The 70,209-nt window shown below is 32.5% G+C and overlaps 1 protein-coding gene across 1 annotated transcript; it reads left to right on the top strand.

Annotated features, from left to right (window-relative positions):
- The first annotated feature begins 28,696 nt into the window (after positions 1–28,696).
- On the top strand, positions 28,697–53,127 carry LOC139898977 (uncharacterized). The gene is made up of 8 exons (XM_071881793.1): positions 28,697–28,791; positions 29,023–29,116; positions 29,468–30,092; positions 30,246–30,323; positions 30,750–31,151; positions 31,715–32,144; positions 51,502–51,518; positions 52,934–53,127. The coding sequence occupies exons 1-8, from the start codon at positions 28,697–28,699 to the stop codon at positions 53,125–53,127; spliced, it is 1,935 nt and encodes a 644-aa protein (XP_071737894.1).
- The last annotated feature ends 17,082 nt before the right edge of the window (positions 53,128–70,209 follow it).

Below are 70,209 nucleotides of genomic sequence, written 5' to 3'. Positions count from 1 at the left end.
TGTATATATATTATAACTTGAAACGTAAACAAAATATTAGATTAAATACTTTATATGATTGTATCTGTTTCAAAAATGTTTATCAATGGAATTAGAAGATAAGATTAAATGATTGAATTATCAGATATATTGAATTATGATTACAAGTCTCTGTTGAAAGGCCCACGCTGATTTGAGAAATCTTTTCATTTTAACAATATTCGGAAAATGGTAAAGTGATTTATAAATATGAACAAATTGTCAATCATTGAGAACTAGACAAAGGATAGTGGAAGATTGAATCTCATAAAGACTCGATTGATCTATTTAGTTTCAAACGTACAAAAACGTTTTCAGTTTAAAAAGAACTTTATTATTAAAACGTATATAACTTTTATAAATATCTAGAACCACTTTTGACAACTCATTACTTAACTAGTATGATAAAGATAACGATATTTATATTTTATTTTATTAAATATATATAACGATTTAAATTAATATTATATATATTTATACGCGTATTATACGTACATAGTTTTATACTTTTACTATACTTAAACTTTACATTTACATTATTTTTACTTTACTTTAACTTTAATAATTCATACTTTAATATTTCACTTTAATAATTCATACTTTAATAATTCACTTTAATAATTCATACTTTAATAATTCACTTTAATAATTCATACTTTAATAATTCACTTTAATAATTCATACTTTAATAATTCACTTTAATAATTCAAAAATCTATTATAAATAGAATTCAATAGGTTTCATTATTTCATAGAAACTTGAAAATAGTTTTCTCTAAACTCTCTCAATCGATTTACATATATATATTTACTCCGTATTATCTCAAGATATTATTAGTATACATAAAATATTACGACGGAGTGCTGTCCGAGGGATTTCGAAGTTGTTTTTTGAGTGGGATAGGATTAAGGAAATTATGGGTTATAGCTATGGAGGTGATTGAGTATGGTTCATGGGTATGCTCGTGAGGTCAATATAGTGTTTATCATCTCCGTTGCGTTTATGTACCTTTCCTGCAATATTGAATCTCAATATTGATATGTGAGTACTCATAATTTAATTTTTACATACTAATAGTGTATCCCTGACTAGTGCTCGAGTATATAGGATTATGCATGCTTGTACTTTTGATATTGCCATTAGATAGGTTATGTTGATTCCTGAATTAGTTACATATACGATTGAGATAAGGTATAAGATATGCATGTCGTTGGAAAGCTAGCGAAAATAGTTGAATGTTGGTTTAAGAATCACTTGAATCCAAGTAACGGTTAGAAAGTTATGAAATAAACAAATTGCATAATTAATTTCGTAATTAAAATTGCTGATGATAATTAGTGAACTAATTTTCTGGGTGATAAAAAGTGGTTATTTGGATTCTACTCGTCGAGTAGATGAATTTTCATATAAAGCACGTCTCGTTTCGTTGAACGGTTGTCAAGTTATGGACAAAAGAAGTTTTGCAAATTTTGATGAAATGTCGAAACGGGAACTGAAATTCTCGCTGATCTGCGTTGTTTCATATATAAAAAAAATACCACTGAATTCTTTGCTGTAAGGTCTAATAAATGACTCTGGCCGTTTGTCAATTCGAGTCTCGACGATTTTTCTAAAAATCATCAAAGTTGACGGTTTGGTCACATTTTAAAATTCTAAAAAGAGCTGAAACTTTTTTATTTAAAAATGTCAGTTTTGTATCAGTTGTCATGGTCGGCCTGATATGTGTTTACTCTTGCCAAAAATCATGTTATATCTTTGTAGTAACAAGAATTTGCAGGCTTTGACCGTTTGTCAATACGAGTTTTGAGGAATTTTCTAAAAATCTCCAAAGTAGGCTACTCGGTCACTTTTGTAAATTTATTAAAACTGAAAAATTAACTTTGAAACGCCGAAAACGCGTTGTCAACTACGAGTTGTCTAGGTTTAGTTTACTTCTGTAATATTTATGCTTAATCTTTTTGGTAATGTGTAACTTTTATCTTTGGCCGTTTATCAATCGGAGTTCCGATAATTTTTCTAAAAATAGCTGAAGTGGCCCGTTTAGTCATGTTTGATCGAAAATCATTTTTGTATAAGTTATTATATATTTGTATGCGACCTCATTTTTACTTTGACCTTTGACTTTTGACTTTAACCTTTGACTTTTGACTTTGAACTTTGACTTTTCCTGTTAACTTTTCAGTTAACTTTTTGTGTTGATTTTCTCTAAAAAAAAAAAAAAAACCTAAAATACTATTTTATAATTATGAAACCATTTGTGTTACGTTGTTTCACACGTCACCTTTTACTAGAATCTTAATTGAGCATGAGTAATATAACATGTTACTATACTGTAGAATCAGACTCGAGCTATAGGATAGGATTACACTATGACCTGACCTAAATTGCTATACAAATATTGACCAACATATAAATATATATAATTAATATAGGTTCGTGAATCCGAGGCCAACCTTGCACTTGTTCAATGACGTTATATGTATTTTTACTACGAAATACAGTATGGTGAGTTTCATTTGCCTTTTTACCCTTTATATTTTTGGGATTGAGAATACATGCGCTTTTATAAATGTTTGACGAAATAGACACAAGTAATTGAAACTACATTCTATGGTTGAATTATCGAAATTGAATATGCCCCTTTTTATTAAAGTCTGGTAATCTAAGAATTAAGGAACAGACACCCTAATTGACGCGAATCCTAAAGATAGATCTATTGGGCCTAACAAACCCCATCCAAAGTACCGGATGCTTTAGTACTTTGAAATTATATCATGTCCGAAGGAGGATCCCGGAATGATAGGGGATATTCTTATATGTATCTAGTTAATGTCGGTTACCAGGTGTTCACCATATGAATGATTATTTTTTTGTCTCTATGCATGGGACGTATATTTATGAGAACTGGAAATGAAATTCTTGTGGTCTATTAAAATGATGGAAATAAATGATTATGATAAACTAATGAACTCACCAACCTTTTGGTTGACACTTTAAAGCATGTTTATTCTCAGGTGTTAAAGAAATCTTCCGCTGTGCATTTGCTCATTTTAAAGATATTACTTGGAGTCTTTCATAGCATATTTCGAAGAACGTTGCATTCGAGTCATTGGGTTCATCAAAGATTATTATTAAATCAATTTATAGTTGGATAGTGGATATTATGAAATGGTATGCATGCCTGTCAATTTTCGATGTAAACAAAGATTGTCTTTTAAAAACGAATGCAATGTTTGTAAAATGTATCATATAGAGGTCAAATATCTCGCAATGTAATCAACTATTGTGAATCGTTTATAATGCATATAATCGGGTCCTTTCAGTTGGTATCAGAGCAGTGGTCTTAGCGAACCAGGTCTGCATTAGTGTGTCGAACTGATAAGTCGTTAGGATGCATTAGTGAGTCTGGACTTCGACCGTATCTGCATGTCAAAAGTTTTGCTTATCATTTCTAGTCGGAAATCACCTGCTTATCATCCATAGGAAATTACCTGCTTATCATTATTAGTCTAGACACGTCTTGCTACATTAATTGCGTGAGTAGTGTATAGACAAAATTCATATCTTAGCGTATCTGCTAAATCATATCTTATCGTATCTGTCACTTTAAACTTTGCCTGACATATCCCGCAAATTCCTCCGTAATCTATGAAATCTTTTGATCTCTATATATAGATATCCTATGTAAATAGAATACCACCCGATAGCCGAAAAATCATTTTATATCGAAAGTCCTTTATCCAATCCTACGAAATGGAATTTGTCATCAGTTCAAGTCACTCGGATTTCGAAATGGAATCTCACTCAAGCTCCGAAAGCAGTGTGACCAGAATGGATCAACCAATCAGTCATCACCTATTCTGGATGAATTGGGGATGGGTTCGTAGCCTCCTTAATCATTGAAAACAAGAAGAAGGCGATCCTTTCCATCCACCACATTGCCCTCTTGGCGAAGAACCTGAAGCACTTACCGGCGAACCTGTTCGAGACACCATTTTCTCTCTCATTTCCAGGGTATCTCGTCACGATTATATACTACATCAAATTCTAGATTTTATTTATCCGCTCGTTCCGACCGACAATCATCCTGGTATAATAGAAGAAGTCAACGAACTTCGCGCTCGGGTAGTGGCTTTGGAGAATATGGTGCAGAGATTACAAACACCATCAACAGCATCAACAGCATAACCAGTAACACCATCATCAACGCCAATAGTACCATTACCACCCCAACCACAACCACGTCGTAAACCTCAACTTTACACTCTGTCCCACGAGCACCAATGTCATACGCCCAGTAGATACCAAGGAATACCAACAACAATAACCGACGAAGTATTAATTCATAACTTCATTGGAGAAACATTCCGCGCAGATTATGTAATCTCTAAAGTCTTAGAGATTATCTAATCTAGCCCTAACCATAAATCAGTTAAGCGAACCAAAATGATAGAAGGACGAGTAGAAACCCTGACAAAAATGGTGTGTGATTAACAAGCTAAACTTGTTTTACCAACATCATCAACAGTACCGTCAGCGTCACTAGCATCATCAGTACAGTCAACATCAGAATCAACAACACCTATAACCTCACAAACTCCGTCAGCTCAAGAATCACTATGGACTTCATTACGAATCAATAACCCGTATATTGTATCAACGAGTTATGAAGAATTAACTCATTCCCTTTGAAGAAATTATATGTATATTTTATATATTTTAAAATAAAAATAAATCTTTCCGTGCTAAGCTATTGTGTGTGAATCTTAACTACTCGGTTAATTCATATTACAAATATGCAATAATGTACGTCCTTCGGCCGCAACTTAACCAGCGTTAACTACAATCTCTGTCGCAATTCAACAAATTCCAATTCATAATAAATCAAGTATATATTTGATTTTACACTTTCATCATCGATGTACCCGAAACTTTTCAGATAACATCATTCGTACTTTGCGAAATTCACAAGAATTCCACTAACCGAACATCATACATCAACAAATAACGAAGTATTGATTCATAATTTCAATGTCATTAAAGAAATACTGCGTAAAAGTTATGTACTTTTTAAAGCCTTTAGGGATTATTCAATTCTAGTTTCAACCGTAAATCAAATGAGTTTAATTTAACATTAACTCATTAAATCTATGTTACATCTGAAGAAAATATACATATATATATTTTTATAAAGACTGTAATAAAATTCTTTTGTACAAAATATTAATTGTGAAATTTTTTTAACGGGTAGGTAATACCCGAGAGATATATAAATTCACAATTAATATATTACATTCTTCGAATCTAATTCAGCAAATCATCCATTATACTCCCTACTTTCACAACAATATACATTCTTTTATAGAAATCAAAACAACCATACTCATTCAAAATTTAATTACATATTCTGATTTTGAAATCTCAAAATTCAACTTGAGATATGACCAAAATCATCACTCTTAGATCCTTACATCTTTCACAAGCTATATTTTGACTTCAAAATTGTGCTAGAACATCAAATGTATGTTAACGATTACAATCTGTGTTCAAACCCTTCGAAAATCTCTGAAGACACTTCAAATAATGAGCAATCGAGATGATGATCCAACCACATATTACCCACAGTTATGTACTTAAAAAGCTCTCGAAACCAAAGTCATAATTCAACACATATCTGTGTCAGATCTTTTGGCATTTATTAGCAAAAATAACCTTGCAATTCCTTTGCAAAGTAGCAAATTATATCACAGCTCCAGCAAGACAACTTCGATTTTTTCATTCGGAGTAGCCTTATCATAATTTTGATATATGTGATTACCCTTTTGTTACCGGAGAACCTTTCATATTCCACCACATTAGCAATAAACTTACCAACAACTTCACTGATCTTGGGCATTCCGAAGAATCTTTATATTTATCGAAACCTCATCATTTACTCATCTACCTCTTGTAACGAGAATTGCCATACGAATCATTGGGAATTAGCAATCAGTATTTTGAAATCTCAGAGCATGTTGACGCCAACAGTTATACATAACGTCTATTTCCAAGGCTTACATACTTCGAATGTGAAGTTTCTGAAAAACACTCTGAATGGCGAACTAGTTCTCGAAATGCTGATGAAGTAACAAAAACTGTAAACGACCTTAGCAGTAATAAGTTTGATGATAAAGATTAGTGTATTAACAAAGCTCAGAAATAGAGAAGTTTTGGAACTGGAATACGGATTGAGCAAAGTATGAAGGAGGCTGTGGACAAATCACAAAGACTGAACCTGCCTTCAAAGAATCCAAATAATTCAGTGTCTACTGAAGTCATTAAAGAATACCTTGCTCCTGACACTAAACCCTTACAGACAATATTCTTCATCATCCTCTGATATTAGAAATTCTAAGATATCATCGTATCTTTCATTATAAATATCCTCCATATTTCTGAAGATATTTCCATAATTATTCTTATCTGGAATCATTTATCTCTTTGCACTATCTGTATTACATCAAAAAGGAAACTGTTTAGTTCCTATACTCTGTAAACCTTTGAGTTTAAAATATGAATGTTTTTGAAGTAGTGTTGGAAACTGAAGCATGAGTTAGTATAATATAATGACACTTGATCAATGTGATTATATTACAGTAAGTCATGCTGAGTTTCTAAATGGAACGTAATAATTCACAGATCATAACATCATCATGTGCCATATTATACGACTCTTGTATTCTATTTAACCTCTAAAATATCAAGAAAATATTTCTTGATGATTCGGCCTTTTCCAAGGTATTCTAGTAATTTGACAAGTCAAGATCGTGCCATCACAATTTCCTTCCTAGAACATTAACAATGTTCATTTCGAAATTCATATCTGTGAATTCTGGACCATTACAAGCGGTGTTTAATCGCAAGAAGAAGAAACGAAAGGACAAAACTCCGAAATAGAAATTGGGGTATAAATTGCAGCAAATAAAAAAGAGCATTAACTGTGAATGATAATGATTATAGAAGACAGAAGCAGAGACTTTGAAATATAAGGGAACATATAAATCCCAACGACAAACCAGAAATTATAAACCATATATATCGATGCATATAGCAATATAAAGACACGGGAGAACTAGGAACACTATAAACCCAAGAGTATAGTAGAAGTAAATAGATTCTTCCGGCGGTAGATGAAAAAAAGAAGAATGACCGATATGAAAGTTAGAAGTATATCGAGAATCAGAACTGGATGGAGTATATTGATGAATACTTTAAAATATGAGTTGAGGGGGAAAGAATAGAAGGTGATGAAACATGACTAGGAACTTAGAAATCAACAGATTTAACTCACATAATGACGGAATAAGTGAATCAAACCCTCTAGTAAATAGGTTAAGCTTTTTGGGATTAATTTAGTCATACCATAACTAAATCAAGTGTGATTAGATCAACACCTAGAGCTATTATTCACCACCTTGGTGATTTGGGTTGAGAGAGAATCGGAGGAGCTCACCAGATCTGAGTGTGTGTAACAAATGAGAGGCTTAACCTAAAATGAAGAACATAAGACTTTATATACCCCTGCTATTGACTCACCCGTACGATTCATCCATCACACATACGAGTTGGCTTCATCAGCCGTACGGGTGATCACTCACTCGTGTCTTCTCATTTAGGTTGTAATTGTGACTTAGCTCAGTATCAACCGAGCGTATGAGCCTATCAGCCGTACAATTGAGGCTTCACTCGGACGTCTGACTAAGTCTAACATAATCAAACATCCAAATCTCGTTCCTGCAGTTGCTGTAACCACATACAAACACGGATAGGATAATAACGAACGATCATGGTGGCCTGTAAACTGTTGTACCTACAATGGACGTGGGTAGATGTCTAGGGACTTGCATAAAATGCATCAACAGAAGGTGTGAGTTGTAAGAAAACGAAGGAGGTGAATTTATAAGAAAATCTCTGACAGAACAATTAAAATGGACGATCTCATTTAAAGCGGATCCTAATTCTTTTTGTTACCGGAGAATCAAATCTTATTACAAAGATTTTCTTCAAATCCCTTGAAATCTGGAAATCAATCATATCTACGTCAAATGATAAGATGAATCTACACTTACTCATTTCACTCTTCTATGTTAGCTTCATTCGTACTCTTCATATAAATGGATTGTTTATCCAAATTATTCGCTGATGATAAAACTCTAATTTTCAGCCTGTATGCATCATGAAAACATACTTATTATCATTCACGACCTTTCCACTCAAATTTCGGGACGAAATTTCTTTAACGGGTAGGTACTGTGACAACCCGAAAATTTCCAACCAAATTTAAACTTTATCTTTATATTATTTCAACACGATAAGCAAAGTTTGTTAAGTTAAATCTCAAGAATTTTAAATTGTATTCATACATTCATTATAACCTCGACCAAGTTCCAACGATTCACGAACCATTAAACGAATATGATTATATATGTATATGTGTATATATATTATAACTTGAAACGTAAACAAAATATTAGATTAAATAATTTATATGATTGTATCTGTTTCAAAATGTTTATCAATGGAATTAGAAGGTAAGATTAAATGATTGAATTATCAGATATATTGAATTATGATTACAAGTCTCTGTTGAAAGGCCCACGTTGATTTGAGATATCTTTTCATTTTAACAATATTCGGAAAATGGTAAAGTGATTTATAAATATGAACAAATTGTCAATCATTGAGAACTAGACAAAGGATAGTGGAAGATTGAATCTCATAAAGACTCGATTGATCTATTTAGTTTCAAACGTACAAAAACGTTTTCAGTTTAAAAAGAACTTTATTATTAAAACGTATATAACTTTTATAAATATCTAAAATCACTTTTGACAACTCATTACTTAACTAGTATGATAAAGATAACGATATTTATATTTTATTTTATTAAATATATATAACGATTTAAATTAATATTATATATATTTATACGCGTATTAGACGTACATAGTTTTATACTTTTACTATACTTAAACTTTACATTTACTTTATTTTTACTTTACTTTAACTTTAATAATTCATACTTTAATAATTCACTTTAATAATTCATACTTTAATAATTCACTTTAATAATTCATACTTTAATAATTCACTTTAATAATTCATACTTTAATAATTCACTTTAATAATTCATACTTTAATAATTCAAAAATCTATTATAAATAGAATTCAATAGGTTTCATTATTTTATAGAAACTTGAAAATAGTTTTCTCTAAACTCTCTCAATCGATTTACATATATATATATTTACTCCGTATTATCTCAAGATATTATTAGTATAAATAAAATATTACGACGGAGTGCTGTCCGAGGGATTTCGAAGTTGTTTTTTTGAGTGGGATAGGATTAAGGAAATTATGGGTTATAGCTATGGAGGTGATTGAGTATGGTTCATGGGTATGCTCGTGAGGTCAATATAGTGTTTATCATCTCCGTTGCGTTTATGTACCTTTCCTGCAATATTGAATCTCAATATTGATATGTGAGTACTCATAATTTAATTTTTACATACTAATAGTGTATCCCTGACTAGTGCTCGAGTATATAGGATTATGCATGCTTGTACTTTTGATATTGCCATTAGATAGGTTATGTTAATTCCTGAATTAGTTACATATACGATTTAGATAAGGTATAAGATATGCATGTCGTTGGAAAGTTAGCGAAAAATAGTTGAATGTTGGTTTAGGAATCACTTGAATCCAAGTAACGGTTAGAAAGTTATGAAATAAACAAATTGCATAATTAATTTCGTAATTAAAATTGCTGATGATAATTAGTGAACTAATTTTTTGGGTTATAAAAAGTGGTTATTTGGATTCTACTCGTCGAGTAGATGAATTTTCATATAAAGCACGTCTCGTTTCGTTGAACGGTTGTCAAGTTATGGCCAAAAGAAATTTTGCAAATTTTGATGAAATGTCGAAACGGGAACTGAAATTCTCGCTGATCTGCGTTGTTTCATATATAAAAACAAATACCACTGAATTCTTTGCTGTAAGGTCTAACAAACGACTCTGGCCGTTTGTCAATTCGAGTCTCGACGATTTTTCTAAAAATCATCAAAGTTGACGGTTTGGTCACATTTTAAAATTCTAAAAAGAGCTGAAACTTTTTTATTTAAAAATGTCAGTTATCAGTTGTCATGGTCGGCTTGATATGTGTTTACTCTTGCCAAAAATCATGTTATATCTTTGTGGTAACGAGAATTTGCAGGCTTTGACCGTTTGTCAATACGAGTTTTGAGGAATTTTCTAAAAATCTCCAAAGTAGGCTACTCGGTCACTTTTGTAAATTTATTAAAGCTGAAAAATTAACTTTGAAACGCCGAAAACGCTTTGGCAACTACGAGTTGTCTAGGTTTAGTTTACTTCTGTAATATTTATGCTTAATCTTTTTGGTAATGTGTAACTTTTATCTTTGGCCGTTTATCAATCGGAGTTCCGATAATTTTTATAAAAATAGCTGAAGTGGCCCGTTTAGTCATGTTTGATCGAAAATCATTTTTGTATAAGTTATTATATATCTGCATGCGACCTCATTTTTACTTTGACCTTTGACTTTTGACTTTAACCTTTGACTTTTGACTTTGAGCTTTGACTTTTCCTGTTAACTTTTCAGTTAACTTTTTGTGTTGATTTTCTCTAAAAAAAAAAAAAAAAAAACCTAAAATACTATTTTATGATTATGAAACCATTTGTGTTACGTTGTTTCACACGTCACCTTTTACTAGAATCTTAATTGAGCATGAGTAATATAACATGTTACTATACTGTAGAGTCAGACTCGAGCTATAGGATAGGATTACACTATGACCTGACCTAAATTGCTATACAAATATTGACCAACATATAAATATATATAATTAATATAGGTTCGTGAATCCGAGGCCAACCTTGCACTTGTTCAATGACGTTATATGTATTTTTACTACAAAATACAGTATGGTGAGTTTCATTTGCCTTTTTACCCTTTATATTTTTGGGACTGAGAATACATGCGCTTTTATAAATGTTTGACGAAATAGACACAAGTAATTGAAACTACATTCTATGGTTGAATTATCGAAATCGAATATGCCCCTTTTTATTAAAGTCTGGTAATCTAAGAATTAGGGAACAGACACCCTAATTGACGCGAATCCTAAAGATAGATCTATTGGGTCTAACAAGCCCCATTCAAAGTACCGGATGCTTTAGTACTTCGAAATTATATCATGTCCGAAGGAGGATCCCAGAATGATAGGGGATATTCTTATATGTATCTAGTTAATGTCGGTTACCAGGTGTTCACCATATGAATGATTATTTTTTTGTCTCTATGCATGGGACGTATATTTATGAGAACTGGAAATGAAATTCTTGTGGTCTATTAAAATGATGGAAATAAATGATTATGATAAACTAATGAACTCACCAACCTTTTGGTTGACACTTTAAAGCATGTTTATTCTCAGGTGTTAAAGAAATCTTCCGCCGTGCATTTGCTCATTTTAAAGATATTACTTGGAGTCTTTCATAGCATATTTCGAAGAACGTTGCATTCGAGTCATTGAGTTCATCAAAGATTATTATTAAATCAATTTATAGTTGGATAGTGGATATTATGAAATGGTATGCATGCCTGTCAATTTTCGATGTAAACAAAGATTGTCTTTTAAAAACGAATGCAATGTTTGTAAAATGTATCATATAGAGGTCAAATATCTCGCAATGTAATCAACTATTGTGAATCGTTTATAATGTATATAATCGGGTCCTTTCAGTATTAAGGTCCAATTCTTCCTAACAAAGTTTAATTCACGAGTCAAAGTTAATTTCCTAAAAGTCAAACAAATTGATCATCATAAAATTAGTATTTGTTTTGATGTCTCAAATTAAATTAATGAGTCAGATAGTTTATATGAGTGATTTAGAAACTTTTTCAAGTTATAAACATTGCCTAAAACGTCTTTAAATTTCGTGTATGATTTCGAGTTCATATGGTGTTCTTCACGACTTCAGATAATTTTTTTTATTTATTCTGTGTTAATAAAATTACACACCCAACAAAGATTGTTTCAGTTACATTTAGAAGTCCTAAAATCAATACATCGTATTGATATATTGGATGTATTAATTTGGTCGATTTTGAATTAATTATGATGAAGAAGATGGTATTTAACAGAAACGATTTATATTAAAATTAGGGTAGTATTAAAATAGATAGTCAAGCACAGCTGATTGGTGTAGAGTGTTAGAGGGTATGCAAGGGATTCGGGTTCGAGTCTTGCAGCAGTCATTTTTTTTAGAAAAGGATTTATGAGGTAGTTTACACTCATTTATTATTATTATTATTATTATTATTATTATTATTATTATTATTATTATTATTATTATTATTATTATTATTATTATTATTATTATGATTATTATTATTATTATTATTATGATTATTATGATTATTATTATTATTATTATTATTATTATTATTATTATTATTATTATTATTATTAGTACTAGTATTAATTATTATAGTTATAATTGTTATTATTACTAATATTACAATCATTACTTAGTATTATTGTTATTATTATTAATAATATTAAAATATGTATTGTAATTATTATAATTATGGTCACTATTATTATTATTAACATTATTATGAACATAATACAAATTAGTATTATAAATATTATTATTAGTACCATTTTTATAAATTGTTAGTATTATTATTGTTATTATCTACAAAAGTATTAGTAACAAAATAATTATTATTACTAATATGATTATTAATAGGGTTATAATTAAACTTATTATCATAATTAACAAAATAGATATTTTTATAATTATTATTATTATTAAGAATTAAGTATTATTATCAAAAATTAATATTTTCATGACCATTATTATTATATTATTCATTTCATTAAAAACTACTGATATTATCAATATTATGAGATTGATTAATGAAAACTATCACATATATATCTATTAAAAGAATTATAAATAATATTATCATTTTTATTAATATTAGTACTAACACTATTATTATTTCAAATATTACCTTAGTATTACTAAAGTACTGTTTTAACTAACAAATAAAATGTATATAAATATATAAATTTATTTCCTATAACATAAAGAAACTTAATATTTTTATATAAAATGAATATAAGTTATTAAAATAAAAATTATATCACTAATAATAATGTATATCTTTGTGCAATTACAAGTATAGGTATTAATATATATATATATGAATGATATAGGTTCGTGAATCCGAGACCAACCCTACATTTGTTCAATGTCGTCATATGTATTTTTACTACAAAATACAGTATTGTGAGTTTCATTTGCTCCCTTTTTAATTGCTTTTGCAATATATATTTTTGGGCAGAGAATACATGCGCTGTTTTATAAACGTTTTACGAAGCAGGCACAAGTACTAAAACTAATTCTATGTGGGTTTAAACCGGAAATATACCCTTAGCTTGGTAACATTAAACTACTTGTCTATGTACGGTAGGCGCGAATCCTAAAGATATATCTATTGGGCCTGACAAACCCCATCCTGACTATGGGATGCTTTAGTACTTCGAGGTTATTTTAAACACACCTGATCTGGTGTACTTCAGAGGGTAAAACATGAACGTTAAGGCTTGTTACCAGGTGCCTACAACTTATAGAATACTTTTATACACTTGCGAGTGTACATATATTTATAAACGGAAATCTTGTGGTCTATTAATATATTGAAATGATTGTTATGATAAACCTATGAACTCACCAACCTTTTGGTTGACACTTTTAAGCATGTTTATTCTCAGGTATGAAAGAAATCTTCCGCTGTGCATTTGCTCATTTTAAAGATATTACTTAGAGTCGTACATGGCATATTTAGGTCAGTACCTCGCAATGGGACCAAATGTTGATGACTTCGTCCAGGTGGATTAGGACGGGTCATTTCAGGTGGTATCAAAGCGTTGGTCCTAGCGAACCAGGTCTTGCATTAGTGTGTCTAACTGATAGTTGTTAGGATTTATTAGCGAGTCTGGACTTCGACCTTAGCTGCATATTATAAGTATTGTATATCATTCCTAGTGGAAAATTTCCTGCTAATCATTCCTAAGTCTAGACATGCCTTACTGCCTTTATTGCATAGATAGTGTATAGATAAATTTATATCTTAGCGTATCTATTACGGTAAACTTTGCCTGATATCTTCCATATATTTCTTCGTAATTTAAGGGATCCTGGTACTATATATATCTAGGCATATTATGCATTGAGAATACCATCCAACTATCATTTGTTGTCACTAAGCTTTTCATACCAAAAATCTTTTCTGTGATCGCGTACGATGGCCTCTACGAATCGACCAAGTTCTTCTGACTCCGAAGATAGCGTGATAGGAGCGCACCAACCGATCAACTACCATGATTTCTTTAAAAAGTGGGGATGGATTCGTGAAATACTTACCCTATGGAGAAATGAAGAAGGTACTCCATATCACGAGCCGAACTTACCACCTAACGTCGAAGTGCTCGACCCGCTCACCGGCGAACCTGTTCGCAACACCGTTTATACCCTTTTTGCAAGAATTTTTCGTCTTGAGGCTACCATTAACGGAACTAGAGAAGATATCCGACCTCTACCTCACACTGATAACCAACCAGGGTTAGCAGAAGAAGTTAAAGAACTCCGAGCTCGGGTGTTAACTTTAGAGAACACGGTACACAATTTGCAAGCACTAGCAGTATCATCAACACCAGTAACATCACCAGCCTCAGCACCAACAGCACTAGTACCACCAAGAACAACATCCGCGTCACCAGCTTCGACATTTCATTCTGTACCTCGAGTATAATCATCGTTCTACATGACGTTCTACATCATTTATCTTAGTTCGACATAGTGATTATGTAACCACTAATGTTTTAGAGATTATATATTCTTGTTCTAACGGTAAATCAGATGAGTTAATATCATATTAACTCATTAAATCCATGATTGCATCTGAAGAAAATATATATGTATATATGTTTTCATAAAGATTGTAATTAAAAATTCTTTAGCACAAAGTGTTAATTGTGAAAATATTTTAACGGGTAGGTAATACCCGAGGAATATTCAGATTTCACATTAATAGGTTACAATGTACATTCTTCGAAGCAGATTCAACAGTCGTTTACTATCCTACTTACATCCATCGATATACGTATCCATTCACCACAGAATAACCATTTTCATTCAATTTCATATTTGGATTTTGATCTATCAGAATCCAACAAGTGGCATAATGAAGAAAACATCGGACAAAGTAAAATTTGTTAGAAACAAACGAACTAACTAATTGAAATATTGTTAAGAATCCACGCTAAATGTTCCTAGCTAACTGGTTACATTTTATTTATCATAATTTACATTCTCGCAATTTTACTTATCGTCATTTAATTTCTGTTATTTACTTTACGCACTTTAATTATCGTCGTTTAATTTATGTTATTTATTTTTACGCATTTTTAAATATCGGGACACGTATACAAGGTTTTGACATATCATATCGACCCATCTATATATATTATTTGGAATAACCATAGACACTCTATATGCAGTAATGCGGGAGTTAGCTATACAGGGTTGAGGTTGATTCTACAATAATATATATAGTTTGAGTTGTGATCGAGTCTGAGACATGCACACGGGTCACGATACGTATTAATTAATTCGAATGCTATATATTAAACTATATATGAACTATTGAATTGCTAACTGTGGACTTTGAACTATGGACTATCAACAGTGGACAATTAAAATGAATTAAAATATTGATTATAACATATGAAATTAAACAATTCTTCAAGTTTGCCACTTGATTTCATCTTAAACCTCATTTGTATCTTGATGATTTCAATCAGCGTTCAAACCGTTCATGATTCTCGAAAATACCTCAATCGAGAGGATGAACCAACCACAATTCATCTACGGAAGAAAAGATTGATGCATATAGTTATGTACCTGAAAACACTCGGAACTTGAGTAAACGTTTAACACGTATCTGTGTTAGTTCCTTTGTCATTGTTATTACCGAAAATAACTTTGTAACTCCTTTTCAAATTAGCCAATTTTGTCACAGCCCCAGCAAGTCAACTTTGACTTTTCACTCGGATTAGCTTATTATAACCCTGATATATCAGTTTACCTTTTGACATCGATACCGGAAAACGTTTATATCTCACTACATTAGCCGCAAACTTACCAGCAACTTCATTGACCTTTGACTTTATGAAAAGTTATTATATTCATTGAAATCCTATCATCTACTCATCTGTATCTAATAATGAGAATTGCCGTACCAAATACCGAGAATCAGCAATCAGTATTTTGAAATCTCGCAGAATGTCTACATCAACAGTTATATGTAAACATATAACATTTATCTATTAGAATTATGATCTTCCATTCTGAAATTCTGAAAAGCACCCAGTCTACAAATTAATACAACAAATTCTGAAAAAAACTGAATACGGCAGCAAAAACTGTACACGACCTTAACCGTCGAAAGCTTGATGATAAAGAATGGAGTATTGGAAACATCCAATAGAAAATTTAGTACCGAAAAGTAGATTATGCAAAACTATGAAGGAAGCCATGGACAAATCACAAAGAATAAGTTTGACTTCAAAGAATTCAAATGATTCAATGCCTGCTGAAGTCTTTAGCGAATATCTTGCTCCTTACTCTAACCCCTTGCGGACAATAGTCTCCATCATCCTCTGATCTTAGATATTCAAAGATATTATCGTATCTTTCGTTATAAATATCCTCGACATTTCTGAATATATTTTCATAACTAATCTTATCTGAAATCATTTATCTCTTTGAGCTATCAGTATAACATCATATGAGAAACTATTAGTTTCTATATTCTGTAAACTTTCGAGATTAAAATATGAATGATATTGATGTAGTGTTGGGAACTGATGCATGAGTTAGTATAATATAATGACACTTGATCAACGTGATTATATTACAGTAAGTCATGTTGAGTTTCTAATAAAACGTGATGAATTCACAGATTATAACGTCATCATGTGCCATGTTACACCACTCTTACATTCTATCAAATATATAAACATATCAAGAATCTATTTTCTTGATAGTTCTATCTTTTCTCTTGAATTCTGGTAACTTAACCAATCAAGATCGTGCTATTACAATTTCTCTCTTAGAACATTAGTTATGTTCATTCGAAACTACATACCTACGAATTCTGGACCATTATTCGCTTGACTTAAAGTCGGAAGAGAAAACAAAAGTATGGAACTCCAAAATATAAAGGAAATGTAGAGGGTAAATTTATAATGGAAATATCCGACAGAGCAACCGAGACAGATTACCGTATTTAATAAAAGAGATTTTAATTCATCTATTCACCGAAGAATCAGATCTTACAGATTCCAAAGATTTTCTTTAAATCCCTTGAATTCCGGAAATCAACCGTGACTACGTCATCGGTTAAGAAGAACTTGTATTTAATAATTTCACTCTTTTGTGATAGCTTCAACCATACGCTTCGAGTAAACGAATTGGTTTTTTTTCCATATTTATAAATTATGAAAAAAAAAATCTTATGTATCGACTCATATTCGTCATCTTAATATTCTTATTGTTAGCTATGACGACCTCGATCAAATTTCGGGACGAAATTTCATTAACGGGTAGGTACTGTGACGACCCGGAAATTTCCGACCAAATTTAAACTTAATCTTAATAAGAATTCGACACGATAAGCAAAGTCTGTAATATTGAGTCTAAAAAATTTTTGAACTGTCTTCATGAATTCATTTAACCTTCGACTGTTCCCGAGGATTTACGAACAATTGTTTGTAAATAAACATGTATATATATTAATGCAGGATTTTATAATAATTTGAAATTATAAAATATAATTTAAATATTAAGAATTAAATATGTAAGATAAGATATAAAATAATTAAGTATAATTTAAAATGAAGTTATATATAAATATATATGATTATTAAAGATTATATAAGTAATAGTATATATATATAAAACCAATTAAAATAAAGTTGTTATAATTACTCTTATTATTATTAAAATAAATATCAGTATTAACAATATTATGATATAAATATGAGGTTTGATGAATATAAATTGTTATATTATTATTAATATTAATACTATTATAATTAGCATTATTATTATTATTAAACATTTTATCATTAATAATATTAGCATTAATATTATTAGTATCTATATTATTAATTTGTATTATTAATATAATTATAAATTGATAATATTAATTATAAGTTATAAATTTATAAATACAGATATATATATATATATATATATATATATACATATACATACACAAATTACAGCTATACGTATATATATACATATACAGTTATATATATGTGAATATACACTATTATGTATAAAATATATATATATATATATATATATATATATATATATATATATATATATATATATATATATATATATATATATAATCAAATACGCATTCAGTTCAAATCATTGTCAATCTGTAGGTGATTGGTTTACTGATTTAAATTCGTACAAATTAGGGTTGAATTACAAGAACAAATTGTCCAATCTGTTAACAATCGCGATCAGATTTGATTTTTTTTTATTTTTTTTTCTTCCACTGCTCGAATTAACCATGTCTCCATTTTTGTCAAACGTCCAAATCATTTTAGAGTACAAACAATAAACCTTACTGCACCTAATATTCGATATTTATCTGTATATAACTTTATCCTCCTAATGTCATTCGATTTAAAACTGAAAAAAATTCAATAAATGTATCGAACATCTCTGTTCTTCATATTTTCAACTCAATTTCAAATTTAAGTTTTATTTAGAATTCTGTTAATGCAGTTCTGTCATAAAGCTTTCGTTTAAACTATCTGCAAAGTATTAAGGTCCAATTCTTCCTAACAAAGTTTAATTCGCGAGTCAAAGTTAATTTCCTAAAAGTCAAACAAATTGATCATCATAAAAATAGTATTTGTTTTGATGTCTCAAATTAAATTAATGAGTCAGATAGTTTATATGAGTGATTTAGAAACTTTTTCAAGTTATAAACATTGCCTAAAACGTCTTTAAATTTCGTGTATGATTTCGAGTTCATATGGTGTTCTTCACGACTTCAGATAATTTTTTTTATTTATTCCGTGTTAATAAAATTACACACCCAACAAAGATTGTTTCAGTTACATTTGGAAGTCCTAAAATCAATACATCGTATTGATATATTGGATGTATTAATTTGGTCGATTTTGAATTAATTATGATGAAGAAGATGGTATTTAACAGAAACAATTTATATTAAAATTAGGGTAGTATTAAAACAGATAGTCAAGCACAGCTGATTAGTGTAGAGTGTTAGCGGGTATGCAAGGGATTCGGGTTCGAGTCTTGCAGCAGTCATTTTTTTAGAAAAGGATTTATGAGGTAGTTTACACTCATTTATTATTATTATTATTATTATTATTATTATTATTATTATTATTATTATTATTATTATTATTATTATTATTATTATTATTATTATTATTATTATTATTATTATGATTATGATTATTATTATTATTATTATTATTATTATTATTATTATTATTATTATTATTATTATTATTATTATTATTATTAATACTAGTATTAATTATTATAGTTATAATTGTTATTATTACTAATATTACAATCATTACTTAGTATTATTGTTATTATTATTACTAATATTAAAATATGTATTATAATTATTATAATTATGGTCACTATTATTATTATTAACATTATTATGAACATAATACAAATTAGTATTATAAATATTATTATTAGTACCATTTTTATAAATTTTTAGTATTATTATTGTTATTATCTACAAAAGTATTAGTAACAAAATAATTATTATTACTAATATGATTATTAATAGGGTTATAATTAAACTTATTATCATAATTAACAAAATAGATATTTTTATAATAATTATTATTATTAAGAATTAAGTATTATTATCAAAAATTAATATTTTCATGACCATTATTATTATATTATTCATTTCATTAAAAACTACTGATATTATCAATATTATGAGATTGATTAATGAAAACTATCACATATATATCTATTAAAAGAATTATAAATAATATTATCATTTTTATTAATATTAGTACTAACACTATTATTATTTCAAATATTACCTTAGTATTACTAAAGTACTGTTTTAACTAACAAATAAAATGTATATAAATATATAAATTTATTTCCTATAACATAACGAAACTTAATATTTTTATATAAAATGAATATAAGTTATTAAAATAAAAATTATATCACTAATAATAATGTATATCTTTGTGCAATTACAAGTATAGGTATTAATATATATATATATATATATATATATATATATATATATATATATATATATATATATATATATATATATATATATATGAATGATATATGTTCGTGAATCTGAGGCCAACCCTACATTTGTTCAATGTCGTCATATGTATTTTTACTACAAAATACAGTATTGTGAGTTTCATTTGCTCCCTTTTTAATTGCTTTTGCAATATATATTTTTGGGTAGAGAATACATGCGCTGTTTTATAAACGTTTTACGAAGCAGGCACAAGTACTAAAACTAATTCTATGTGGGTTTAAACCAGAAATATACCCTTAGCTTGGTAACATTAAACTACTTGTCTATGTACGGTAAACGCGAATCCTAAATATAGATCTATTGGGCCTGACAAACCCCATCCTGACTATGGGATGCTTTAGTACTTCGAGGTTATTTTAAACACACCTGATCTGGTGTACTTCAGAGGGTAAAACATGAAAGTTAAGGCTTGTTACCAGGTGCCTACAACTTATAGAATACTTTTATACACTTGCGAGTGTACATATATTTATAAACGGAAATCTTGTAGTCTATTAATATATTGAAATGATTGTTATGATAAACCTATGAACTCACCAACCTTTTGGTTGACACTTTTAAGCATGTTTATTCTCAGGTATGAAAGAAATCTTCTGCTGTGCATTTGCTTATTTTAAAGATATTACTTAGAGTCGTACATGGCATATTTAGGTCAGTACCTCGCAATGGGACCAAATGTTGATGACTTCGTCCAGGTGGATTAGGACGGGTCGTTTCACACTATTAGTATGTAAAAGTTAAATCATGAGTACTCACGTATCAATATTGAGATTCAATATTGCAGGAAAGGTACGTAGACGCAACGAAAATGATAAACACTATATTGACCTCACGAGCATACCCATGAACCATACTCAATCACCTCCATAGCTATAACCCATAATTTCCTTAATCCTATCCCACTCGAAAAACAATTTCGAAATCACTCAGACAGCACTCCGTCGTAATATTTTATGTATACTAATAATATCTTGAAATAATACAGAGTAAATATATATATGTAAATCGATTGAGAGAGTTTAGAGAAAAATATTTTCAAGTTTCTATGAAATAATGAAACCTATTGAATTCTATTTATAATAGATTTTTGAATTATTAAAGTAAATTATTAAAGTATGAATTATTAAAGTGAATTATTAAAGTGTGAATTATTAAAGTGAATTATTAAAGTATGAATTATTAAAGTATGAATTATTAAAGTTAAAGTAAAGTAAAAATAAAGTAAAGGTAAAGTTTAAGTATAGTAAAAGTATAAAACTATGTACGTATAATACGCGTATAAATATATATAATATTAATTTAAATCGTTATATATATTTAATAAAATAAAATATAAATATCGTTATCTTTATCATACTAGTTAAGTAATGAGTTGTCAAAAGTGGTTCTAGATATTTATAAAAGTTATATACGTTTTAATAATAAAGTTCTTTTTAAACTGAAAACGTTTTTATACGTTTGAAACTAAATAGATCAATCGAGTCTTTATGAGATTCAATCTTCCACTATCCTTTGTCTAGTTCTCAATGATTGACAATTTGTTCTTATTTATAATTCACTTTACCATTTTCCGAATATTGTTAAAATGGAAAGATTTCTCAAATCAACGTGGGCCTTTCAATAGAGACTTGTAATCATAATTCAATCATTTGATCTTATCTTCTAATTCCATTGATAAACATTTTGAAACAGATACAATCATATAAAGTATTTAATCTAATATTTTGTTTACGTTTCAAGTTATAATATATATACACATATACATATATAATCATATTCGTTTAATGGTTCGTGAATCATTGGAACTTGGTCGAGGTTGAATGAATGTATGAACATAGTTTAAAATTCTTGAAATTTAACTTAACAAACATTGCTTATCGTGTCGGAAACATATAAAGATTAAAGTTTAAATTTGGTTGGAAATTTCCGGGTTGTCACAGTACCTACCCGTTAAAGAAATTTCGTCCTGAAATTTGCGTGGAAAGGTCGTGAATGATAATAAGTATGTTTTCATGATGCATACGGGCTGAAAATTAGAGTTTTATCATCAGCGAATAATTTGGATAAACAATCCATTTATATGAAGAGTACGAATGAAGCTAACATAGAAGAGTGAAATGAGTAAGTGTAGATTCATCTTATCATTTGACGTAGATATGATTGATTCCCAGATTTCAAGGGATTTGAAGAAAATCTTCTTAATAAGATTTGACTCTCCGGTAATCAAGGAAATTAGGATCCGCTTTAAATGCGATCGTCCATTTTAATTGTTCTGTCAGAGATTTTCTTATAAATTCACTTCCTTCATTTCCTTACAACTCACACCTTCTATTGATGCATTTTATGCAAGTCCCTAGACATCTACCCACGTCCATTGCAGGTACAACAGTTTACAGGCCACCATGATTGCTCGTTATTATCCTATCCGTGTTTGTATGTGGTTACAGGAACTGCAGGAATGAGATTTAGATGTTTGACTATGTTAGACTTAGTCAGACATACGAGTGAAGCCTCACTAGTACGGATGACAGGCTCATACGCACGGTTGATGCTGAGCTAAGTCACAATTACAACCTAAATGAGAAGACACGAGTGAGTGATCACCCGTACGGCTGATGAAGCCAACTCGTACGTGTAATGAATGAATCGTATGGGTGAGTCAACAGCAGGGGTATATAAAGTCTTATGTTCTTCATTTTAGGTTAAGCCTCTTATTTGTTACACACACTCAGATCTAGTGAGCTCCTCCGATTTTCTCTCACTCCAAATCACCCAGGTGGTGAATAATAGCTCTAGATGTTGATCTAATCACACTTGATTTAGTTGTGGTTTGACTAAATTAATCAAAAAAAACTTAACCTATTCACTAGAGGGTTTGATTCACTTATTCCGCCATTGTGTGAGTTAAATCTATTGATTTCTAAATTCCTAGTCATGTTTCATCACCTTCTATTCTTTCCCCCTCAACTCATATTTTAAAGTATTCATCAATATGCTCCATCCAGTTCCGATTCTCGATATACTTCTAACTTTCATATCGGTCATTCTTCTTTTTCATCTACCGCCGGAAGAATCTATTTACTTCTACTATACTCTTGGGTTTATAGTGTTTCTAGTTCTCCCGTGTCTTTATATTGCTATATGCATCGATATATATGGTTTATAATTTCTGGTTTATCGTTGGGCTTTATATGTTCCCTTATATTTCAAAGTCTCTGCTTCTGTCTTCTATAATCATTATCATTCACAGTTAATGCTCTCTTTTATTTGCTGCAATATATACCCCAATTTCTATTTCAGAGTTTTGTCCTTTCGTTTCTTCTTCTTGCAATTAAGCACCTCTTGTAATGGTCCAGAAATCACAGATATAAATTTCGGAATGAACATTGTTAATGTTCTAGAAAGGAAATTATGATGGCACGATCTTGACTTGTCAAATTACTAGAATACCTTGGAAAAGGCCGAATCATCAAGAAATATTTTCTTGATATTTTAGAGGTTAAATAGAATACAAGAGTCGTATAACATGGCACATGATGATGTTATGATCTGTGAATCATCACGTTCCATTTAGAAACTCAGCATGACTTACTGTAATATAATCACGTTGATCAAGTGTCATTATATTATACTAATTCATGCTTCAGTTCCCAACACTACTTCAAAATATTCCTATTTTAAACTTGAATGTTTCAGAATTTAGAAACAAAAATAGTTTCTTTTATGATGTAATACAGATAGCGCGAAGAGGTAAATGATTTCAAATAAGAAAAATTAAGAAAATATCTTCAGAAATATGGAGGATATTTATAATGAAAGATATGATGATATTTTAAAATTTCTAATATTAGAGGATGATGAAGAATATTGTCCGCAGGGGTTTAGAGTCAGGAGCAAGGTATTCGGTAATGACTTCAGCATGTACTGAATCATTTGGATCCTTTGAAGTCAGGTTCAGTCTTTGTAATTTGTCCACAGCCTCCTTCCTACTTTGCTCAATCTGTTTTCCAGTTCCAAAACTTCTCTTTTTCTACGCGTTGCCAGCACACTTCATCATTATCATCCAGCTTTTACCGTTTAAAGTCGTTTATAGTTTTTGCTGCTTCATCAGCATTTTTTTCCATTTTCGAAGAACCAATTCGTATTTCGGAGTGTTTTTCAGAAACTTCACATTCAAATTAAGTCTCTGACGTTATATATACACATATAACTGTTGGCGTAGACATGCTGCGAGATTTCAAAATACTGATTGCTAATTCCCAATGATTCGTATGGCAATTCTCATTACAAGATGTGAATGAGTAAATGATGGAGTTTCAATAAATAATTATAATGAGTTTTTGGAGAGGCTAAAGTCAAAGGGTAATGAAATTGTTGGTACATCTGCTAATAATGTGGTGGAATGTAAAAGGTTCCCTAGTAACGATGGTGTATATCTCAAGGTTATAATAAGGTTAGTCTGACTGAAAAGTCGAAGTTGACTTGCTGGAGCTGTGACAAAACTGGCTACTTTGAATAGGAGTCGCAAAGTTATTTTTGCTAATAAATGCCAAAGAATCTGACGCGGATACGTTGTTTAAACTTTTACTTTGGTTTCAAGATTTTTTCGGGTACATAACTGTGGGTAACATGTGATTGGATCATCATCTCTATTGCTCATCATTCGAAGTGTCTTCAGAAATTTTCGAAGGGTTTGAACACAGATTGTAATCGTTAACATACATTTGATGTTCTAACACAGTTTTGAAGTCAAAATATAGCTTGTGAAAGATGTAAGGATCTAAGAGTGATGATTTTGGTCAAATCTCGAGTTGAATTTTGAGATTTCAAAATCAGAATATGTAATTAAATTTTGAATGAGTATGGTTGTTTTGATTTCTATAAAAGAATGCATATTGTTGTGAAAGTATGGAGTATAATGGATGATTTGCTGAATCAGATTCGAAGAATGTAACATATTATTTGTGAATTTATATATCTCTCGGGTATTTCCTACCCGTTAAAAAAAATTCACAATTAATATTTTGTACAAAAGAATTTTATTATAGTCTTTATGAAAATATATATATGTATATTTTCTTCAGATGTAACATATGTTTAATGAGTTAATGTTAAATTAAACTCATTTGATTTACAGTTGAAACTAGAATTGAATAATCCCTAAAGGCTTTAAAAAAATACATAACTTTTACGCAGTATTTCTTTAATGACATTGAAATTATGAATCAATACTTCGTTATTTGTTGATGTATGATGTTCGGTTCGTGGAATTCTTGTGAATTTCGCAAAGTACGAATGATGTTATCTGAAAAGTTTCGGGTACATCGATGATGAAAGTGTAAAATCAAATATATACTTGATTTATTATGAATTGGAATTTGTTGAATTGTGACAGAGATTGTAGTTAACGCTGGTTAAGTTGCGGCCGAAGGACGTACATTATTGCATATTTGTAATATGAATTAACCGAGTAGTTAAGATTCACACACAATAGCTTAGCACGGAAAGATTTATTTCAATATATATATATATATATATATATATATATATATATATATATATATATATATATATATATATATATATATATATGTATAATATACATATAATTTCTTCAGAGGGAATGAGTTAATTCTTCATAACTCGTTGATACAATATACAAGTTATTGATTTGTAATGATGTCCACAGTGATTCTTGAACTGACGGAGTTTGTGATGTTATCGGTGTTGTTGATTCGGATGTTGACTGTACTGACGATGCTGGCAACGCTGACGGTACTGTTGATGCTGTTGGTAAAGCAAGTTTAGCTTGTTAATCACACACCATTTTTGTCAGGGTTTCTACTCTTCCTTATATCATTTTGGTTCGCTTAACTGATTTATGGTTAGGGCTAGATTAGATAATCTCTAAGACTTTAGAGATTACATAATCGCCGCGGAAAGTTTCTCCAATGAAGTTATGAATTAATACTTCGACAGTTATTGTTGTTGGTACTCCTTGGTATCTTGATGCGGGTGAGCTGGGCAATGTAACCAGCAACACAACCAGCTCGAGCTCAAAAGATGTTACACCCAAATCAGGCCAAGCAATGGTCGTGTTGCCACCTATTTCGTATCATCTAAGTGTTTTTGGAGCTAGTTCAAGAAGCTCAGGGGTGACCCTACTTCAGTCCTTAAACTGAAGTAGTTATGTTTTCATGAATAAAGTTTTTGATAGTTGAAGGCAAGCCAGCAACGAAGAAGAACCAGCTAGCCGGACCAGCAAATGAGTTTAGTTCAGCCAGTAAAGCTTTAATTCACTCAGCCGGGTAACCAGCAAATCGAACCAGCAAAGTTATGCTTAGGCGAACCAGCTAGTTCAACCAGCTAAAGAATTTTAGTTCAATCAGCACACGAAACTCTAGTACAACCAGCACGCGATGCTATTTTCTGTTTGAATGGCCAACTTGCTGATATAATTCAAAGTTTACTTATGCTTTTCAATAAACCGGTCAGGTCATGTGCTTAACACGTGTGTGGCTGTTCTAGAAGAATGTTAGCTATCCAAGGAAGACTCCCATTTATCATTGGATGCTTTTATCATGGGAAGGAGCACTAACAAATGGCAGGCTTTTTGCAGATTGTGTCCCTTATTCTTATTGGCTAATTTGTAATTGTTTGTCCTTTTTGTCTCCATTTCCTTTTTATGTTTTTGTCTTTTAGAAAATAGCTGTTAAGCTTCTACTATAAATAGAGAGCTCTTGTAATTGTAAAACTTGGTTGATGATTGAATGAAAAGTTTGATAGAGCTTATCTATTTACAAAATCTCTGTGTCTTTACGAATCTTTGATTCCAGTGGCTAAGAGTGGTTTCTTTATCAGTGTTTGTGGTGTTACTTTATCAAACATTGTGGTGAAATCCAAATCTTCATATCTGATATTATAGTTGTGGTGGAATCTTTATCAGCTGTAGTTGAAGATTTGGAGTGTTTCTAGATCTCTAATTGTGGTGGTATCTTTATCAATTTGGGGTTTAGATTCTTCTATCCTTGTGTTCTTATTTCAGAGTTTTATACTCTGATTTTGGGGCTGTTACTGTTACAAATTTGGGGGTTTGTGTTCAGGTCTGTTTAAGTGAAGAAAGCTTGTTCTAAATTGCGTTTTTAAAGTCATAATCACGCATCAAAGTGGTATCAGAGCATAGGTTGTTCAAATCGAAGCTTTCTTATCATTTTTATTGTTGTTTCAGTTCATACTCTGTTTTAGAGCTGTTAAGCTTTATTTCAGATCTGGGTTTCTATTTGTTGCTAAAGGTCTATTTCAGATCTGATATTTGAAATGGCTGATATTCCAAGGAATATGACTCTTGAAGAAGCTCATAATCTTAGAAGAGATATAGCTATTGAAGCTCTACAACATCAGATGGAAAGAATGGTTAACTTGTTGGAAGATGGTGTTCCAAGAAGAAATAGAATTAGATCTGAAAATGGAGATACAACTATTGTGTCTTCTAGTACTGAATCTGAGGATGGTAGCCAATCTACTGATGGATCTCATGCTTCTTCACAAAGAAGAAGAAGGCATAGGAAAAAGGCTGATGATTTGAAAGATATCAAGATAGACCCACCTGATTTTGAAGGATCCTCTAATCCTGAAGATTACTTTGAATGGGTTCAGGCCATGGATAGAATTATGGAGGTTAAAGGCTATGATGATAAAAAGGCCTTTAAAGTTGTTGTAATCAGATTAAAGAAGTATGCTTCAATGTGGTATGATAATCTAAAAAAAGAAAGGCAATATGAAGGGAAGAAAACAATCAAAACCTGGTCCAAGTTAAAAGAGTGTATGCAAAAGAGGTTTGTTCCACAAGCTTACAAGCAAGAGCTGTATATCCAGATGAATACACTCAAGCAAGGCAGCATGAATGTTGTTGATTACATCAGAGAGTTTGAGCAGCTCAAGATTGGTACAAATGTTAAAGAAGCTGAAGAACACACTATAGCAAGATTCGTTGGGGGCTTAAATGCTTCTATTGCTGATCAAGTTGAAATGCAGCCTCTATGGACTTTTGAGAGTGTTTGCAAGCTGGCTATTCAGGTAGAGAAACAAGCAAAAAAGAAAATTAATTTTAAGTCTTATTCCAAGCCAGCTGTGCAGCCTATGAAGGGTCAATGATCTATGCTGCCTAGGCATAACGAGGCAACACCCAAAGTATCTAAAGGCAAAGAGCAGGTTATAGCTGGTCCTAAAGATGATAGAAGGAAATGCTTCAAGTGCCATGGATTTGGGCATTTTCAAGCTCAATGTCCTAACCAGCGTGCTCTTACACTAAAGGAGATTGAAGATTTGGAAGGGGGTTTTGAAACTGAACCAGCATATGATGAGTCTGATAGTGAAGAGTTTGTTGCTGCTGATATTGGAGAGTTTTTAGTGGTTCGAAGAGTAATGCACTCAGCTGAGACTATTGAAGATAAGAGTCAGCGTGAAAACATCTTTCATTCAAGGTGCACAGTCAAGGGCAAAGTGTGCAGCCTGATTGTTGATGGAGGCAGCTGTGCAAACGCAGTATCTGCTTACATGGTGGAAAAGCTTGAGCTGGTTACAAAGAAGCATCCTCATCCATACAAACTTCAATGGCTTAACCAAGGCATTGAGGTAAAGGTTACTCGCCAAGTTACTGTTCCATTTTCTATTGGTACTGTTTATCAAGATGAGATTACTTGTGATGTTATCCCTATGGATGCTTGTCATTTGCTGCTTGGTAGACCTTGGTTATTTGATAAGTATGTCTATCATAATGGACACCAAAATACTTATTCAATGTATGTGAATGGAAAGAAGATCACCCTCACTTCTTTAAAGCCTAGTGAAATACGTAGAGCTGATCCTACTGTTAAGAATGATAAAGCTTTGTTTATGACTCAAGCTGAAGTTGATACTGAGTTAAAGGGTGGTACTGGTGCTTATTTATTGCTGATGGTTGAAAGTGATGAGTTGAACCAGCATGATGAAATACCAGCAAGGGTAAAGCCATTATTATCCGAATTTGCTGATGTGTTTCCTACTGAGTTACCTACTGGTTTACCACCAAACAGGGGTTTTGAACATCAAATTGATCTTGTACCTGGATCTGTTGTTCCTAATAAATCAGCTTATCGATGTTCCCCTCATGAAGCAAAAGAATTAGAAAAGCAAGTTAATGAGTTGGTTGCCAAGGGATATGTTAGAACCAGCATGAGTCCTTGGTCAGTACCAGCTTTACTGGTTCCAAAGAAAGATAGTTCTATGAGAATGTGTGTAGACAGCCGAGCTATTAACAACATCACCATCAAGTATAGGTATCCCATACCTATATTAGATGATATGCTAGATGAGCTGCATGGTTCTTGTGTGTTTTCCAAAGTTGTTCTTAGAAGTGGGTATCATCAGATTCGAATGAAAGAAGGAGATGAATGGAAGACAGCTTTCACTATCAAAGGTGGATTATTCGAGTGGTTGGTTATGCCTTTTGGGTTGTCTAATGCACCCAGTACATTCATGAGGCTTATGAATGAAGTGCTCAGGCCACTTATTGGTCAGTTTGTGGTTGTTTACTTTGATGACATCCTAGTGTACTCAAAAACTAAAGAAGAACACTTGGATCATCTGAGGAAAGTATTTGAGCTATTAAGGCAGAAACAGTTATATGCAAAGCTGGAGAAGTGTGATTTCTTTGTCAGCAAAGTAGTGTTTCTTGGATATGTGGTTTCTGAAGAAGACATTTCAATGGATCCATCTAAGGTGGAAGCAATCAGATCATGGCCTAGTCCTTCTACCATCACTGAAGTCGGAAGTTTTCATGGTTTAGCTTCATTCTATAGAAGATTTATCAAAGACTTCTCCACAATTGTTGCTCCAATTACTGATTGTATGAAGAAAGGGGTATTTGAATGGTCTAGTTCTGCCCAATCAGCATTTGAATCATTGAAAGAAAAGCTAAGTTCAGCACCTATACTTGCTTTACCTAATTTTGATATGCTATTTGAACTTGAATGTGATGCAAGTGGTGTTGGCATTGGAGCTATGCTAGTGCAAGGAAAAAGACCAGTAGCTTATTTCAGTGAAAAGCTAAATGGATCAAAGCTGAATTATAGCACTTATGATAAAGAGTTTTATGCCATCATTCGAGCTGTTGATCATTGGTCACATTATTTGAAGCCAAGGCAGTTTGTTCTCTTTTCTGATCATGAAGCATTAAAATACATTAATGGGCAGCACAAATTAAATCCAAGGCATGCAAAATGGGTTGAATTCTTGCAGATGTACTCCTTTGTGTCTAAACACAAGGCTGGTACTTCTAATGTTGTTGCTGATGCTCTTTCAAGAAGATACTCTTTGTTGTCAATTCTAGAAGCTAGAGTTCTTGGATTTTCATTCGTTAAGGAGTTATATGAAGCTGATCCAGACTTTGCTCCTATTTTGAACTGTTCTCCTGCTGAGTCCAAAAGAGATTATGTTGAGCAAGATGGTTTTCTATTCAAGGGCAGCAGATTGTGCATCCCAAAAAATTCAATCAGGGAGTTGCTGATTAGAGAAGCACATGGAGGTGGTTTAGCTGGTCATTTTGGGATTAACAAGACATTGGATATCCTAAGTGAACACTTCTACTGGCCATGTATGGATAAAGATGTCAAACTGTGATTAATCATTGTGCTACTTGCTGTCAAGCTAAGTCAAATTTTCACAAGGGTTTATATACTCCTCTTCCTGTTCCCAACCAGCCATGGGAAGATTTGAGCATGGATTTCATTGTTGCTTTACCAAGGACTCAGCGAGGCAAAGATTCTATTATGGTTGTTGTTGACAGGTTTTCAAAGATGGCTCATTTCATAGCCTGCAACAAAACCAATGATGCTACTATTGTTGCTACTTTATTCTTCAAAGAAATTGTTCGTCTTCATGGAGTTCCCAAAACCATTGTGTCTGATCGAGATACAAAGTTCTTAAGCTATTTTTGGAAGACATTATGGAAGCTGCTTGGAACAAAGCTTTTATTCAGCACTTCTCACCATCCCCAAACTGATGGTCAAACTGAAGTTACCAATAGAACTGTGGGAATGTTGCTAAGGGAACTTGTGAAGAAAAGTTTGAAGGAGTGGGATTTGAAGCTTGCTCAAGCTGAATTTGCTTTTAACAGAGCACCTAATTACTCCACAGGAAAATCACCATTTGAAATCTTCTATGGTGCAAATCCACTCACACCCATTGATCTGATTCCTTTTGCAATTGAGCCTAAGGTAAGCGTTGATGCAGTAGCAAAGGCCAAAGAAATGAAGAAGATGTATGAGCAATTGAGGGCCAAAATTGTGAAGACCAACCAGCAATACAAGGCTAAAGCTAACCAGTACAGAAAGCAGCCCACTTTTGTTCCTGGTGATCTTGTTTGGATTCATCTAAGGAAGGAAAGGTTCCCAGCAAAAAGGAAGAACAAGCTGATGCCAAGAGCTGAGGGTCCATTTAAAGTGTTGGAAAAAGTTGGTGATAATGCTTACAAGGTCGAGCTGCCTAGGGATACTGCTGTGGAGAGCACTTTTAATGTTGGTGATTTGATGCCCTACTTGGAAGATGACAACCTCGAGAACTTGAGGTCAAGTTCCTTTTTAGAGGAGGAGGATGATGCGGGTGAGCTGGGCAATGTAACCAGCAACACAGCCAGCTCGAGCTCAAAAGACGTTACACCCGAATCAGGCCAAGCAATGGTCATGTTGCCACCTATTTCGTATCATCTAAGTGTTTTTGGAGCTGGTTCAAGAAGCTCAGGGGTGACCCTACTTCAGTCCTTAAACTGAAGTAGTTATGTTTTCATGAATAAAGTTTTTGATAGTTGAAGGCAAGCCAGCAACGAAGAAGAACCAGCTAGCCAGACCAACAAATGAGTTTAGTTCAGCCAGTAAAGCTTTAATTCGCTCAGCCGGGTAACCAGCAAATCGAACCAGCAAAGTTATGCTTAGGCGAACCAGCTAGTTCAACCAGCTAAAGAATTTTAGTTCAATCAGCACACGAAACTCTAGTACAACCAGCACGCGATGCTATTTTCTGTCTGAATGGCCAACTTGCTGATACAATTCAAAGTTTACTTATGCTTTTCAATAAACCGGTCAGGTCATGTGCTTAACACATGTGTGGCTGTTCTAGAAGAATGTTAGCTGTCCAAGGAAGACTCCCATTTATCATTGGATGCTTTTATCATGGGAAGGAGCACTAATAAATGGCGGGCTTTTTGCAGATTGTGTCCCTTATTCTTATTGGCTAATTTGTAATTGTTTGTCCTTTTTTGTCTCCATTTCCTTTTTATGTTTTTGTCTTTTAGAAAATAGCTGTTAAGCTTCTACTATAAATAGAGAGCTCTTGTAATTGTAAAACTTGGTTGATGATTGAACGAAAAGTTTGATAGAGCTTATCTATTTACAAAATCTCTGTGTCTTTACGAATCTTTGATTCCGGTGGCTAAGAGTGGTTTCTTTATCAGTGTTTGTGGTGTTACTTTATCAAACATTGTGGTGAAATCCAAATCTTCATATCTGATATTATAGTTGTGGTGGAATCTGTATTAGCTGTAGTTGAAGATTTGGAGTGTTTCTAGATCTCTAATTGTGGTGGTATCTTTATCAATTTAGGGTTTAGATTCTTCTAGCCTTGTGTTCTTATTTCAGAGTTTTATACTCTGTTTTTGGGGCTGTTACTGTTACAAATTTGGGGGTTTGTGTTCAGATCTGTTTAAGTGAAGAAAGCTTGTTCTAAATTGCATTTTTAAAGTCATAATCACGCATCATATCTATGGTGCGTATGACGTTGATGCTCGTGGGACAGATTGTGAAGTTGAGGTTTACGACGCTGTTGTGGTTGGAGGTGGTAATGGTACTGTTGGCGTTGATGATGGTGATACTGGTTATGCTGCTGATGCTGCTGCTGGTGTTTGTAATCTCTGCACCATATTCTCCAAAGCCACTACCCGAGTGCGAAGCTCATTGACTTCTTGTATTACACCGGGGTGATTGTAGGTTCGGACGAGCGGATAAATAAAATCTAAAATTTGATGTAATATATAATCGTGACGAGATACTCTGGAAATGAGCGAGAACATGGTATTTCAAACAGGTTCACCGGTAAGTGCTTCAGGTTCTTCATCAAGAGGGCAATGTGGTGGATGGAAGGGATCACCTTCTTCTTGTCTCCAATGATTGAGGAGGCTACGAACCCATCCCCAATTCATCTAGAATAGGTGATGACTTATTGGTTGATCTATTCCGGTCACACTACTTTCGGAGCTTGAATGGGATTCCATTTCAGAATCTGAGTGACTTGAACTGATGACGAATTCCATTTCGTACGATTGGATAAAGGATATTTTTTTTCGATATGAAATGAATTTGGCTAACGGATGGTATTCTAATTACATAGAATATATATATATATATATATATATATATATATATATATATATATATATATATATATATATATATATATATATATATATATATATATATATATATATATATATATATATATATATATATATATATATATAGATCAAAAGATTTCGTAGATTACGGAGGACTTTGCGGGATATGTCAGGCAAAGTTTAAAGTAACAGATACGATAAGATATGATTTAGCAGATATGCTAAGATATGAATTTTTGTCTATACACTATTGATGCAATCAATGCAGCAAGACGTGTCTTAGACTAAAAATGATAAGCAGGTAATTTCCTGAGGATGATAAGTAGTTAATTTTCGACAAAAAATGATAAGCAAAACTTTTGACATGCAGACACGGTCGAAGTCCAGACTCACTAATGTATCCTATCGACTTATCAGTTAGATACACTAATGCAGACCTGGTTCGCTAAGACCACCGCTCTGATACCAACTGAAGGGACCCGTTCATATACATTATAAACGATTCACAATAGTTGATTACATTGCGAGGTATTTGACCTCTATATGATACATTTTACAAACATTGCATTCGTTTTTAAAAGACAATCTTTCTTTACATCGAAAATTGACAGGCATGCATACCATTTCATAGTATCCACTCTCCAACTATAAATTGGTTTAATAATAATCTTTGATGAACTCAATGACTCGAATGCAATGTTCTTCGAAATATGCTATGAAAGACTCCAAGTAATATCTTTAAAATGAGCAAATGCACAACGGAAGATTTCTTTAACACCTGAGAATAAACATGCTTTAAAGTGTCAACTAAAAGGTTGGTGAGTTCATTAGTTTATCATAATCATTTATTTCCATCATTTTAATAGACCACAAGAATTTCATTTCCAGTTCTCATAAATATACGTCCCATGTGTAGAGATAAAAATAATCATTCATATGGTGAACACCTGGTAACCGACATTAACTAGATACATATAAGAATATCCCCTATCATTCCGGGATCCTCCTTCGGACATGATATAAATTTTGAAGTACTAAAGAATCCGGTACTTTGGATGGGGTTTGTTAGGCCCAATAGATCTATCTTTAGGATTCGCGTCAATTAGGGTGCATGTTCCCTAATTCTTAGATTACCAGACTTTAATAAAAAGGGGCATATTCGATTTCGATAATTCAACCATAGAATGTAGTTTCAATTACTTGTGTCTATTTCGTCAAACATTTATAAAAGCGCATGTATTCTCAGTCCCAAAAATATAAAGGGTAAAAAGGCAAATGAAACTCACCATACTGTATTTCGTAGTAAAAATACATATAACATCTTTGAACAAGTGCAAGGTTGGCCTCGGATTCACGAACCTAAATTAATTATATATATTTATGTGTTGGTCAATATTTGTCTAACAAATTAGGTCAAGTCATAGTGTACCACAATCCTAATGCTCGAGACTAATATGCAAAAGTCAACAAAAGTAAATTTGACTCAAAATAATTTCCAAAAATCTATACATGATTAATATATAGTTTAAATATCGTTGTTTTATATTTTTAAATATTTGTAAAAGATTTATTAGAGTAAATAATATAATTTATCTATTAATAAATAAAATTTTATATTAAATTTATATAATAAAATATACTTTTATATATATTAAATAATAAAATTTATAGGGTTCATTTAATATCATAAAGATAATATGATAGGTATTATTAAAGTAAGTTATTACACGTAGTAAAATATGTTTGTATCACATATTTATTTGATAAAATAATATCTATAATGTTAGTAAGTAAAAGTTGTATTATTTTGTAATAATAATTATTATTATAAAAATATCAATATTTATAATTACTAAGATGACATTATGATAAAACGATAATTCTAATTATGATAACTTTAATATTTATAATAATTTTTAATATTATCTTTAAAATAATAATTCTATTTAAAATAATAATAATAATGATATTTTATAGTAACAATGACATTTCTATTAAAATGATAATTTTTGTTAAAATGATAGTTTTAATACTACCGATACTTTTAATAATAATAGTAATGATAAAAATAATAAGAACGATAATTTTATCTAAATTAATATCTTATAATATTTTAATTTCATCATGATACTCTTACCCATTATTTCCTAATCGTTTCGTTTAATAGCTTTTAATCGTCTTTTAAATTGTGTTCATAATAATGATAATAATAGTAATCAAAATAATTAGGTGTTACAGATATTTGTTTTAATTACACTAATATTAATAATGATAGTTACTATAACATCATTAACGATAATACTAACAATTATCTTAATGATAATATAGTAATAATAATAATAACAATAACAATAACCATTTTTAAATAATGATATATATATATATTAATAATGATAATAATAATAATAATAATAATAATACCAATAATAATAATAATAATAATAATAATAATAATAATAATAATAATAATAATCATAATAATAATAATAATAATAATCATAATAATAATAATAATAATAATAATAATAATAATAATAATAATTGGATAATAATAATAATACTAATTATAACTTTAACGATAATAACGATAGTAATAATAAAAAAAATAACATTTTTTAATGATAAATCCCTTTTATTGATAAAGATAATAATAATGATAATAATAAGATAAAACTAGAAAGACGATAAAAACGACGATAATAATAATCATTTTTAATAAAAATATCGAAAATTCAATTGATTATAACTTCTAATCCATTCATCGAAACCATTCGATATCTAAAGGAAAAGTTCTTAATTTTTCGCTAGCTTTCCAAGGACATGCATATCTTATACCTTATCTCAACCGCAAGTGTAACTAATTCAAGATTCAACCTAATCTGTCTAAGGGCAATATTAAAAGTACAAGCATGCATAATCCTAAATACTCGAGCACTAGTCAGGGATACACTATTAGTATGTAAAAGTTAAATTATGAGTACTCACGTATCAATATTGCAGGAAAGGTATGTAGACGCAACGGAAATGATAAACACTATATGGACCTCACGAGCATACCCATGAACCATACTCAATCACCTCCATAGCTATAACCCATAATTTCCTTAATCCTATCCCACTCGAAAAACAATTTCGAAATCACTTAGACAGCACTCCGTCGTAATATTTTATGTATACTAATAATATCTTGAAATAATACGGAGTAAATATATATATGTAAATCGATTGAGAGAGTTTAGAGAAAAATATTTTCAAGTTTCTATAAAATAATGAAATCTATTGAATTCTATTTATAATAGATTTTTGAATTATTAAAGTGAATTATTAAAGTATGAATTATTAAAGTGAATTATTAAAGTATGAATTATTAAAGTGAATTATTAAAGTATGAATTATTAAAGTGAATTATTAAAGTATGAATTATTAAAGTGAATTATTAAAGTTAAAGTAAAGTAAAAATAAAGTAAAGGTAAAGTTTAAGTATAGTAAAAGTATAAAACTATGTACGTATAATATGCGTATAAAAATATATAATATTAATTTAAATCGTTATATATATTTAATAAAATAAAACATAAATATCGTTATCTTTATCATACTAGTTAAGTAATGAGTTGTCAAAAGTGGTTCTAGATATTTATAAAAGTTATATACGTTTTAATAATAAAGTTCTTTTTAAACTGAAAACGTTTTTGTACATTTGAAACTAAATAGATCAATCGAGTCTTTATGAGATTCAATCTTCCACTATCCTTTGTCTAGTTCTCAATGATTGACAATTTGTTCTTATTTATAATTCACTTTACCATTTTCCGAATATTGTTAAAATGGAAAGATTTCTCAAATCAACGTGGGCCTTTCAATAGAGACTTGTAATCATAATTCAATATATCTAATAATTCAATCATTTGATCTTATCTTCTAATTCCATTGATAAACATTTTGAAACAGATACAATCATATAACGTATTTAATCTAATATTTTGTTTACGTTTCAAGTTATAATATATATACACATATACATATATAATCATATTCGTTTAATGGTTCGTGAATCGTTGGAACTTGGTCGAGGTTGAATGAATGTATGAACATAGTTTAAAATTCTTGAAATTTAACATAACAAACATTGCTTATCGTGTCGAAAACATATAAAGATTAAAGTTTAAATTTGGTTGGAAATTTCCGGGTTGTCACAAAAGAGTCGTGTAAATGGCACATGATGACGGTATGTTCTGTGAATCATCACGTTGCATTAGAAACTCAGCATGAATTACCGTAATATAATCACGTTGATCAAGTGTCATTATATTATACTAACTCATGCTTTAGTTTCCAACATTACTTCAATAACATTCATATTTTAAGCTCGAAAGTTTACAGAATATAGAAACTAACAGTTTCTATATGATGTAACACTGATAGTACGAAGAGATTAATGATTTCAGATAAGAATATTTATGAAAATATCTTCAGAAATATGGAGGATATTTATAATAAAAGATACGATAATATCTTAGAATATTTAAGATCGGAGGATGATGGAAACTATTGTCTGCAAGGGTTTGGAGTAAGAAGCAAGATATTCGCTAAAGACTTCAGCAGGTATTGATTCATTTGGATTCTTTGAACAAACTTATTCTTTGTGATTTGTCCACGGCTTCCTTTATAGTTTCGTATAATCCGCTTTTCGGTACTAAATTTTCTATTGAGTGTTTCCAATACTCCATTCTTTATCATCAAACTTTCGATGGTTAAAGTCATGTACAGTTTTTGCCGCTGTATTCAGCATTTTCAGAATTTGTGGTATTGATTTTTAGACTGGGTGCTTTTCAGAATTTCAGAATGGAAGGTCATAATTCTAAGAGATAAATGTTATATGTTTACATATAACTGTTGATATAGACATGCTGTGAGATTTCAAAATATTGATTGCTGATTCTCGGTGTTTGGTATGACAATTCTCGTTATCAGATGCAGATGAGTAGATGATAGGATTTCAATGAATGTAATAACTTTTCATAAAGTCAAAGATCAATGATGTTGCTGGTAAGTTTACTGCTAATGTAGCGAGATATAAACGGTTTTCCGGTATCGATGACGAAAGGCAATTTATATATCGGGGTTATAATAGGCTAATCCGAGTGAAGAGTCGAAGTTGACTTGTTGGAGCTGTGACAAAATTCACTACTTTGAAAAGGGTTATCATGTTATTTTGGGTAATAATAACACTAAGGAATTAGTACAACTACGTGTTAAACGTTTACTCAGTTTTCGAGAGTTTTTCAGATGCATAACTATATGCATCAATCATTTCTTCCGTAGATAAAGTGCGGTTGGTTCATTTTCTGGATTGAGGTATTTTCAAGAATCAAGAAAGGTTTGAACGTAGATTGTAATTGTCAAAATACAAATGAGGTTTAAGATGAAATTAAGTGGCAAACTTGAAGAATTGTTTAGTTTCATATGTTATAATCAATATTTTAATTCATTTTAATTGTCCAATCTTGATAGTCCACAGCCGATAGTCCAATAATTCATTTATAGTTTAATATATAATATTCGAATTAATTAATACGTATCGTGACCCGTGTACATGTCTCAGACTCGATCACAACTCAAATTATATATATTATTGTAGAATTAACCTCAACCCTGTATAGAGAACTCGTTCATTACTGCATATAGAGTGTCTATGGTTACTCCAAATAATATAAATGCGTCGATATGATATGTCAAAACCTTGTATACGTGTCCCGATATTTAAAGTGCGTAAAAATAAATAACAGAAATTAAATGACGATAAAAAAAGTTGCGAGAATGAAAATTGTGATAAAATAAATTGCGATAATTAAAATGTAATACAGAATTAATAGTTAGCTAGGAACAGTTAGCTAGGATTTTGTTACCGTGGATTCTTAACAAAATTTCATATTGTTAATTAGTCTGTTTCTAATCAATTTTTTTTTTATTGTGTCCATTATTTCTTCATTATGCCACTTGTTGGATTCTGATAGGTCAAAATCTAAATATGAAATTGAATTTGAATGAAAATAGTTATTCTTTTGTGAACGGATACGTATATCGGTGGTTGTAAATAGGATAGTAAACGACTGTTGAATCAGCTTCGAAGAATGTACAGTGTAACTTTTTAATGTGAATCTTAAATATCCCTCGGGTATTACCTACCCGTTAAAATATTTTCATCATTAACAGTTTGTACAAAAGAATTTTTTTTTTTAATTACAATCTTTATGAAAACATATATACATATATATTTTCTTCAGATGTAATCATAGATTTAATGAGTTAATATAGAACTAAGATACATAATCTATAAAACATTAGAGATTACATAATCGCTATGTCGAACAAAGATAAAATAGATAGAACGATACGTAGAACGATGATTATGTTGAGGCAAGGATTGTTGATGATACAGGTGCTGTTACTAATGGTACTGTTGGTGTCGGTGATGTTGCTGAAGCTGGTAAGTGTTGCACCATGTTCTCCAAATTGATTACTCGAGCGCGAAGCTCGTTGACCTCTTCGATTACTCCGGGATAATTGTCGGTCGGAACGAGCGAATGAATAAGGTTTAGAATCTGAGTTATGATATAGTCGTGGTGAGATATTCGGGAAATGAGGGTGAAAATGGTGTTACGAACGGGTTCGCCGGTAAGTGCTTCAGATTCTTCGCCAAAAGGTGAATTGGATTAGTGGAAGGGATCGTCTTCTGCGCGTCTCCATTGATTAAGTCGACTATGAATCCATCAGATGAATTGGGGATGGATGATTGGTTGATTCATTATGGTGACGTTGCTTCCGGAGCTTAGATGACTATCCATTCGGAATAACTGTCGGGATAACTATCGGAATAGCTGTCGGATTCCGAGGGACTCGAACTAGTTGAAGGATTCATCTCGTACGATCAGATGAAGGATTTTCGATAAGAAATAGATTATAGGATGTAGATTAGTATCCTGCAATACATAATTTACATATGCATATATAATACTAAAATCTCATAAGTTACGGAGGAATCTACGAAAGCTGTCAGGCAAAGGTAATAGTAACAGATACGCTAATATATGAATTAGCAGATATGCTAAGATATGAATTTGTCTATACACTATTAATACAATCAATGCAGTAAGATGTGTCTAGACTAAGAATGATAAGCAGGTAATTTCCTAAGGATGATAAGCAGATGATTTCCGACACGAAATGATAAGCAAAACTTTTGACATGCAGACACGGTCGAAGTCCAGACTCACTAATGCATCCTAACAACTATCAGTTAGACACACTAATGCAAGACATGGTTCGCTAAGACCACCGCTCTGATACCAACTGTAAAGACCCGTCCTAATCCATCTGGACGAAGTCCATATCGATTATAAATGATTCACAACAGTTGATTACATCGTGAGGTACTTGACCTCTATATGATACATTTTACAAACATTGTATTCGTTTTTTAAAAAAGACAATCTTTCATTACATCGAAAGTTGACGTCCTGCATACCATTTCATAATATATCTAACTATATTTGACTTAATAACAATCTAGATGAACTCAACAACTCGAATGCAACGTCTTTTGAAATATGCCATTTATGACTCCAAGTGATATCCCTAAAATGAGCAAATACACAGCAGAAGATTTCTTTCGTACCTGAGAATAAACATGCTTTCAAGTGTCAACCAAAAGATTGGTGAGTTCATTAGTTTATCATAAATAATCATTTCATAATTTGAATAGACCACAAGATTTCATATTTCCATTTCTCATAAACATACGTCCCATGCATCGAGACAAAAATATCATTCATATGGATTGAACATCTGGTAACCGACATTAACAAGATGCATATAAGAATATCCCCTATCATTCCGGGAAATTCTTCGGACATGATATAAAACGAATTCGAAGTACTAAAGCATCCGGTACTTTGGATGGGGTTCGTTAGGCCCAATAGATCTATCTTTAAGATTCGCGTCAATTAGTAGATCGGTTTACTAATTCTTAGGTTACCAAGAAAAAGGGGCATATTCGGCTTTGATCATTCAACCATATAATATAGTTTCGATTACTTGTGTCTATTTCGTAAAACATTTATAAAAATTGTGCATGTATTCTCAGCCCAAAAATATAAAGGGTAAAAAGGCAAATGAAACTCACCTAATGTATTTTGTAGTAAAAATACATAGGACTTTATTGAACAATGCATGGTTGACCTCGGATTTACGAACCTATATCATTTATATATATATTAACACACTATAATATAAATCAATTAAGTTTACATATTTTGTTATGTATTAAGATCAATAATCTTATATATAATCTTATTAATACTTATAATACATTATGATACTTATTTGATATTTAGTTAATGTTATATCAATAATATTAGTTAAAACATAATTTTATGTAATATTAATATACTTTATGTGGTAAATATATTTTATATATATAAATCTTTAGTTTTGTGAAATTAATAATTGTAGAATTCCTAAATTAAAAATAATAATAATAATAGTAGTAATTTTAATAAAAATGATAGTTTTACTAATAATGATAAAGTAAAGATGAAAGTTTTAGCAAATAATTATTTTTAATAATAACAATAATAATGATAATTATAATAACCGTAAAACTAATAATTTTATTGCTAATAGTAATTATGATACTAGTTTAATTGTAGTATTAACCCTAATGGTAGAATAATAATAATGATAATCAATAATAACAATAATATTTATTTTACTTAATAACAATCAATCATAGATAATAAATAATACTAATAATAATAATAACAATAACAATAACAATAATAATAATAATAAAAATAATAATACTACCTTTAAAAGGAGACAAGCTTAAAAAATATAGAAACAGCCAGTGGCAGGGATTGAACCCGCAACCCCTTGCTCAACAACACCAAAGCCTAACCATTTGTCTATTTCAATTTATCTATTATATCCCAGCTTCAATTCTATTTAACCCGGCATAGTATTCTTAACTGAAGCATTAAACAGGCCTCGACCCATATTCATTTTCGGCCCATGCATATCCGATTTGTTAAAAGGAAAACCGAAGCCCCAGTTTCATCATTATTTCGATCAGGAGCCAAGGTGAATTAATTAATCATTGATTGTTTAAAGTAATCCCACTAAATTCTCACCAAATCCATTACTTTTCTTTTAATTATTTCGGCACTTGTCTGCAAATGAGTTGTGAAAGTAAATGAAAAATTCATTTTTCCTTGGATTCCTTATCAATTGTTAATCGAATAGGGAAAGGGAAAGAAAAGTACGCAGCATAGAAGCAATGATAAACATTTGTTAATTGTCCTTATCACCAAAACGTTTTCTTATTCGTTATCTATTGCGTCGAAATCAACTTTCATGAACAAGTGGACAAGTGAGTGTTATTTCTTTTGTCGTCCACTAATGAAAAATAGAATATGTATTATCATTAGTTTATTGACCAATCATGCAAGATAAATAGCCGAATGTGTTTGGTTTTGGGGTAGGTTGAGATTGAAACAGATATATATATTAGCATATGGGGCAAAAAGGAAAAGGAAAGCATCGGTTTCTTTATATAAATTTTAATAGGAACATATACAAGTGAGTGAGTGGCATTTATGGTTCAAGAAGAGAGAAAGAGTAAAAGGAATGGTGATTTACATTAGTCATGGTATTGAGCAGAAACAGAAGTAATGGCAGTTGCAAGGTGATGCTTTGAAGAGGGTCGTGTTTATAGCTTTCGGATGTATACAAGAAATAGAAACGAGAACATTATGTGGTGTTGTAGATAGGTGGCGGTTTTGGTTGACCACGATAGCAACAAACATCAACAACAAAATGGAACAGTTTCGAATGTTGTGGTGATGATGAGGGTGGTTTGCCATGGTTGTGTTGTAGGGTGGCATGGTCGAGGAAAGGTGGTTAAGTGATGGTTATTTGATATTTTCTCCTTTATTTTACAACAAGCAGCAACTTTATAGAGTGTAATGAAATTAGATTGTTGCTGTATTAGGATTTGATTTTAAATTGGACTGCAGCGAGCCAAATATCGACGTATAACAATATTACGGACAAGAAGTACACAAGTGACAATCAGAAGAAGAAAAGAGAGATTACAGATGGATACGTGCAACAGATTTTTGGGATTTTCTGATTGGAAGTCGACAAGAGCTTTTCCAAACAATCACAGAATATTGAGCTAGTACAGAAATATTGAAAAATAATAAAAAGTTGAGAGGGATGGCAAACTGAATTTGAAGTTTACTACTACTGAAATAGTTCTACTTCAAATTCTAAAAACAGAATCCAAAATCCTTTACCGATTGATAATGATATTAAACTGATTACGTATCTATCCTATATTTAGATATGTATATACTGTATTTATATATGTATTTATCTATATAACAGTATTTGTATTTTAGTATATATCTGATCTGATATCTATCTGTGTATGTATATATGTATATAACATATTAACTTTTGTAATATTACTTAACTACATAAATCCATTATTAATTTCAAGAATATCATTTATTTTTAATAAGAATAAACATACTACTATTAATAATAATTAATTTAATAATAACAATATTTTTTATTATTGACAAGGTACAAATAATAAATTTAAAAATAATGATAATAATAATATGATGATATTAATAATAACTATAATGATAATTTTCAAGAGTATAATAATAATTAATAATAATTAATAAAAATAGTAATAATAATATTATTTGTGACTAATAATAAATAATAATAACAAGAGTAATAATAATAATAATATAATAACTTATACATATCAAATTTCATATTAGAAATAAAAATATTAATAATAAAAATATTTATTATTAACATTAATAATAACAATGAAAGTAATGATAAAATATTAATATAACAATTATATTCAAACTTATAATTATATATTATAATTTATTAATCATGTCATATTTACTAATTATATGGTATATTGAATCTTTAATATTTATTAATTATATATATATATATATATATATATATATATATATATATATATATATATATATATATTATTACTTATGTATAGAAATTATATATTATATATATATATATATATGTATATATATTTATCTACAAACAATTGTTCGTGAATCATCGGGAATAGCCAAAGGTCAATTGTATACATGAGCACAGTTCAACATTTATGAGATTCAATTAAATAGACTTTGCTTATCATGTCGGAAACATATAAAGATCAAGTTTAAATTTGATCGGAAATTCCCGGGTCATCACAGTACCTACCCGTTAAAGAAATTTCGTCCCGAAATTTGAGTGAGGTGGTCATGGCTAACAATAAAAATATTTTTATGACGAATATGAGTTGATAAATAGAGTTTTATCATCATAGAGTAGTATGGATAAAACATTTCGTTTATGCGATGGGTACGAGTGAAGCTATCACGAAAGAGTGAAATGAGTAAATGTAGATTCGTCATATCTTTTGACGTATACAGGATTGAATTCCGGAATTCAAGGAATTTAGAGAAAATCTTCGTAATAAAATTTGGTTCTTCGACAATTAATGAAATCCAGATCTTCTTTGATTAAATACAATAATCTGTTTCGATTGAACTGTCGAATATTTTACTATAAATCCACCCCCTTATTTTCCTTATTTTCCATATCTCACATGTTCTATTCTTTCTTCCTCAATTTATACTTTAAAGCATTCTTCAAAATGCTCCATCCCGTTCTGATTTTTAATATACTTCTAACTTTCATATCTGTCATTCTTCTCTTTCATCTACTACCGGAGGATTTTATTTACTTCTACTATTATTTTGGGGTTGTAGTGTTTTTTTTAATTTTTCCTGTGCCTTTACGTGGCAATACGTATTGATATGCACGGTTTGTAATTTCTGGGTTGTTGTTGGGTTTTATATCTTCCCTTATATTTCGAATCTCTTTGCCTTTTTATTCTCCTCTCGATCTCTAGTAAAGCGAGTAATGGTCCAGAATTCGCATCACTGATGTTCTTTTTTCTTCAGTTTTAACTTCCTCGATGTGCGCTAGAATGACGTAACAACCTTTTCTTATTAGTTTTTGCGCCTTCAAACTACAAATAAGATTTAATTTCGCGTTGTTCTTTTCTCCGTACACCATTAAAGGTTTTCCTTTTTCACGCATAATGCGAATCGCATTTTTGTAACAAACGACCTCTGCTCTCACCTTTTTCAACCAGTCCATGCCAATTATTACGTTAAAACTCCCTAACTCGACTGGTATTAAATCAATTTTAAACGTTTCATCCCCCAGTTTAATTTCTCCTTCCCGACATATATTATCTGCTGAAATTAATTTACCGTTTGCTAATTCGAGTAAAAATTTATTATCCAAAGGCGTCAGTGGACAACTTAGTTTAGCACAAAAATCTCTACTCATATAGCTTCTATCCGCACCCGAATCAAATAAAACGTAAGCAGATTTATTGTCAATAAGAAACGTACCCGTAACAAGCTTCGGGTCTTCCTGCGCTTCTGCCGTATTAATATTAAAAACTCTTTCGCAGCCCTGCCCACTAGTATTCCCCTGATTCGGGCAATTTCTACTAATGTGGCCCGGTTTTCCACATGCGAAGCAAACTATGGCGGCATTATCTGTTTCGACATTATTTGTTCTTTTAATTCTGTTAAACTTTGGTCCGTAGGCCTCACACTTTGCTGCACTATGACCATTTCTTCTACACCTAGTGCAAAATGTCGTGCAGAACCCCTGGTGATTCTCTTCACACCTTTGGTATGACTGTTTTTGGTTTTTGTTGCCATTGTTGTTATTGAGATTGTTGTTGGGATTCTTATTGTTGCTATTGTTGTTGTTGTTATTGTTGTTAGGACGGTTATTGTTGTTGTTGTTAGGACGTTTGTTGAAGTTGTTGTTGCGATTGATGTTGCGGTTGTTGGGATAGTTATTGCGATTGTGGTTGTGATTGTTGTTGTTGTATTGGTGACTCTTGTCATTGGTTTCTTCCCACTTTCTCTTGACTTGTTTCATGTTAGCCTCTTCAGTCGTCTGCTCTTTAATCCTTCCTTCGATCTGGTTCACTAATTTGTGAGCCATTCGACTTGCCTTTTTGTATGGAGGCAGGCTCGTGTGAACTCACATCTTCTTGAATCCTTTCTGGTAACCCTTTTACAAATGCGTCGATCTTCTCTTCTTCGTCTTCGAACGTTCTGGGGCACAATAGGCACAATTCGGTGAATCGTCGTTCGTACGTGGTGATATCGAAACCTTGCGTTCGTAATCCTCTAAGCTCTACCTTGAGCTTGTTGACCTCGTTTCTGGGATGATACTACTCGTTCATCAATTGCTTGAATGCTGACCACGGTAGTGCGTAAGCAGCATCTTGTCCTACCTGTTCAAGATAGGTGTTCCACCATGTTAACGCAGTACCTGTGAAGGTATGTGTAGCATACTTAACTTTGTCCTCTTGAGTACACTTACTTATGGCAAACACCGATTCGACTTTCTCGGTCCACCGTTTCAATCCAACTGGTCCTTCGGTTCCATCAAATTCCAAAGGTTTGCAGGCAGTGAATTCTTTGTAGAAGCATCCTACATGATTTCTTGCGCCGTTAGCTGCATTGCTAGATTCAGAATTATTGTTGGTATGTAGCGCAGCCTGTACTGCGGCTATGTTTGCAGCAAGAAAGGTACTAAATTCCTCTTCGCTCATATTCATGGTGTGTCGAGTAGTCGGTGCCATTTCCTTCAAAATAGCCAACTGAATCGAGTTAATCATACAGAATATTAAGAGTAGTCAATAGTATTTCGTAGCATAATATGAACTCATTTATAAAAGCTTTTTCTTCATATTAGCATTTTATAAGTTTAAATTCGGGTACTACCTACCCGTTAAGTTCATACTTAGTAGCTAATATACAATTCAACTACTACAATTCCATATGAAAAACTGATTATAATAATATATCACATACAAATATTCTTCAAACTTACAATTTCGCATATAACATGAAATATAGTACACTTTGATACATGACAGTTTTGAAGATAAATCTAGTTAATACACAAGTTGTTCAGCAAAGGAAATAAAGACACGTAATTCATAAGTCCAGAAACAAGTCATGCATTCTGGTTTTACTAAGACGACTTCCCATCCTTGGTCTTGTGGAAAATAACCGTTATGACCATTGGCTAGGCAGCATGTTGTAATGTCGTCAAAAGGACGAGGGTTTCGTAATGTCCAACAGCCCCGTAATAATCTAAAAACCTTGTTTCTCACCCCAACTACTGAATCCGTCACTTGTGAGAAGGTTTTATTTAAAAGCAGCAATCCGATGTTCTTTTTCTCACTTTGGTAAGAAGCGAACATCACTAAACCGTAAGCATAACATGCTTCTTTATGTTGCATGTTAGAAGCTCTATCTAATTCACGAAATCCTATGTTGGGATATGTTGAGTCAAAATAGGTTCTTAACCCGTAGCGTAAAATTGCATTTGGGTTCCCCGCATTTAACGATTTAAAGAAAACACGGCATAACTTACGGTCTCCTCAATGTGATATACCCCACCTATCAAAGGAAAGCCTTTTATAAACTAAGGCATTTCTGGAAAGTCTTTCAAATGTTTGACAAGTTAATTTTTCCATAATTAATTGTGCTGATGAATTCTGACCGACTCTAGACAAGATTTCCTCAATCATATCCTCTGGTAGATCTTCTAAAATATTAGGTTGTCTACCCTTAACGTCCATTTTGTTTTTATAATGTAAAATAGACAAGGATTAGATTCGTAAAAGATAATTAACAAACAATACAAGCAATTTTTACATAGAACATAAAAGTACAAGCACACTACAATACATATAATACACAACATGATTACAACCCTCTAATCTGAATCACTGGTTTCTTCTTCTTCGGACTTGGTTCGTTTTCCTAATTTTCTAGGAATATATGGTGTTCCTCTAATACGAGTCGTCGTTTTCCACAATGGTTTAGAAAAACCTGGTGGTTTAGAGGTTCCCGGGTCATTGTTACATTTTAGGAAATACGGATGTTGCCGATACATATAAAGTTCATCGGGGTTGGAATCTGGTTTCTCTATTGTTATACCTTTTCCCTTATTATTTTCTTTCGCTTTATTAAATTGGGTCGAGGTAATTTCTATAACATCATCGGGATCCGCATTGGGATCCGATTCATCAGAAAATTGGTAATCTTCCCAATATTTTGCTTCCTCGGTGGAAACACCATTGACCATTATTAACTTTGGTCCGTTGGTTGAGGATTTTCTTTTATTTAATCGAATTACTGTAGGTATCAATATTTCTTCCTCCGGAACCTCTTCGTCTTCCGGTTCCTCCTCTTCCGATTCCTCCTCTTCCAGTTCCTCCTCTTCCGGTTCCTCCTCTTCCGGTTCTTCTTCAGGAATTTGTGAATCTTCCCAAAATATATTCGACTCTTCATTATTATTAGGTGAATCGATGGGATTTGTACTAGTGGTAGACATCTATCACACAATATCAAACACATTAAGAGGTTAATATATCACATAATATTTACATTTTAATAATATATAGTTTCCAACAAAAGTGTTAAGCAATCTGTTAACACCTATTTCCTTATGAGGTAAGGCTTAGTGTTTCAACAAGATACTAGAAGTGATCTAGCTTTATGAGGGCGGAGTGTTGCCGATTGATTTTTACCCTCGGGAAATAATCCCTGCAGACCCGGTCCACAAGTGTAGAAACTTGTGGGGTGGCTTAATCAATCTGTCATCCGTAGAGCGTAAGAGTGCTAGCCGGATGACTTCTAGTGAGAGAAAGTAGAGAGAGAAAGAGAAGTGAAGTCTCAGCTCTCAAAGTTGTCAGAATATCTGAACTGTGTAAAATGACGACCCAAGGGGTCTATTTATAGTGTCAGATCCACCAGATTGCTCGGGGACATGTGTCAGATGATGATACGTTCTGTTACTTGTGATCCGAAATTTACGCTGAAGGTGGCGTTCTCCGGCCAGGGCTTACACGCTAGGCGGCCTTCAGGGCTTACGCATGATGGGGTAGCCTGTACAGCAGAGAACGCTGGATGGATAACTCCACAAAACTGTTGTTTCCAGTCTTCCTGATGCTACTTTTATGCAACCATTATACCTTTTATGTGTGTATACGATAGGATACACCATTAAGTCCCCCCAGTTTAATGACTTAAGCATTTAAAGAATGATTAAGTCGTTAAACTTTTGAAAACGCATGCCAAACCAGCCTGTTCATTGCCCACTTGCATCGGGGAAAAAATTTTAGGCATTAAATGCAGACGAATTTTACTGATGCTGTTATGATTAATTTTTTACGGCTGAGATCACCCACGCGCCTCCAGCTGTAAAAAATGTTATTTCGTACCCTTCGTTTAAACTCACCCATACACGTGTCTCAATCATGGCCATAAAAATTGCACCGATGAACCCCTATAAAAACCGTCATAACCCTGTTACTATCACTTTTTTACTTTTTCCAAGATCTAAAAAGCATATTTCTCCCCCAAATCTTCATCGCCTTCTTCAATCTTCAACTTTTTAAGGTTTACCGTCTTCCAAGGTCAGTACACTTCATCTTACTGCTATTTTCTGCTTATTGATATCTTTTACTATACTATCATGGCTTCTACACGGAGTACTGGCCAAGAGCACACTAAGCCTTCTTCGTCAAATACCGCTGACATTCCAGAAGTTAGCACGATGGCTTCATCATTGACAAGTGAATATTTAGATGGCTTAAAGATTGCCTTCCGCCATCTCAATCAATACAACCCTGTTCTTCCTACCAACAAACAAACTGCTGACAACCCTCCTGAGGGGAAAATTACTTTATACGCTTTACAAATTACTCACGGCAACCTCCGTGTTCCCCTTACCAACTTTCTTCTTCGCCTTCTTAGATATTATAGGGCCTGTCTTAGTCAGATGCATCCCCATAGCCTTCAAAAAATCATCCTTTTTGAAATGTACTGCAATGCTATTAATATAAAGCCTCACATTAAAGTTTTTATCTCTTTGTCTAGAATTCGCACAATTAGTGACTGCTGGCTTACTATTGATAGTAAGAAAAATACTCATTTTGTTGGTACGAATAGAGTTTCAAATTTGAAGGACTGGAAAAGTCCATTTTTCTTTGTTGATGAAACTGTTATTCCGGAGGAATACTCCGTTGTCCGGGAATGGGGTGCTATTGATGCTAGCATAGGAAAGGGTGTTAAGATTTCTCCCACAGAGCAGCGGATAGTAAATAACTTGAAAGAGCTCCGCCTTCCGCCCAGATCATACGAAAGGTATGAGGGAATTCTTGTGCTGTGCAAAGTGAGTCAAGAATGGCCAAGCAATTTTGTGCCAGTACTTCGTGAGAAAAACCAGGGTAGGATGTGATATGATCAACCTATTATATATATATTTGTGTCTATTGTTTGTCATGTTTACTTATATTGTTGTTCATGTTTCATTTTTGCAGCCAACACCGTGATGCAGGTTCATTCTGCTCTTTTATCCGTTGATCTTGATGATGATGTAGAGATCACTGCTCATGACAAAACTGCTGAAGAGCTAGAGGCGGAGAGAGTTGCAGCTGAAGTTAAAGCTGCTGCTGATGCTGCTGCTGCTGAAAAAGGAGAAGAAATTGCTGTGAGCAGCTCAGACTGTGAATCCGGGTCTGAACATACAGACACTGAGCGGACAGCGGATGATACCACCACCGCCGATCAACAAACATCAGGGTCAGTTGACATCACAGGTGAAACTAACCCCACTCCTCCTCCAACCCAAAAGACAAGAAAGAAGAGCATAGGCTCTAAAAGGGCGAAGAGTACAGAGGAGGGCAAAAAGCAGAAACGCAGGAGAAGTATGTCCATTCTGTGCTTTCTTGAAAATGCGCATGTTTTTGCTTACAACTGTTATGTTTGTTCATAATGCTAATTTGTTCTTGTTAATGATTTTAGCAGAATCTGATGATAGCCAAGGGAAGGCTGCCGAGGGTGGTGAACGGGTGCCGGAGGAAAATCTTGAAAGTGAAGGAGAGAAGGGCCTGAAAACTCCTGATCCAAACTTTACTCCATTCGAGGAATCTGAATTTCATGAAGATAGGCCGGAAGGCAACTCTGCTTATCATTCTCCTCCTCCTAATATCACTAACCCAGCTATCACATCCTCCAATGTTCAAGAGCCAACTCTTCCTGCTCATGTGAGGGCATTGCAGGCCATCATTGCAAACCCTGCTACTAAGGATAAAGAATTTGCAACTCTTCTTCAGGTATGAATGATAAGACTATCTGCATGTATATGGTTGTAATTTATTGATGTGAGTTGCCTGAAATTACTCAAAAATTTTTTTCTTGTACAAGGTTGTGTTATCCCTGAGCTGAAACCCCAATTCACCACTCTCCACTCTGATCAACTCAGGGAATCAACTATGGCAGCTCATGTACTACTAACCAATCATCTGGACTCTGTGCTGCAACTGCAGAAGCATCAGGAGTCTATTCTTACTATAGCCCGTAAAGATATAACTGAAGGTGCAAATGCTCGTAAGAGAGCTGCTGATGCTGAGCGTGCCTTGAGTGATGCTCAGAAAATAATAAAGGCTAGAGAAGTTGAGCTAAAAAGTGCTCAAGATGTCGCTGTTGTTCTGCAAGGGGAAAGGGATGCTGAGAAGAAAAGACTTGAAGAGGAGCAGGTGAAAGTAAGCGAGCTGGAGAAGCAGCTGAGTGCAGAGAGGGAAAAATCCGCTGAGCTTCTCCGGAGGGCGGAGGAAGGCGAGGGTAATTTTGTTGAGCTTAAGAAGGGGATACCAGGTGTGATAGTGAAGGTGCTTGGATCCGTTCTTGTGGGGAATCCCTACAATGATTACGTTGATGCTATACGCACCCATGCTATTGCTGATGTAACAGATAAACTTACCAGACGCCTTGCTGAAAACATGTCTCTCCCTGCTGCTATTACAAATCTGATGCCTCTTGGAACCCTGGAGAAGGTTGAAGAAGCCAGAGACATATTGATTAATCTGAAGATATATGTTTACGATGAAGTATGTAACAGAGAAGAGTCATCTGCTCAGGATGTACTCAATATTCAATTTTCATAAACTTGTAACCACTTCATGAGCAGACGTTTGTAATAAACATTGACAACTTTGAATTTCATAAATATTCATTGCCTTTGATGAGCCTATCTCCTTACATACTTGTTTCAATTATTTTGTTGTTTCATGCTTAGAATAGATCTGTGATGCACTGAAGCATATAATAAATTTGCTATGTACAATTGTACACTGTAAAACTGAGCGAAGCACTGTGATAATTATTTAAGGTAATTCGGTTTTAGATGTTTTGCAGTGTTAAGTTCAGCTGAATGAGCAACAATTAAAAAATTCACTTTGTAAACATTATGTTTTTAATCATGCTGTAAGATATTCATACTTTGTTATATGCATTCGTCATCAAATTAATGAGGAATAATAATTATGAAGTATTTTTGAAGAGTGATTACAAAATAATCTTTCCGCCATACGCTTTCCGTCATAAAGTATATGAGGAAGAATTTTTTGAAATATTACATAAATATTAGTTATGAGTTAGTGACTTGTCCGTCATACGCCTTCCGTCATAAAGTATATGAGGAAGATTTGCTAAATATTTTTGCCTTTATATAAAATATAGAACTTCGTTCTGTGAAGTAATTTTTTTATAATGTTTGTCATGACAAGTATCTGAGTTTTGTATCATGCCTCGGTGCGTTCTAGTAAAACTTAAACGTTTTCTAGCCGATCCCTTGTGCCTTTTGCTGGCCGGCACAAAAGCTTCCGCCATCGGAGGTATTTTAAAAATACACTCCTTCTGTGGACAGGTTATAAATGTAATGTTTTACATTTGTCACGGGCAGCACTTTGTTTAAGAAAAATATAAAATTTATTGTTCGGTACTGTGCAGTACATAAACGATTGATGACAAATTTAGGTGGATCAAGCCTAATTAGTACGCCATGAATGTTTAATGTATGCAATTGCTAACATATGCACTGTAAAATAACCAGAATGGTTCACAGTAAATTGATAAATGTTGCTCTTCATATAATGCGAAAATATGTTCTTCAAATGCCAAACATGTGTATTTTGGCATGAATACAATGATTGTAAAAGACAATGTCTTCATAAAAATGCTAAAAAACTGCTCTGATAATAAACTTTTGTTCTTGATAACATGCTGAGATTTTCTTCTTCACACGCCAAGCGCCCAGCGCTATTCGGCCTACACACTTGATTATGGAATGAAAAACTCCTGAACCTCATCATCACTAAACAACCGATCATGCTTTCTCCGGTTTACGTTGCCTTCTGGTATGTTCACAAATGTGGATTTCTCCCTAGCCGGTGCCACATACTGTGAATGTATGGCGGCTACTCCGTTAGGTGAAATGTCCCGTTCTTATTGATTAAAAATATTCCATATTAATTGATTTCGTTGCGAGGTTTTGACCTCTATATGAGACGTTTTTCAAAGACTGCATTCATTTTAAAACAAACCATAACCTTTATTTTATAAATAAAGGTTTAAAAAGCTTTACGTAGATTATCAAATAATGATAATCTAAAATATCCTGTTTACACACGACCATTACATAATGGTTTACAATACAAATATGTTACATCGAAATCAGTTTCTTGAATGCAGTTTTTACACAATATCATACAAACATGGACTCCAAATCTTGTCCTTATTTTAGTATGCAACAGCGGAAGCTCTTAGTATTCACCTGAGAATAAACATGCTTTAAACGTCAACAAAAATGTTGGTGAGTTTTAGGTTTAACCTATATATATCAAATCGTAACAATAGACCACAAGATTTCATATTTCAATACACATCCCATACATAGAGATAAAAATCATTCATATGGTGAACACCTGGTAACCGACATTAATAAGATGCATATATAAGAATATCCCCATCATTCCGGGACACCCTTCGGATATGATATAAATTTCGAAGTACTAAAGCATCCGGTACTTTGGATGGGGCTTGTTGGGCCCAATAGATCTATCTTTAAGATTCGCGTCAATTAGGGTGTATGTTCCCTAATTCTTAGATTACCAGACTTAATAAAAAGGGGCATATTCGATTTCGATAATTCAACCATAGAATGTAGTTTCACGTACTTGTGTCTATTTTGTAAATCATTTATAAAACCTGCATGTATTCTCATCCCAAAAATATTAGATTTTAAAAGTGGGACTATAACTCACTTTCACAGATTTTTACTTCGTCGGGAAGTAAGTCTTGGCCACTGGTTGATTCACGAACCTATAACAATATATACATATATATCAAAGTATGTTCAAAATATATTTACAACACTTTTAATATATTTTGATGTTTTAAGTTTATTAAGTCAGCTGTCCTCGTTAGTAACCTACAACTAGTTGTCCACAGTTAGATGTACAGAAATAAATCGATAAATATTATCTTGAATCAATCCACGACCCAGTGTATACGTATCTCAGTATTGATCACAACTTAAACTATATATATTTTGGAATCAACCTCAACCCTGTATAGCTAACTCCAACATTCACATATAGAGTGTCTATGGTTGTTCCGAAATATATATAGATGTGTCGACATGATAGGTCGAAACATTGTATACGTGTCTATGGTATCTCAAGATTACATAATATACAATACAAGTTGATTAAGTTATGGTTGAAATAGATTTGTTACCAATTTTCACGTAGCTAAAATGAGAAAAATTATCCAATTTTGTTTTACCCATAACTTCTTCATTTTAAATCCGTTTTGAGTGAATCAAATTGCTATGGTTTCATATTGAACTCTATTTTATGAATCTAAACAAAAGAAGTATAGGTTTATAGTCGGAAATATAAGTTACAAGTCATTTTTGTAAAGGTAGTCATTTCTGTCGAAAGAACGACGTCTAGATGACCATTTTAGAAAACATACTTCCACTTTGAGTTTAACCATGATTTTTGGATATAGTTTCATGTTCATAAGAAAAATCATTTTCCCAGAAGAACAACTTTTAAATCAAAGTTTATCATAGTTTTTAATTAACTAACCCAAAACAGCCCGCGGTGTTACTACGACGGCGTAAATCCGGTTTTACGATGTTTTTCGTGTTTCCAGGTTTTAAATCATTAAGTTAGCATATCATATAGATATAGAACATGTGTTTAGTTGATTTTAAAAGTCAAGTTAGAAGGATTAACTTTTATTTGCGAACAAGTTTAGAATTAACTAAACTATGTTCTAGTGATTACAAGTTTAAACCTTCGAATAAGATAGCTTTATATGTATGAATCGAATGATGTTATGAACATCATTACTACCTCAAGTTCCTTGGATAAACCTACTGGAAATGAGAAAAATAGATCTAGCTTCAAAGGATCCTTGGATGGCTTGAAAGTTCTTGAAGAAGAATCATGACACGAAAACAATTTCAAGTAAGATTTCCACTCGAAATAAGATTGTTATAGTTATAGAAATTGAATTAAAGTTTGAATATGATTATTACCTTGTATTAGAAAGATAACCTACTGTAAGTAACAAAGGATTCTTGATCTTGGATGATTACTTGGAATGGATTTAGAAAACTTGGAAGTAAACTTGCAATCTTGGAAGTATTCTTGATTTTATGAAACTAGAACTTTTGGAATTTATGAAGAACACTTAGAACTTGAAGATAGAACTTTAGAGAGATCAATTAGCTGAAGAAAATTGAAGAATGAAAGTGTTTGTAGGTGTTTTTGGTCGTTGGTGTATGGATTAGATATAAAGGATATGTAATTTTGTTTTCATGTAAATAAGTCATGAATGATTACTCATATTTTTGTAATTTTATGAGATATTTCATGCTAGTTGCCAAATGATGGTTCCCACATGTGTTAGGTGACTCACATGGGCTGCTAAAAGCTGATAATTGGAGTGTATATACCAATAGTACATACATCTAAAAGTTGTGTATTGTACGAGTACGAATATGGGTGCATACGAGTAGAATTGTTGATGAAACTGAACGAGGATGTAATTGTAAGCATTTTTGTTAAGTAGAAGTATTTTGATAAGTGTCTTGAAGTCTTTCAAAAGTGTATGAATACATATTAAAACACTAAATGTATATACATTTTAACTGAGTCGTTAAGTCATCGTTAGTCGTTACATGTAAATGTTGTTTTGAAACCTTTAGGTTAACGATCTTGTTGAATGTTGTTAACCATTGTTTATTATAACAAATGAGATGTTAAATTGTTATATTATCATGATATTATGATATATATTATATCTTAGTATGATATATATACAGTTAAATGTCGTTACAACGATAATCGTTACATATATGTCTCGTTTCGAAATCATTAAGTTAGTAGTCTTATTTTTACATATGTATTTCATTGTTAATACACTTAATAATATATTTACTTATCATTTAACATAATTAACCAAGTGTATCAATATCTTAATATGATTCATATGTACCTAGTAAGACGTTGTTATAACGATAATTGTTATATATATCGTTTTCGAGTTTCTTAAATTAATAGTCTCATTTTTATGTATATAACTCATTGTTAAAATACCTAATGAGATACATACTTATAATAAAATCATGTTAACTATATATATAACCATATATATGTCATCGTATAGTTTTTACAAGTTTTAACGTTCGTGAATCACCGGTCAACTTGGGTGGTCAATTGTCTATATGAAACCTATTTCAATTAATCAAGTCTTAACAAGTTTGATTGCTTAACATGTTGGAAACACTTAATCATGTAAATAAAAATTTCATTTAATATATATATAAACATGGAAAAGTTCGGGTCACTACAGTACCTACCCGTTAAATAAATTTCGTCCCGAAATTTTAAGCATTTGGAGGTGTTGACGTATCTTCTGGAAATAAATGCGGGTATTTCTTCTTCATTTGATCTTCACGCTCCCAGGTGAACTCGGGTCCTCTACGAGCAATCCATCAAACCTTAACAATCGGTATCTTGTTTTGTTTAAGTCTCTTAACCTCACGATCCATTATTTCGACGGGTTCTTCAATGAATTGAAGTTTTTCATTGATTTGGATTTCATCCAACGGATTAGTGAGATCTTCTTTAGCAAAATATTTCTTCAAATTTGAGACGTGGAAAGTGTTATGTACAGCCGCGAGTTGTTGAGGTAGCTCCAGTTGGTAAGCTACTGGTCCGACACGATCTATAATCTTGAATGGTCCAATGTACCTTGGATTTAGTTTCCCCCGTTTACCAAATCGAACAACGCCTTTCCAAGGTGAAACCTTAAGCATGACCATTTCTCCAATTTCAAACTCTATATCTTTTCTTTTACTGTCCGCGTAGCTCTTTTGTCGACTCTGGGCGATTTTCAATCTTTGTTGAATTTGGATGATTTTCTTGGTAGTTTCTTGTATTATCTCCGGACTCGTAATCTGTCTATCCCCCACTTCACTCCAACAAATCGGAGACCTGCACTTTCTACTATAAAGTGCTTTAAACGGCGCCATCTCAATGCTTGAATGGTAGCTGTTGTTGTAGGAAAATTCTGCTAACGGTAGATGTCGTTCCCAACTGTTTCCGAAATCAATAACACAAGCTCGTAGCATGTCTTCAAGCGTTTGTATTGCCCTTTCGCTCTGCCCATCAGTTTGTGGATGATAGGCAGTACTCATGTCTAAACGAGTTCCCAATGCTTGCTGTAATGTCTGCCAGAATCTTGAAATAAATCTGCCATCCCTATCAGAGATAATAGAGATTGGTATTCCATGTCTGGAGACGACTTCCTTCAAATACAGTCGTGCTAACTTCTCCATCTTGTCATCTTCTCTTATTGGCAGGAAGTGTGCTGACTTGGTGAGACGGTCAACTATTACCCAAATAGTATCATAACCACTTGCAGTCCTTGGCAATTTAGTAATGAAATCCATGGTAATGTTTTCCCATTTCCATTCCGGGATTTCAGGTTGTTGTAGTAGACCTGATGGTGTCTGATGTTCAGCTTTGACCTTAGAACACGTCAAACATTCTCCTACATATTTAGCAATATCGGCTTTCATACCTGGCCACCAAAAATGTTTCTTAAGATCCTTGTACATCTTCCCCGTTCCAGGATGTATTGAGTATCTGGTTTTATGAGCTTCTCTAAGTACCATTTCTCTCATATCTCCAAATTTTGGTACCCAAATTCTTTCAGCCCTATACCGGGTTTCGTCTTCCCGAATATTAAGATGCTTCTCCGATCCTTTGGGTATTTCATCCTTTAAATTTCCCTCTTTTAAAACTCCTTGTTGCGCCTCCTTTATTTGAGTAGTAAGGTTAGTGTGAATCATTATATTCATAGATTTTACTCGAATGGGTTCTCTGTCCTTTCTGCTCAAGGCGTCGGCTACCACATTTGCCTTCTCCGGGTGGTAACGAATCTCAAAGTCGTAATCATTCAACAATTCAATCCACCTACGCTGCCTCATATTCAGTTGTTTCTGATTAAATATGTGTTGAAGACTTTTGTGGTCGGTATATATAATACTTTTGACCCCATATAAGTAGTGCCTCCAAGTCTTTAATGCAAAAACAACTGCGCCTAATTCCAAATCATGCGTCGTATAATTTTGCTCATGAATCTTCAATTGTCTAGACGCATAAGCAATCACCTTCGTCCGTTGCATTAATACACAACCGAGACCTTGCTTTGATGCGTCACAATAAATCACAAAATCATCATTCCCTTCAGGCAATGACAATATAGGTGCCGTAGTTAGCTTTTTCTTCAATAATTGAAACGCCTTCTCTTGTTCATCCTTCCATTCAAATTTCTTCCCTTTATGCGTTAATGCAGTCAAGGGTTTTGCTATTTTGGAGAAATCTTGGATGAATCTTCTGTAGTAACCAGCTAATCCTAAAAATTGAAATATATGCTTCGGAGTTTTTGGGGTTTCCCACTTTTCAACGGTTTCGATCTTTGCCGGGTCCACCTGGATACCTTCTTTGTTCGCTATGTGACCGAGGAATTGAACTTCTTCCAACCAAAATGCACACTTTGAAAACTTAGCGTACAGTTTTTCTTTCCTCAATACTTCTAGCACTTTTCTCAAATGTTCTTCGTGCTCTTGATCATTCTTTGAGTAAATAAGTATGTCATCGATGAAAACAATGACAAACTTGTCAAGATATGTCCCACACACTCGGTTCATAAGGTCCATGAACACAGCTGGTGCGTTAGTCAATCCAAACGGCATAACCATAAACTCGTAATGACCATAACGCGTCCTAAAAGCAGTTTTTGGAATATCATCCTCCTTTACTCGCATTTGATGATATCCAGAACATAAATCGATCTTCGAATAAACTGACGAGCCTTATAGTTGATCAAATAAGTCGTCAATTCTCGGCAGTGGATAACGGTTTTTGATGGTAAGTTTGTTCAACTCTCTGTAGTCAATACACAACCTAAATGTACCATCCTTCTTCTTGACAAACAAAACAGGAGCTCCCCATGGTGATGTGCTTGGTCGAATGAAACCACGTTCTAATAGTTCTTGTAGTTGGCTTTGCAGTTCTTTCATCTCGCTGGGTGCGAGTCTATAAGGAGCACGAGCTATTGGTGCAGCTCCTGGTACAAGATCTATTTGAAATTCAACAGATCGATGTAGAGGTAGTCCCGGTAATTCTTTCGGAAATACATCGGGAAATTCTTTTGCGACGGGAACATCATTGATGCTCTTTTCTTCAGTTTGTACTTTCTCGACGTGTGCTAGAACAGCATAGCAACCTTTTCTTATTAGTTTTTGTGCCTTCAAATTACTAATAAGATGTAGCTTCATATTGCCCTTTTCTCCGTACACCATTAAGGGTTCTCCTTCTTCTCGTACAATGCGAATTGCATTTTTATAACATACGATCTCAGCTTTCACCTTCTTCAGCCAGTCCATGCCAACTATTACATCAAAACTCCCTAACTCTACTAGTATCAAATCAATCTTAAATATTTCGCTACCCAGTTTAATTTCTCGATTCCAGCATATATTATCTGCTGAAATTAATTTACCGTTTGCTAATTCGAGTAAAAATTTACTATCCAACTGTCATGACCTGGAAAATTTTAACTAATTTTTAAACTAAACTCTCGATACGATAGTGTAATTTCAACACGATAAGCAAAGTCTGTTAGGTTGAGTCTCAAATTGTGAACTGTTTCATATATTCAATTGACCTTCGACTGTTTTCGACGATTCACGAGCAACTATTTGTTAATAGATATGTGTGTATTTATATAAATAATAATTTGAAAGTATAATTTGAAATATTGAATGTTGTTGTTATAAAATATATCTATATATATACATAAATGTATATTAAAAATAAATATTAAAAGATTGTAATACTCGTTTGATGTTTCGATTGATATTAAGCAAGTTAAATTCGAAATTATATGATTCTAAAATAAACGGTGATCCGAAACTAAGTTCTATGAATTATAGACTTATTAAAATGTATTTAGGATTTAGTTATTAAATTTTAACAATTTTTTTTTATATTTTACCAGAATTGAGAGGGACAGTTGATGTAATTTTATAAATTAATGATCGAATTTTATACCATAATGACCGAAATAAATAAATGAATTTAATTTTAAATTATGGGATTTTCTAAATTAATTTCATCCGTAACTGTTTAGCAAAAGAGCCCGATATAATGCTTCGCGGATTGATAGTAGGACAAGAGGTAGGTGGCTAAAAATTAATAGTACTGTGCTTGTGGTTGTTTGATTCAACTTTCTGTCTCCTTTCAAATCACTCACTCATTTACACAAATAATGAATCCCGTGATTAAATTTATTATCAAGCTTACTGTGTGTTGGAGATTACTATTTAAGTTATGTTATATATATGTGTGTATACATATACCATTTGTTTGAGCAAACAAATCAACTTCCTTTCTTTCTGACCAAATCAACCATCGAGCTATCACCACCACAATGCACTTACTCCATATATATGTAAACACACATACAAGACAAACTCATGATCACCACCATCTATCATAACCGCTAATCTCCACCAAGATCAACCACCCATCACTACAACCACCGGAGAGCCATCATCCGCCACCACCTTCTTGAACCTCACCATCGTGACACGAAGCTATCGATCACCCTCTTCAATCTCCTGACGCCATCATAAATCACCAATGTTTTCCTTCTTTTGTTTGTTGAACTCAATCACTAACATCACTAATGGTGTATCCTATCGTATACACGCATAAAAGGCATAATAGTTGCATAAAAATAGCATCAGGAAGGCTGGAAACAACAGTTTTGTGAAGTTGTCCATCCAGCGTTCTCCGCTGTACAGGCTGCTCCGTCATGCGTAAGCCCTGAAGGCCGCTTAGCGCATAAGCCCTGGCCGGAGAGCGCCGCATTTAGCATAAATTTCGGAGCACATGTAACAGAACGTATCATCATTTGACACGTGTCCCCAAACAAATCTGGTAGATCTGACACTATAAATAGACCCCTTGGGTCGTCATTTTACACAGGTTCAGACATTCTGACAACTTTGAGAGCTGAGACTTCACTTCTCTCTTTCTCTCTCTACTTTCTCTCACTAGAAGTCATCCAGCTAGCACCTATACGCTCTGCGGATGACAGATTGATTAAGCCACCCCACAAGTTCTTACACTTGTGTACCGGGTCTGCAGGGATTATTTCCCGAGGGTAAAAATCAATCGGCAACACTCTGCCCTCCTAAAAGCTAGATTACTTCTAGTCTCTTGTTGACATACTAAGCCTTACCTCCTAAGGAAATAGGTGTTAACAATCACCACCTCCACCGTAGTCATAACCACCTTGAGCAACCAAACTCACCACCACTACATCACCAAACCATCTTAAGCACATCATCATCGTCAACCTACTGCAGTCACCACCGTGGAACCACCTCTTGCCACAACTACAAACCACCGCAACACCACCCACATCTCTTTCTCTCTCCCTCTCTTCTTAGTAAACCCACCACATAAATACTTACGACCATTAACCAAAAACCCAACACCATCGAATAGCTACTACTACAATCATTCAACAACCACGATCCACCACTGCTACGTCTGTTTATTTTTCTGTTTAACCGACCCAAAACACCACCTCCACCATTAAACAACCACCACCTCCTGTGATTTTTTGTTCTTGTTACCATCGGCCTTCTGTTTCTACTTCCTATTATAAATAACGAATGATGAATTAATGGTGGCCAATAAAGTTGGGTCCGATTTAATAATAAGAAGGATAAGACAACCAAATGAAAGTGAAAGAGAGAATGCAGTTGTTGGCCGACAAATATTTAACTAAAATAGAACCCACTTGCAAATTGCAATATTATATTTCTATTCGTTTATTATACGCCATTTAAAAACCAACGAATTTATTGATGGGCCGTGTTGTTTTGGGCTGTGATCTACCTTCCAGTTTTGTTTCTTTTGGGCTGAACAGATGAGCACAACAAAATAAATTGAGATGTTAGTATGTTAGGGAATGATGATGGTGATGTAAGTTTAAGATAAATCACGATGATGATTATGAATAAGAAGATGCTGATGAAACGTAATCATGAAAATAAGGTAATCAATATAAATGGAAATCGTTAATGATGATCATGATGATCATGGTAATTAATGATGGTTTATGTATGATCATGATATACGATGATGAATGAGTAATGACGGTTAGATAATGATATGATAGTTAAAAATGATTTGGTGGAGATGAAGATCGTGGTACTAAATGGACGAATGGTTAATAGTGTCTTGTTTAAGCTAGGGGTCTCGAGTTCGAGCCCGGGCTATGGTGTTTAATTTTTTTTTTTAGCTTGCTTTGAAGGTAGCCTAAATGATTAGGGATGTTTTCGGGTTAGCGGGACGTCGCGGGTTCAAACCTGGACTTGGGCATTATTTTTAGGACAACTTCCTTGAGGTAGTTATTTATCTATTTATTATTATTATTAGTATTATTAAAAATTAGTATTAATAATATCATTAATATTATTATTAGTATCATTTTTATTAAAAAGTATCAATTGTATTAAAAGTACCATTTTTATTATTATTATCAATATTAGAAAATTTTCATTTTTATCAAAATTATTATTATTATCATTATCAATATTATTATTATTATTTTGACACTAATATTATAAATTTTATATTATAACAATTAATATATTATCATTATTATTAATACTAGTATCAATATTATTATCATAATAACTATTATTAATATTATTGTAAAATAAAACAACTTTTTATTTAATATCATTATCAATATAATTTTATCAAATCACTATTAGTAATATATGAAAATTTGTTCGTTTACTGTTATGTGTGTTAATATACATATAAATAATATAGGTTCGTGAATCCAAGGCCAACCCTACATTTGTTCAATGTCGTCATATGTATTTTTACTACAAAATACAATAGGTGAGTTTCATTTGCTCCCTTTTTAATTGCTTTTGCAATATATATTTTTGGGCTGAGAATTCATGCGCTACTTTTATAAATGCTTTACGAAATAGACACAAGTACTTAAAATATATTCTACGTTGAGTTGTACCACTGGAATATTTCCCTGTAGCTTGGTAACTACTATTTACATGGGTATTGTAAACGTGAATCCTGTTGATAGATCTATCGGGCCTGACAACCCCAACCGGGCTGGACGACCAGTTTTCAACGATTGCACAGTACTTCGTTTCGTGACTACACTTGGTACGATGTAGTGAGATTTCATAATAAAAGGAATATGCGACATTGATTAAATGTTAAGTATGGTTATCAAGTGCTCAACCACTTAGAATATTATTATTAAAACGTTTGTGTATATGAAATCTTGTGGTCTATTGACATATTGAAATGATTGTTACGATAAACCTATGAACTCACCAACCTTTTGGTTGACACTTTAAAGCATGTTTATTCTCAGGTATATAAGATGTCTTCCGCTGTGCATTTGCTCATATTACTTGGAGTCATTCCTGCATATTTAAGATCAGTACCTCGCAATGGAACCAGATGTTGATGACTTCGTCCAAGTGGATAAGGACGGGTCTTTACACCAACGGCGTCAATGGACAACTTAATTTAGCACAAAAATCTCTACTCATATAGCTTCTATCCGCACCCGAATCAAATAAAACGTAAGCAGATTTATTGTCAATAAGAAATGTACCCGTAACAAGCTCCGGGTCTTCCTGTGCCTCTGCCGCATTAATATTGAAAACTCTTTCGCGGCCTTGTCCATTCGTGTTCTCCTGGTTCGGACAATTTCTAATAATGTGGCCCGGTTTTCCACATTTATAACAAACTACATTGGCATAACTTGCTCCGACACTACTTGTTCCGCCATTACTCGTTTCGACACCATTTGTTCCTTTCGTTCTGTTAACCCCTGGTCCGTAGACCTCACACTTCACCACGCTATGACTATTTCTTTTACACTTGTTACAAAATTTGGTGCAGAACCCCGAGTGATACTTTTCACACCTTTGGCATAGCTGCTTCTGATTGTTGTTGTTGTTGTTGTTGCGGTTGTTATTGTTGCTGGGATGATTGTTGTAGTTGCTGTTGTTGTTGTTGTTGTTGTTGTTGTTGTTGTTGTTGTTGTTGTTGTTGTTGTTGTTGTTGTTGTTGGACCGTTTGTTGTAGTTGCGATTGATGTTGCGATTGTCGGGATAATTGTTACGATTATTATTGTAATTGCTGTTGTTGTTGTATTGGTGATTCTTATCACCGTTTTCCTCCCACTTTATTTTGACTTGTTTCACATTGGCCTCTTCAGCCGTCTGTTCTTTAATTCTTTCCTCAATCTGGTTCACTAGTTTGTGAGCCATTCTACATGCCTGTTGTATGGAGGCAGGCTCGTGTGAACTTATATCTTCTTGGATTCTTTCCGGTAATCCTTTCACAAACGCGTCGATCTTCTCTTCCTCATCTTCGAACGCTCCCGGACACAATAGGCACAATTCTGTGAATCATCTTTTGTACGTGGTAATATCAAATCCTTGGGTTCGTAACCCTCTAAGTTCTGTCTTGAGCTTATTTACCTCGGTTCTGGGATGGTACTTCTCGTTCATTAAGTGCTTAAATGCTGACCACGGTAGTGCGTACGCATCATCTTGTCCCACTTGCTCTAGATAGGTATTCCACCATGTTAACGAAGAACCTGTGAAGGTATGTGTAGCGTACTTCACTTTGTCCTCTTCAGTACACTTACATATGGCAAACACCGATTCGACCTTCTCGGTCCACCGTTTCAATCCGATCGGTCCTTCGGTTCCATCAAATTCTAAAGGTTTGCAGGCAGTGAATTCTTTATAGGTGCATCCTACACGATTTCCTGTAATGCTAGATCCAAGGTTATTGTTGGTATGTAGCGCAGCCTGTACTGCGGCTATGTTTGAAGATAGAAAAGTACGGAATTCCTCTTCATTCATATTCACGGTGTGTCGAGTAGTCGGTGCCATTTCCTTCAAAATAGTCAAATGGAACAAGTTAGTCATACAGAATATTAAGAGTAGTTAATAGTATTTCATAGCATAATATGAACTCATTTATAAAAACTTTTTCTTCATATTAGCGTTTTATAAGTTTAAATTCGGGTAGTACCTACCCGTTAAGTTCATACTTAGTAGCTAATATACAATTCAACTACTACAATTCTATATGAAAAACTGATTATAATAATATTTCGCGTTCAAACTTTTATACAATATTTTACAAACTTACAATACCGCTTATTTTACATAAAGCATGAAATATAGCACACAATAACTTTGATACAAGATAGTTGTGAAGATAATTCTAGCTAGTACACAAGTCGTTCAGCAAAGGCAATAAAGACACGTAATTCATACGTCCAGAAACAAGTCATGCATTCTGGTTTTACTAGGACTACTTCCCATCCTTGGTCTTGTGGAACATAACCGTTATGGCCGTTGATAAGACAGCGTGTTGTAACGTCGTTAAAGGGACGAGGGTTACGTAATGACCAACAGTCTCGTAATAACTCACTTTCACAGATTTTTACTTCGTCGGGAAGTAAGACTTGGCCACTGGTTGATTCACGAACCTATAACAATATATACATATATATCAAAGTATGTTCAAAATTTATTTACAACACTTTTAATATATTTTGATGTTTTAAGTTTATTAAGTCAGCTGTCCTCGTTAGTAACCTACAACTAGTTGTCCACAGTTAAATGTACAGAAATAAATCGATAAATATTATCTTGAATCAATCCACGACCCAGTGTATATGTATCTCAGTATTGATCACAACTCAAAACTATATATATTTTGGAATCAACCTCAACCCTGTATTGCTAACTCCAACATTCACATATAGAGTGTCTATGGTTGTTCCGAAATATATATAGATGTGTCGACATGATAGGTCGAAACATTGTATACGTGTCTATGGTATCTCAAAATTACATAATATACAATACAAGTTGATTAAGTTATGGTTGGAATAGATTTGTTATCAATTTTCACGTAGCTAAAATGAGAAAAATTATCCAATCTTGTTTTACCCATAACTTCTTCATTTTAAATCCGTTTTGAGTGAATCAAATTGCTATGGTTTCATATTGAACTCTATTTTATGAATCTAAACAGAAAAAGTATAGGTTTATAGTCGGAAAAATACTTTACAAGTCATTTTTGTAAAGGTAGTCATTCCAGTCGAAAGAACGACGTCTAGATGACCATTTTAGAAAACATACTTCCACCTTGAGTTTAACCATAATTTTTGGATATAGTTTAATGTTCATAATAAAAATCATTTTCCCAGAATAACAACTTTTAAATCAAAGTTTATCATAGTTTTTAATTAACTAACCCAAAACAGCCCGCGGTGTTACTATGACGGCGTAAATCCAATTTTTACGATGTTTTTTGTGTTTCCAGGTTTTAAATCATTAAGTTAGCATATCATATAGATATAGAACATGTGTTTAGTTGATTTTAAAAATCAAGTTAGAAGGATTAACTTTTATTTGCGAACAAGTTTAGAATTAACTAAACTATGTTCTAGTGATTACAAGTTTAAACCTTCGAATAAGATAGCTTTATATGTATGAATCGAATGATGTTATGAACATCATTACTACCTCAAGTTCCTTGGATAAACCTACTGGAAATGAGAAAATTAGATCTAGCTTCAAAGAATCCTTGGATGGCTTGAAAGTTCTTGAAGAAGAATCATGACACGAAAACAATTTCAAGTAAGATTTCCACTCGAAATAAGATTGTTATAGTTATAGAAATTGAATTAAAGTTTGAATATGATTATTACCTTGTATTAGAAAGATAACCTACTGTAAGTAACAAAGGTTTCTTGATCTTGGATGATTACTTGGAATGGATTTAGAAAACTTGGAAGTAAACTTGCAATCTTGGAAGTATTCTTGATTTTATGAAACTAGAACTTTTGGAATTTATGAAGAACACTTAGACTTGAAGATAGAACTTGAGAGAGATCAATTTGATGAAGAAAATTGAAGAATTAAAGTGTTTGTAGGTGTTTTTGGTCGTTGGTGTATGATTAGATATAAAGGATATGTAATTTTGTTTTCATGTAAATAAGTCATGAATGATTACTCATATTTTTGTAATTTTATGAGATATTTCATGCTAGTTGCCAAATGATGGTTCCCACATGTGTTAGGTGACTCACATGGGCTGCTAAGAGCTGATAATTGGAGTGTATATACCAATAGTACATACATCTAAAAGCTGTGTATTGTACGAGTACGAATACGGGTGCATACGAGTAGAATTGTTGATAAAACTGAACGAGGATGTAATTGTAAGAATTTTTGTTAAGTAGAAATATTTTGATAAGTGTCTTGAAGTCTTTCAAAAGTGTATGAATACATATTAAAACACTACATGTATATACATTTTAACTGAGTCGTTAAGTCATCGTTAGTCGTTACATGTAAATGTTGTTTTGAAACCTTTAGGTTAACGATCTTGTTGAATGTTGTTAACCCATTATTTATTATAACAAATGAGATGTTAAATTGTTATATTATCATGATATTATGATATATATTATATCTTAGTATGATATATATACAGTTAAATGTCGTTACAACGATAATCGTTACATATATGTCTCGTTTTGAAATCATTAAGTTAGTAGTCTTATTTTTACATATGTATTTCATTGTTAATACACTTAATAATATATTTAATTATCATTTAACATAATTAACCAAGTGTATCAATATCTTAATATGATTCATATGTACCTAGTAAGACGTTGTTATAACGATAATCGTTATATATATCGTTTTCGAGTTTCTTAAATTAATAGTCTCATTTTTATGTTTATTACTCATTGTTAAAATACCTAATGAGATACATACTTATAATAAAATTATGTTAACTATATATATAACCATATATATGTCATCGTATAGTTTTTACAAGTTTTAACGTTCGTGAATCACCGGTCAACTTGGGTGGTCAATTGTCTATATGAAACTTATTTCAATTAATCAAGTCTTAACAAGTTTGATTGCTTAACATGTTGGAAACACTTAATCATGTAAATAACAATTTCATTTAATATATATATAAACATGGAAAAGTTCGGGTCACTACACTTATCACCGTTTTCCTCCCACTTTCTTTTGACTTGCTTCACATTGGCCTCTTCAGCCGCCTGTTCTTTAATTCTTTCCTCAATCTGGTTCACTAATTTGTGAGCCATTCTACATGCCTGTTGTATGGAGACGGGCTCGTGTGAACTTATATCTTCTTGGATTCTTTCCGGTAATCCTTTCACAAACGCGTCGATCTTCTCTTCCTCATCTTCGAACGCTCCCGGACACAATAGGCACAATTCTGTGAATCGTCTTTCATACGTGGAAATATCAAATCCTTGGGTTCGTAACCCTTTAAGTTCTGTCTTGAGCTTATTGACCTCGGTTCTGGGACGGTACTTCTCATTCATCAAGTGCTTGAATGCTGACCACGGTAGTGCGTAAGCATCATCTTGTACCACTTGCTCTAGATAGGTATTCCACCATGTTAACGCAGTTGTTGGGATTTAACAAGTTCATATATCTTAAAACCATTTAA

Source organism: Rutidosis leptorrhynchoides, chromosome 1 (assembly GCF_046630445.1).
Source record: "Rutidosis leptorrhynchoides isolate AG116_Rl617_1_P2 chromosome 1, CSIRO_AGI_Rlap_v1, whole genome shotgun sequence".
NCBI lineage: Eukaryota > Viridiplantae > Streptophyta > Magnoliopsida > Asterales > Asteraceae > Rutidosis > Rutidosis leptorrhynchoides.
Note: the sequence above shows the minus strand (reverse complement) of the source record. Positions and strands in the feature narration are given on the sequence as shown.

Excerpts from the sequence above, each read along its gene's own strand:
- LOC139898977 (XM_071881793.1), top strand. The coding sequence starts at position 28,697 with ATGCTGCCTAGGCATAACGAGGCAACACCCAAAGTATCTAAAGGCAAA. Across the intron at positions 29,117-29,467 it reads TGGTGGAAAAGCTTGAGCTG|GGTGGTACTGGTGCTTATTT; the intron begins GTTACAAAGAAG and ends ACTGAGTTAAAG. Across the intron at positions 30,093-30,245 it reads AGTGCTCAGGCCACTTATTG|TGTTTCTTGGATATGTGGTT; the intron begins GTCAGTTTGTGG and ends TCAGCAAAGTAG.